The sequence below is a fragment of the Jatropha curcas genome, chromosome 5 (genome assembly GCF_041381405.1).
Source record: "Jatropha curcas cultivar XTBG-Jc1 chromosome 5, XTBG_Jcur_1.0, whole genome shotgun sequence".
Taxonomy (NCBI): Eukaryota; Viridiplantae; Streptophyta; class Magnoliopsida; order Malpighiales; family Euphorbiaceae; genus Jatropha; species Jatropha curcas.
This window is the reverse complement of record NC_143155.1, coordinates 13,986,434-14,058,522: the sequence shown is the minus strand read 5'-3', so window position 1 is coordinate 14,058,522 and position 72,089 is coordinate 13,986,434. Positions and strand designations below refer to the sequence as shown.

Genomic DNA, 72,089 nt, shown 5'->3' with positions numbered 1-72,089 from the left:
CTCCGTTAAATTCAAGACCATCAAGGGTAGATGACAAATCATTTCAGCCATAAGGACAAAGACCAAGCGGCTACTCACACTTTGAAAAAGCAAGTTAAAAGAAGCAGTCATTTTCACGAATTGGATGACAACAAACACCTTGAAAATCAAGCGCCAAGCATGGCACAAGTACAAGTGTCCTTATAAACAAGGATCATTTCTCAAAATGGGGAAAAGGAAGAGTCTCCTCAAAATTCCTTATGGAGAGGAGAACCATTGAGGAAATAAGTTTCAAGTTCAGAGGAAGATAAAGTTCAAGAAAAGGAATCAAATTAACCTCAAGAATTCAAACATGGCAAAGCCATAAACTCAAAGCATAAAAGCTTCTTCAACACTCAAGCCCCTCAAGTTACCGCCACAATGTGGGTATTCAAAACTCTTTGTGGCGAATACAAGTCACATTTCAGTCAACCAGTGGTAAAACCACTACAACAACAAAGTCAGATTCGCCTAGGGTCATCACTATCATACGAGCTCGAGTCAATAAGTTGATTCAACATCATCTAAGTCAGGAATGAATCCCGTAAAGACATCAAGCCGGGAAGGAATCCCGCGAAGAAATCAAGTCAGAAATGAATTCTGCATCAACATCAAGCCGGGAAAGAATCCCGCGAAGACATCCAGTCGGGAATGAATCCCGCAAAGACATCAAGTCGGGAAGGAATCCCGCAAAGACATCAAGCCGGGAAGAAATCCCACGAAAGAAATTAAGTCAGAAATGAATTCTGCATCAACATCAAGCCGGGAAAGAATCCCGCAGAGACATCCAGCTGGGAAGGAATCCCGCAAAAAAAAAAAAAAAAAAAAATCAAATCGGAGATGAATTCTGTATTAATATCAAGTCAGGAAGGAATCCCGAAGAAGTCAAATCGGAAATGAATTCCACAATCAAAATTAAGTCAGAATTGAATTCTGCCCCAGCAGCAAGCCGGAAATAAATTCCGCACCAAGACGGAAAGGAATTCCGCACTAACATCAAGACGATGATGAATTCCGCACCAGCCGAGCACGAAGTTCGCATCCCCGAAGGAACTACGAAAGACCTGATTCTCCCCATCCCCCGAAGAGTTCTTGGAGATACGTAGGCAGCCACAAAGGCGCGGTCACAAACATAAGTTTGCATCATAAATAGCATTTTCTCTTTGCCAATATAAAAAATAAAAAATAAAAAAAGAGAAGAAAAGAAAAATAAAAGCTGGAGTTGAAAACCCGAAAGGGCGGCTTCAGGCAAGAATTGAGCCCGCTAGGCTGAAAACCCGAAAGGGCGATCTAGGCAAAAGTTAGGGCAAAGAGCCTGCTAGAGTCGAAAACCCGAAAGGGCGGCTACTAGGCAAAAGTTAAGGCCACAAAAAAAAAAAAAAAAAAAAAAAAAAAGGTGCTTTCAAAGGTCTCCTTGGGAGTATATAAATCATTTTTTCCAGGAATCACTGAGTTCCTTCGAGTCAAAATTCACTACAAGAAAACTTTGGGTCTCTAAATCGAGTCTCTAAAATCAAGTCTCCATCACCAGTGGTCATTCCACAACGGGCCACAAAAATCGAGTCATTCTCAAAAGTTCGTTTTGAAAGCGTCACTCTTTGAGTCATTCCTCGAAGAAAGAGGGAGAGAGAAAAATGTCAAAACAATCCCTAAAAAAGTGTCAAACATAATCATTGAGAGGTAATTCTTTAATACCTCGTCTCCACTCGGACCATCGTTTCTTCGATCCTTTCAGACGAGCGATGTCATCCACATTGTCCGTTTCCTCGAGTCATATAAGTGGCCTTGTTCTTGTGGATTCCTCAATCGATTGGACAAGTATGACACCAATGTTTTGAAGTATTCCCTGGTCAGCACCATTCTGGGGGCAAGAAGTGATAAGAACCTTCACCATTCTCCCATCACAAAAGTAATCACGGAATTTTTAGTCTTTCATTAAGAAGAAATTCTATTTCAGCTAATTTAGGGCATCAATTCTCTCAAGCAGGGGGCAAAATCCTCCAAGTCGAATTCAGGGGCAAGTGTTATAAAAAAAAAACATACACAACCCAGGGTGGAACCCAACCATCGTCAATCTCTCTCTTTTACCCAAACCCAGGGTAGAACCCGGTTAATGGTTAACTTTCTTACATAAAACCTAGGGTGAAACCCTAACCAATAACCAACCCTTTTTCATCCAAAACCAAGCCATTTGATCATTTCGACTTTAGGTGGACCCTTGGTTCTCAATGAGAAAAGTAAAAATAAAGCAAATCTCTTTTCAAGCCCTCATTAAGAGGCAAAACATCTTTTCAAGTCCTCTAAGAGGCCAAACATCTTTTCAAGTCCTCTAAGAGGCAAAACATCTTTTCAAGCCCTCATTAAGAGGCAAAATCTCTTTTCAAGCCCTCATTAAGAGGCAAAACATCTTTTCAAGTCCTCTAAGAGGCAAAACATCTTTTCAAGCCCTCATTAAGAGGCAAAATCTATTTTCAAGTCCTCATTAAGAGGCAAAACCTCTTTTTCAAGTCCTCTAAGAGGCAAAATTTCTTTTTAAGTCCTCAAAGAGGCAAAAACATCTTTAAATTGCAAACATAAATCCTTGCATTCGATCATTTCATTTCAAGGAAAAACCCAACGGCGGGGTTCCCTCCTCTGCCTATCCTCAAAATTTGGTCTTCAGACAACCACCGACGCCCATAAATCATTTTTATGGTTGCCGGTGGGGGGCAACTGTGAATACTCAAATTTTGAGACTCGAAAAGCCGGTTTTCCCGGCCGCGGCAGTGGCGGCCGCCCTTAAAGGCGGCGGTAGCCGCTATCGCCGGCAGCCGTGCCGCCGGCGACAGCGGCTGCAGTCGCCTGTGAATACTCAAATTTTTTGAGGTTCAAAAGCCTATTTTTTCCGGACTGCGAACAGTCCGGCCGGACCGGAGGCCTTTCGGAAAATTCACCGGAAGTATGCCAATATGGTACTTGAAACGTCCGGAAAATTACGAGGATCACGGAACTGGTCCCGGAATATTTTTTGGAGATCCGGAACTCCCGGAAAAGCCCCCGGAGTGAACCTGCCTGCCCCGGTGGCTCAGCCACCGGAGCCAGCCGCCGAGCCGGCGGCCCATCCCGGCGGCCCAGCCGCCGGGCAGGCCGCCGGGTCGCCGAAGGACCGGCGGCTCGGCCGCCGGGAAGGTCGCCAAGTCGGCGGCCCGTCCCGGCGGCCCGGCCGCCGGGCAGGCCGCCGAGACCCGGCAGCCCGGCCGCCGGGCGGGCCGCCGGCTGCCGGCGGCCCGGCCGCCGAGACGGCGACCCGGCCGCCGGGACGGCCGCCGGGCCGGCGACCCGGCCACCGGAAACAGTCCGTTTTGCGCCTATAAATACAGGCCTCGGGCCTCCTTTTTTCCTCACTCAGTCTGTGTTGACGGACGCTCCTTCTCCCTCTCGCTCCTTGCGATTCTTTACTGCTTTTTTGCATTTTAATTTAGCTTTTATTGCTTTCTTTCTTTGTTAAGTGGTCATTAAAATTAAATTAATTAATTTCCCTTAACGAGGAGCTTAACCTGGAGTTAAGAAGTGGCCGTCGACTAAATCAGGTACACAAACTAAACTCTGCCCATTTAATTTTAGCATTTCATGCATGCTTCTTTTCTACTCCTCCTAAATTCTATTACGGCATAAATGCATTCATATCATCCACCAGGCAAATAAAATTGTCTTAAATAAATAAAATTAAGCTTAAGTGCCCGGTTAATTAATAATCGTGGTATTAAAGCTTAAATTCGACAATATTGGCTAAAAGCCTAGTTAATCAATAACTATGGTGAAAGTGCCTCATTTTGAACAGTTTTTGGCCTAAGTCTAATTAATCAATAATTGTGACTAAAAGGCCCTGATTAAACACTTTTTCTTTTTATGGCAATAAATTGCCTATATTTCAATTTAATTAATCACTTTAGGCAAACAAATTGCCTATAAGTGAGAATTGATCAGTTTTTCAGCGACAAATCGCTTAAAGCAATATTTTGGCTAAAAGCCTTTAATTAATCACTTTAGGCAAACAAATTGCCTATAAGTGAGAATTGATTCTTTTTCATAGCGACAAATCGCTTAAATTAAATTATTTGGCTAAAAGCCTTAAAATTAATTCATTTTGGCACAATTGCCTTAATCAATCAATCTTGGCGACAATCGCCCAATTAACCTCTTTTGGCAAATTAATTGCCTAAATCAATATTTTTGGCTTTAAAAGCTTTGAAACAATTCATCTTTGGCACAAATGCCTTAAAAATCAATCTTTTGGCAAGAATAAGCCCAAATCAATTCTTTTGGCTAAAAGCCTCAAAATCGACATTTTGGCACCAAGTGCCTAAATCAATCAACCTTTTTTTTTGGCAGAATGCCTAAACAAAAATGCACAAAGCATACACACACTCATGCATTAAGCATCCCATTCAAAGCCCTTCAAAGAAGGCCTATCGAACTACGTTGACTTTGATCTTCCATTCAAACGGAAGTACGTAGGCACGTTCGGGATTTCACCCCGAGTGGCAAGTCGAATTCATTCAAACATTTCATTTGGTCCAATTACTTCATCTTCCTTGCAAAGCAAACATTCATTCATTTTGGTTAGTTTAGCAGTATGACATAGTCTCGGGATCCATCTCGGGTTTGCATACCATGCCTTAGACATTGGGCTAATTAATCTAGTAACTAGGTTAATTAAAATTGGAGTCACTTAGGGTTTTTCCTAGTTTACCCTAAAACAATTAAACAAGGTGGCGACTCATTCATTCACGTGCATTTCTTCCTTTTGTCACATGCATTCACATGCCTATGATATTTTGGGGAGGGGTTCACAAGAATACGTCCCAATCACAGTCAAATTAGATTTCGACTGCACCAATAATGAAGCCGTGTATGAAGCTTGCATAAAGGGGTTAGAAGCAGCCCTAGAAAAGGAAATAAAAGTCCTCAAGGTTTTCAGGGATTCTAATTTAATAGTCTCCCAAGCTTTGAGAAAATGGAAAATTAAGGAAGAGCGTTTGGTTCCTTACCTACAACGCTTGGACGAATTGGCTCAGCAATTTTGAGGATTTATCATTCCACTACTTGCCGCGAGCCAAAAATCAGTTTGCTGATGCTCTGGCTACTTTGGCCTCCATGGTTAATGTAGGCGGAGACCAAGTCATTCGACCTCTGACAGTTCGGCTACAGAAACAGCCAACACATATCATGAATTTGGTGGATGACAAGCCCTGGTATTGGGATATACAGAATTATCTTCAGAATGAAGCCTACCCGGAGGGATCCACCAAGACTGATCAACGGACATTGAGACAGTTAGCATCCGGATATTTCCTTACTGGGGGAGTTCTGTATAAAAGAAGTTGGAATGGCCTGCACCTAAGGTGCGTTGATGAGGGAGAAGCTCAAACCATTATGGATTCCTTACATAATGGGGAGTTTGGTCCACACATGCACGGGATACCCTTGGCTCGAAAAATTATGAACCTGGATTATTATTGGTCAACCATGAATGCAAACTGCGTGAGGCACGCGCAGAAGTGCCATGAGTGTCAAATTTTTGCTAAGCTGCAAAGACGCCCTCCGGTCAATTTGAATCCTATTACTTCACCATGGCCTTTCGCAACTTGAGGCATAGACGTGATCGGAAAAATCCACCTAAAGGCTTCCAATGGTCATCAATTCATCTTGGTTGTTGTTGATTATTTCACTAAGTGGATTGAGGCAGCCTCCTATTCGGTCTTGATTGCCAAGAAGGCAGCACAGTTCGTTCGTACTAACATCCTTTGTCGATATGGAATGCCATTTGAGATCATAACTGATAATGGGTCCCATTTTCAGATTCAATTTTCTGATTTGTTGAAAGAAAAAAGAATCCAACATCACAAGTCCTCACCCTATCGTCCACAAACGAATGGGGCTGTAGAAGCTGCAAACAAGGCTATAAAGGTCATTCTGCAAAAGACAGTTCAAAAGCATAAAGCTTGGCACGAACAATTACCAAATGCCTTATGGGGATACAGGACTTCAATCAGAATGCCTACTGGGGCAACCCTGTATTCCTTAGTGTATGGTATGGAAGCAATGTTGCCTATTGAGCTGGAAGTTCAGTCGGCGAGAATTATCCGGGAAAGCCAGATCGGCGAAGTAGATTGGGCTGAGAATTATCATTTGCAACTCTTGGGTATGGATGAAAAGCGATTGCGAGCGATCCACCAAACTCAAGTTTACCAGAGAAGAATGGCACGACATTTTAATAAGAAGGTCAAAGACCGAAAACTGGAAGAAGGTTGTTTGGTCTTGAAAGAAATTAGACAGCCAATCATAGACCCACGTGGGAAGTTTCGTCCTCATTGGGCTGGACCCTATGTGTTGAAGAAAATATTGTCTGGCGGAGCCGTCATTTTGACTGATTTGGATGGTTTGGAATTCACGAACCCATGTAATTTAGATCAATTAAAAAGATATTTTGTATAATAAGCATTGCATAATGTAAAAAGAGCTACATTAGACCTGATTCTCCTCGGAAAAAAGAAATTGTGTATCGGAGATATGTAGGCAGCCCTCTTTGGGCGCGGTCTAAACATTAATGAAAAAAAAATCATTTCATAATTCATTCTTCTTTGCCAAATAAAAAAAAAGGGAAAGAAAAGAAAAAAAGTGAAAAAAAAAGGAAAAAACCTGCTAAGTCGAAAATCCGAAAGGGCGGCTTAGGCAAAAATGGGTAGCTCGCTAAGTTGAAAACCCGAAAGGGCGGCTTAGGCAAAAATTAGAGCTTGAATAAATAAAGTTGGAAAATGTTTGGAAAGCTTAAAAGACAAATTAAAGCAATAAAGTCAAGCAGTCCGAAGTCAAGCAAAAAGCAAAAGAGTCCAAATAAATAAATAATGAATTCCAAGTCCAAAAAAAAAAAAACACATACATCCAAAATCCAAAGTCCAAGTCCCAAATAAAAAGTCAAAATAAGGAAAAAAACAACAAAAGTCCAAAACCCTATAGGAGTCTAGGTGTCCCGTCGTCTCCGTGGGGCAACATCCTCTGAGTGATCCCTAGCTGCTAAACTCTCTCCAACCTCGCCTGTCCGGGGAGCCAGCACAATCTCCTCATCAGTCCTGACCTCATCATCAGCGTCAGCCTGAACCCAACCTTCGAGTGCACTCAGCAGTGCGGTCCTCCTTGACCTCTCAATCGGCCAGACAACGGCAATGAACCAGGTCCGATACTCAGGAGAAGTCTGAACACTGGCAGGGTTAGGTAAAGGCCTAACCATGTGATGGTCTCTAACCCAAGCCCTAAGGACGGCTCGGGTAACACCCGGAGTGATGGCTGAATCAGCTGAAATGTCATCCATAATCGGAACAGTCTGATCTATCCCCATCTGCCTCAAAATGTGCGAAGCGCAGTACCAAGTACAGTGTATAAGGCCTAAAAGGTAAACCCGAGTATGACGGAAGCTAACCTGGATAAAGCGGGTGATGTCATACCAGGAAATGAACCACAATACCTCATTTGGACCCAACTCAATCAGCCATGAGGTCCATCCATCAGTAGACGGATGAGTGATCAAGATCCTCCGCATACGATACTGAGTGGGGCTATAGGGCAAGAGAGTAGGAGCAGCAACCATTTGGAGGTGGTCCTTTAACCAAACCTGAGTAATGGATCCTTTCTATTACAAAGGAACGAACCAAAAGAAAGAAGAAAAAAAAAGGAAAAGGAAAAGGGGAAATACCTGGAGAATAATCAAAGAGACTGTCCAGTCATCGAAGCCTAAAGCAGCTCTGCCAAAGCTCCTGATAGTCTCTGCCAGCACAATGCCACCAATGCAACCCATATCCTCCATTTGTCGAACCATGGGGCTGTGAATACTCAAATTTTGAGGCTGAGGGGAATAACATGGTATGTGAAACTCTTTAAATGGAGGAAAGCACGCCTGCTACAGTACCGTGCCATTTGTTTTGACTTTGCTACAGCAACTGTGCAAACTGTCCGACCGGACCGAAGGCCATTTTGGACATTTACTCGAAGTATGCCAATATGGTACTTAAAACGTCCGGAATGTCGCAACGATCACGGAACAGGTCCCGAAATATTTTTCGGAGACCCGGAACTCCCGAAAACTCCTCCGGAGTGAAAAAGCCCAAGTAACCGCGGCCGAGCACAGTGGCTCCGGCCACCGTGGCACCTGTCACCGGCACCGGCGGCACCTGCCGCCGGCCACGGCGGCACATGCCACCGGACCACCGGCGGCACCTGCCGCCGGCGACCCGTTTTGGCCTATAAAATGGCCTCTCCCCCTTCATTTTTGACACCCCTGTCTGTGTTGACGGACGATCTTTCTCCCTCCCACGCTCCTTGCGATTTCTTTACCGCTTTTTGCATTTAATTTAATTTTTATTGCATTTTTGTTGTGATATTTGGACACTAAAATTAAACAAATTAAAATTAATTAATTCCCAAACGAGGAGCTTAATCTGGAGTTAAGAAGCGGTCGCCGATTAAATCAGGTACGTAAACGAAACTCTGCCTATTTAATTTTAGCACTTCATGCATGCTTCTCTTCTACTCCTAATAATTCTACAACTGCATAAATGCATCCATGTCATCATTAGGCAAACAAATTGCCTCGAGTAAATGAATTTAAGCTAAATGCCCGGTTAATTAATAATCGTGGTAATAAGCTTAAATCCGACAATTTTGGCTAAAGAGCCTAGTTAATTAATAACTACGGTTCAACTGCCTTATTTTCAACAAATCCGGCTTAAGTCCAATTAATCAATAATTGAGGCTAAAAGTCTTAATCAATCACGTTTTAACAACAAATTGTTTAAATGTGATTAAGCTTAAATGCCCGATTAATTAATAATCGTGGCATTAAAGCTTAAATCCCACAAAATTGGCTAAAGAGCCTAGTTAATTAATAACTACGGTTCAACTGTCTTATTTCAAATAAATCTGGCTTAAGTCCAATTAATCAATAATTGTGACTAAAAGCCTTAACCAATCACGTTTTAACAATAAATTGTTTAAGTGTGATTAAACCCGAATGCCCGATTAATCAATAATCGTGGCATTAAAGCTTAAATCCGACAAAATTGGTTAAAGAACCAAGTTAATTAATAACTATGGTTCAATTGCCTTATTTTGAACGGTTTCGCCTCAAAGTCCAATTAATCAATAATTGTGACCAACGGCCTCATTCAGTCTCGCCTAAAAGTCCAATTAATCAATAATTGTGACCAATGGCTTTAATCAATCAGTCTTTGGCCAAACGCCTAAGCAAATGCACAAAGCATACACACTTATGCACAAAGCATACACACACTCATGCACAAAGCATACACACACTCATGCACAAAGCATACACACTCATGCACAAAGCATACACACTCATGCACAAAGCATACACACTCATGCACAAAGCATACACACTCATGCATTAAGCATACACCTTCAAAGCCCTTTTAAAAAGGCCTATCGAACTACGTTGACTTTGATCTTCCATTCAAATGGAAGTACGTAGGCACGTTCGGGATTTAACCCCGGGTGGCAAGTCGAAATCACTTAAACATTTCATTTGGTCTAATTACATCATTCACCTTGCAAAGCATTCACTCTTTTTGGTTAGTTAATCAGCATGACATAGTCTCGGGATCCACCTCGGGTTTGCACACCATGCCTTAAACATTGGGTTAATTAATGTAGTAACTAGGTTAATTAAAATCGGAGTCACTTAGGGTTTTTTCCTAGTTTACCCTAAAATAATTAAACAAGGTGGCGACTCACACATCACGTGCATTTCTGTCCTTCATCACATGCATTCATATGCTATGATATTCGGGGTAGGGGTTCACAGGGGCAGAGGCGCAAATCCCCAAAGCCTGGGTCTTGGTTGAACAAGAAACCAGCCAATAGGCAGAAAACCAAGACCCGCATTCTCAGTCTCATCCGGTCTGGGTCGTCTGATTGAACCTCTGAAAATTTGTCAATAAAGGGCAGCAGAATTGCTTTCTGGTCACCAACAATCATAGCCCTAGCTTGTGGTCAGCTAAACTGAAACAGGTTTTCAAACGACCGAACATACCCAATTTTGACCTCTGTGAACCCCTCCCCAAAACATCAAATGCATATGGATGCATGTGACTAAAGAAGAAATGCACGTGATATGTGAGTCGCCACCTTGTTTAATTATTTTACGGTAAACTAGGAAAAAACCCTAAGTTGACTCCAATTTTAATTGACCTAATTACTAGATTAATTAACCCAATGTTAAAGCATGGTCTACAAACCCGAGATGGATCCCAAGACTATGTCATGCTGATGAACTAACCTATGAATGAATGCTTTGCAGGGTGATTAATGTGATTTAGACCAATGAAATGTGATTTTGACTTGCCGCTCGGGGTTAAATCCCAAACGTGCCTACGTACTTCCGTTTGAATGGAAGATCAAAGTCGACGTAGTTCGATAGGCCTTCTTTGAAGGGCTTTGAATGGGTATGCTTAATGCATGAGTGTGTGTATGCTTTGTGCATTTTGTTTAGGCATTTTGCCTGAAAATTGACTGTTTTAGGCATTTGATGCCAAAAATGTTGATTTTAGTGGCTTTTAGCCAAAAAGATTTACTTTAGGCAATTGCTTGCCAAAAGATGATTATTTAGGCGATTGTCGCCAAAAAAAATTGATTGATTTTAAGGCTTTTAGCCAAAAGATTGATTAATTTGAAGGCTTTTAGCCAAAAAGATTGATTTAGGCAATCAGTTTGCCAAAAGATTATGTGATTTAGGCGATTGCCGCCAAAATGCTTGATTTAAGGCTTTTAGCCAAAATAAGTTGATTAATTTTAAGGCATTTTGCCAAAAGATTGATTTAAGCGATTTGTCGCTAAAAGTAGTTAATCTAATTTATAAGCAATGTATTTGCCGAAAATCGATTAACCGAATTGTAATGTAGGCAATTTATTGCCGGGAAAAACGTGTTTGAATTAAAGCTTTTTTTTAGCCACAATTATTGATTAATTGGACTTAAGCCAGATTTGTTCGAAATAAAGGCGATTACACCATAGCTATTAATTAACTAGGTATTTTAAGCCAATATTGTCGTGTTTAGGCTTTAATACCACGATCATTTATTAACCGGGCATTTAGCCTAAATTTATTTAATTGAGGCAGTTTATTTGCCTAAAGATGTCATGAATGCATTTATGCAGTTATAGAATTATTAGGAGTAGAAGAGAAGAATGTATGACATGCTAAAATTAAATAGGCAGAGTTTTAGTTCATGTACCTGATTTAATCGATGGCCACTTCTTAACTTAGGTTAAGCTCCTCGTTAAGGGAATATTAATTAATTTAATCTTAAATGACCAAATAGCAAAGCAAGAAATAATAAAGCTAAATAAAAATGCAGAAAAGCAGTAAAGAATCGTAAGGAGCGTAAGGGAGAAGGAGCGTCCGTCAACACAGACTGAGTCTGTAAAAATGGAGGCCCCGGGGCCAATTTTATAGAAAAAAAGGAGACCCGAGGGCGGTCCTGCCCGCCTTCGAGGGCGGGCGTGCCTGCCCCTTGGTGGCGGGCATGCCCGCCCTTGAGGGCGGACATGCCCGCCCAAGAGGGGGCGGGCATGCTGCCCCTTGAGGGCGGGCTGGACCGCCCTTGAGGGTGGGCGTGCCCGCCCTCTGGACCGCCCTTGAGGGTGGGCTGGCCCGCCCTGGGGGGGCAGGCGTGCCCACCCCTGAGGGCGGGCACATCGACCCGTGTGCTTTTTTTTCTCGTTTCGAAGGCTTTTTCGGGAGTTCTGGACCTCCAAAAAATATTCCGGGACCAGTTCCGCGATCCTCATAATTTTCCGGACATTTCAAGTACCATATTGGCATAGTTCTGGTGAACTTCCCGAATGGCTTCCGGCCCGGCCGAACTGTTTGCAGTCCGGGAAAATAGGCTTTTTGAGCCTCAAAATTTGAGTATTCACAGTTGCCCCCCACTGGCGACCATAAAGATGATTTATGGGAGTCGGTGGTTGTCTGAAACACAAATTTTGGAGGTGAAAAACAGACGCGTCGAGAAGACCCGCCTTTTGGCCCCTTTTTTTTATAAATAGCTCAAATTTTTCATTTTTCATTCATTTCTATCTTTTTACTCTAAAGATCTTTCTTAAATTCTCTCATCTTTCCTTCATCAATGACTTCTTCGAGTCATAATAGCGATGAGGATTTTCTGGAATCCCTGGGGATTTCTCTTGACGAAATCCGCGTGATAGCAGACGCTGACACTCATGCTTCTGTCACCGGTGTTTATGCCCAGGTCAGTTCCCTGTCACTCTCATTTATTTATTATTTGGGCCTTAGGCCAAATGGTGAAAATTTTGGGCCTCTGTGGCCTGATTGTGAATTTTTGGGCCTTAGGCCAAATCGTGATTTCTTGGGCCTCTGTGGCCAAACTGTGAAGAGAAAGACAAATTTTATTTTCCTGCACTTACCGTCTTATTAGTATGCATGCTAGGAGAGAATTAAGACATTATCCTTAGTAAGGAACTAAAGAATAATCTTAAGCCACTTTACCTTTTAGGATTCATACATTAGGCTGGATGTAGGCGAGTCCTCTGTTGCTGAGATCCCAATTGACATACTTGACCACAACAACCCGGTCGGAGCCATCATCAGTCCCTCTCATCTGGACTTTTTAAGACATCTTGAGCTGGGTAGGTAGAATTACAAGAGCCTACTGGGTGGGTTGGCTGAGAGATGGTGGGACACCACGAACACTTTCCATTTCCCTTGGGGTGAGATGACGATGACCCCGACTGATTTTTCGGTGATCTCCGGGATTCCTTTTGGCACTCGGTCGATCGAGCTGTTTGACGACTGGAGGACTGAGGTCACCCCTGATCGGATGATGGAGCTGATAGGGATTGACTGCCCTGAATTGTTAGACCTAGCTCTTCTGCCCCTATTCTGAGTATTTCGAGACACTGGCTATCCCTCCAGGCCCCCGACATTTATGCTAGACACAGGTAGGGAGAGCTAACGGCTACTCAGTTAGCTAGATTCACTCTGTTGTTGTTGTTCGCTTCGACCTTTTGGTCTAACAGGAAAGAGAAGTTTAATCCTTCTATTCTGAAGAGTTTGGAAGACTTGGCCCATCTTACTGAGTACGACTGGGCCGGCGCTATTCTGAGCCGCATGTATGATGATATGTGCGATCTGAGTCGAGGCCACTGTAAGCTCAGCGGGACCTACTATTTCTGGGAGGTAATGTAAAGAACATATCCTCATTCTGTGTTGTCTCTCTTTTTTTTTCTTTTTTTTTTTTCACTGATTCTTTCATTCGTTTTGCAGACTTGGGCTTTTGAGTATTTTCCCTACATCCGCCCAGAGCTGACTCATACTGATCTTGGATTAGGGTTGGTACCTTTGGCTTGGAGGTGGTACCGAGCGAATCACCGGTCTGTTCTACGCAAGAAGTCTTTAGGGGACCTGCGGACCTTCTTTGATACTTGTACCATGGAGCAGGTGAGTGCCTTTTAATTTTCCTTGAGTATGTGGAAATAAAAAAGATTTATTAACACATTTGCTTCTCTTACATAGGTTGAGGTGGGGGCGATGAATGCCCGACTCCAAAGTTTGATTGAGGCTGATCCCCATTTCCGGCGATCAGAGGCCTTGTCTCGGCGGCGGGTTATCTTGTCACATCCTGTCTTGAGACGCTATTATCTGGGTGAGAGAGTGGACTTCCATATTAGGGGCTGCCACTCCGTTCCTCATCCTCCTCCTGAGGACATGCGAGCGGGCAAACAGATGATTCTTACCGATGCCCATACTGAGGGTATTCCGCATATGGAATTTATCCAGAGTGGGGATTATGATGAATTTTGCCAGATGTTTCTGATGCAGCCTATTGGATCTCAGCTTGACAGTCTTCCGAGGTCGACTCCTTCCCAGCCGCTTGGCACTCGTTCTTCTCGGGCTTCAGGCCCCTTGGCCAGGACTCCAAGGAGGAGGCCTACAACCCGTCCCTCTTCTTCCACTCCGGTGGAGGGTCCGTCTTGGGCTGGCCCTAGCCATTCGGTTGGCGCTTTCAGGGTTCCCCGGGCTATTTTAGAGGCTACCGGGTCAGTTCATCCAGGCTTGGCCAACTTGCACCTTCCATACATCATTCCCTATTACACTCCTGAGGGTACTTCGTCTCTTCGGGAGGTCTCTCTGGGAAATGTGAATTGCCTAGCTCTCCCTCCTGATGACATCACTGAGGTACAGATTAATAAAACTTTCCCAAAAAGAATTCATAAGAGACTTGATACTGACTTAAAAGAAATTTTTTTTTTTTTTTTTAGGTTCCCGTCGGATTAGTCAGTCAGATGATGGAGCTAGTTCTCGGTATGCAGGAGGAACTAACTTCAGCCTGGACTCTGCGGGCCTTTGATGACTAGAGGAGGAGGAGACCTCGTCGCTGATACTTAGATTTTAGTTGTTTTCGTTGCTGTAATTTGTACTGAACTTTGACTGTACCTGCACTTGATTAGTACTTAACAACTTATGTGTATGCATGTTTATTTACTTCAGTCAAGAAAAAATTAATTCTATTGCTGCCCCCCCCCTTTTTTTTTTTTTTCGTGCCCGCCTCGGCTGGGCGGGCGTGCCCACCCTCGAGGTGGATATGCCCGCCTCAGAGGGCGGGTGCAGCCGCCCTCGGGCGCGTCTTTCTATATAAAAAAGCTGTTTCAGTTTTTTTTATTCTTTCTCGCGATTTGTGCCAGAAAACAGTTTTCCATAATTTTTCTCTTTTCTCTCTCTACTTTTCTCCCTTTTTTTTTAAAAAAAAAAAAACATGAATCCCTTTTACAACCATAGCATGCACAGCTGGACCAGGAGTCTTTCCAAAGTCGAAAAGATCAACCTAGGAAGGTACGGTCTTTCTCATATTGTTACTCTTAGGGGTGTAGTAATTGATTGGGATTTTTTACGGGCCTGTATTAGACTTTGGGACCCGGAAGCCCACGTTTTCCGGTTTGGGGCCATGATGGAGGAAATGTGCCCTCTTTTTGAGGAGTTTTGTGCTATCATAGGGTGTGACCCCAATGCCCCTTTGGTCAAGCATGAGGTGAAAATTGGGTATATTAGGTCTTTTGAAACCCTATTTCAGTTCAGCCGACCCCAAGCTAGGGCTATGATTGTTGATGACCAGAAGGCAATTCTGTTGCCCCTGATTGATGAATTTTCAGAGGCCTGCCCAAACGATCCAGACCGGATGAGGCTGAGGATGCGGGCCTTAGTTTTCTGTTTATTGGCTGGTTTCTTGTTTAACCAGGACCTAGGCTTTGGGGATTTGCGTCTTTGCCCCATGGTTCAACAAATGGAGGATATGGGTTGTATTGGCGGCATTGTGCTGGCCGAGACTATTAGGAGCCTTGACAGGGCTGCTTTAGGGTTTGATGACTGGACAGTTTCTCCCATCATTCTCCAGGTATTTCCCTTTATTATCTTTCTTATCTTTTCCTCTCTTTTTTACTTTATTCCCTTGTAATAGAAAGGATCCATTACTCAAGTCTGATTGAAGGACCACCTTCAAGTGGTTGCTACTCCTACTCTCTTGCCCTATAATCCCACTCAGTATCGTATGCGGAGGATTTTGATCACCCACCCATCTACTGATTCATGGACTTCATGGCTAATTGAGTTGGGTCCAAATGAGATACTGTGGTTCATCTCATGGTACAACATCACCCGCTTCATCCAGGTCAGCTTTCGCCATTCTCGGGTTTACCTTTTAGGCCTCACACATTGTACTTGGTACTGCGCTTCGCGTGTTTTGAGGCAAATGGGGATAGACCAGACTGTTCCGATTATGGATGACTTTTCAGCTGATTCAGCCATTACCCTGAGTGTTACCCGAGCCGTCCTTAGGGCTTGGGTTAGAGATCATCGTATGATTAGGCCTTTACCTAATCCTGCAAGTGTTCAGACTTCTCCTGAGTATCGGGCTTGGTTCATTACTACTGTCTGGCCGATTGAGAGACTAAGGAGGACTGCACTACTGAGTGTTCTCGAAGGTTGGGTTCAGGCTAACAATGATGATGAGGTTGGGACTGGTGAGGAGATTGTGTTGGCTCCTCGGACAAGTGAGGCTAGACAGAGTTTAACAGCTAGGGAAGACTCAGAGGATGTTGCCCCACGGAGGAGACGGGACACCTAGACTCATATAGGCTTTTACTATGTTTCTCTTATTTTGACTTTTATTTGGCTTTTGCATTTTTTCTTTGGATGTATTTTTTTGCTTTGGACTTGGGTTTAGACTTCATTATTTGTTTGGACTCTTTTGCTTTCCGCCTGACTTTGGGCTGCTATTGGAATGAGATTTGACTTTTTAGCTTAAATTGAGAAAATCATTTAGCTTTCCAAGCATTCTCCAACTTTATTTATTTCAAGCTCTAATTTTTGCCTAAGCTGCCCTTTCGGGTTTTCAACTTAGCGAGCTTACCCATTTTTGTCTAAGCCGCCCTTTTTGGGTTTTCAGCTTAGCGGGCCCCGACTTTTGCCTAAGCCGCCCTTTCGGGTTTTCGACTTAGCGGGTTTTTCTTTTTTTTTCTTGTTTTCTTCTTTTTTTTTATTTGGCAAAGCAGAATGAAATTATGAAATGTTTAGACCGCGCCCAAAGAGGGCTGCCTACATATCTCCGATATATAATTTCTTTTTTCCAAAGAGAATCAGGTCTAATGTAGTTCATCTTACATTATGCAATGATTACAATTACACAAAATATCTTTTTAACTGATCTAAATTACATGGATTAGCAAATTCCAAACCATCCAAATCAGTCAAAATAACGGCTCCGCCTGACAATATCTTCTTTAACACATAGGGTCCAGCCCAATGAGGATGAAACTTCCCACGTGGATCTATGATTGGTTGTCTAATCTCCTTCAGAACCAAACAACCTTCTTCCAGTTTCCGGTCTTTGACCTTCTTATTGAAATGCCGCGCCATTCTTCTTTGATAAACTTGAGTTTGGTGGATTGCTCGCAATCGCTTTTCATCCATACCCAAGAGTTGCAAATGATAATTCTCAGCCCAATTTGCTTCGCTGATCTGGCTTTCTCGGATAATTCTTGCCGATTGAACTTCCAGCTCAATAGGCAACACTGCTTCCATGCCATACACTAAGGAATACAGGGTTGCCCCAGTAGGTGTTCTGATTGAAGTCCTGTATCCCCACAAGGCATTTGGTAATTGTTTGTACCAAGCTCTATGCTTTTGAACTGTCTTCTGCAAAATGACCTTTATAGCCTTATTTGCAGCCTCCACCGCCCCATTTGTTTGTGGACGATAGGGCGAAGACTTGTGGTGCTGAATCTTCTTTTGCTTCAGTAGCTCCAAAAATTCACTTTGAAAGTGAGATCCGTTATCCGTGATGATCTCGAAGGGTGTTCCGTACCGACAAAGGATGTTGGTACGAACGAACTGTGCTACTTTCTTGGCGTTCAAGACTGAATAGGAGGCTGCCTCAATCCACTTAGTGAAATAATCAACAGCAACCAGGATGAACTGATGGCCATTGGAAGCCTTTGGATGGATCTTTCCGATCATGTCTATGCCCCAAGTTGCGAAAGGCCATGGTGAAGTAATGGGATTCAGATTGACCGGAGGCTGCTTTTGCAGCTTAGCAAAAATTTGACATTCATGGCACTTCTGCGCGTGCCTCACGCAATCTGCATTCATGGTTGACCAGTAATAACATAGGTTCATGATTTTTCGAGCCAAGGCTATCCCGTGCATATGTGGACCGGACTCCCCATTATGTAAGGAATCCATTATGTTTTGAGCTTCTCCTTCATCAATGCACCTTAGGTGCAGACCGTTCCAACTTCTTTTATACAAAACTCCCTTAGTAAGGTAATATCCAGAGGCTAACTGTCTCAATGTCCATTGATCAGTTTTAGTGGATCCCTCCGGGTAGGCTTCATTCTGAAGATAATTCTGTATATCCCAATACCAAGGCTTGTCATCCACCACATTCATGATATGAGCTAGCTGTTTCTGTAGTCAAACTGTCAGAGGTCGAATGACTTGGTCCTCTCCTATATTTACCATGGAGGCCAAAGTAGCCAGAGCATCAGCAAATTGATTTTTGGCTCGCGGCAAATAGTGGGAGGATAAAACTTCAAATTGCTGCGCCAATTCGTCCAGGTGTTGTAGGTAAGGAACCAAACGCACTTCCTTAATTTTCCATTTTCTCAAAGCTTGGGAGACTATTAGATTGGAATCTCCGAAAACCTTGAGGATTTTTATTTCTTTCTCCAGGGCTGCTTCTAACCCCTTTATGCAAGCTTCATACTCGGCTTCATTGTTGGTGCAGTCGAAATCTAATTTGACTGCGATTGGGACGTATTCTCCACAAGGAGTTTTGAATACGACTCTAACCCCATTTCCATGGTAGTTCGAAGCTCCGTCGAAGTACATTTCCCAGCCTTCACTTTCTAAGCTCAACAAGTCTTCATCAGGAAATTCTACCTCCGGCATTTGGTCTTCGACCGACAATTCTGCTAACTGATCAGCTAAGGCTCCGCCTTTCACTGCCTTCCGTTGTACAAATTTTAAGTCATAGGCTGCGAGCACCGACACCCACTTAGCCATCTTACAGTCAAGAACCGGCCTCTCCATAAGGAATTTCAAGGGTTTCGATTCAGAAATGACATAGGTTGTGTAAGACGAGAGGTAGTGCTGCAGCTTTGTACAGGCCCAAACTAGAGCCAGACACAACTTCTTTATCTTGTTGTATTTTAGCTCGTATTCTAGCATCCTTTTGCTTAAGTAATACACGGCATTTTCTATCCTTGTATCTTCTGCTTGTTAAGCTAGCATTGCACCCATCGCGTCTTCTGTCACTGATAGGTATAATAACAAAGGCTTTCCTAGCCTTGGTGGCTATAAAACTGGTGCGGATAGCAGATATTGCTTGACTTGGTCGAAAGCTTTCTGGCAATCCTCATTCCATTTAACCGCTACTCCTTTCCTGAGTAATTTGAAGATCGGACCACAAGTATCGGCCAATTGATTAATGAACCGGCTGATGTACTGTAGCCTTCCCAGGAAACCCCGAACTTCTTTTTCTGTCCTTGGTGCTGGCATTTCCAAAATGGCCTTGGCTTTTGAAGGGTCAATCTCTATGCCCTTCCGACTGACCATGTGCCCCAGAAATACTCCGGATGTAGCTCCAAATAGACATTTCGCCGGGTTGAGCTTTAAGTTGTACTTTCGAAGTCTAAGGAAGAACTTCTCAAGTGCTGTTGTATGTTCTTCAGCTGTTTTTTATTTGACAACCATGTCGTCCACATACACTTCGACTTCTTTGTGAATCATGTCATGGAAGATGGTCGTCGCCATTCTTTGATAGGTTGCCCCGGCATTTTTGAGCCCAAAAGGCATGACCCTGTAGCAGTAGGTTCCCCACTCTGTGATGAATGTCGTTTTCTCTTTGTCTGGCAAATGCATCATTATTTGATTGTATCCGACAGTAAGATCGGTCAAGGAGACCATCTCGTGTCCAGCCATTCGGTCAACTAGCAAGTCAATATGCGGCAGGGGGAAGTCGTCCTTTGGACATGCTTTATTCAAATCCCGATAATCCACACACATTCTGACTTTTCCATCCTTCTTAGGAACCGGCACAATGTTTGCTAACCATGTCGGGTAATCAATGGGTTCTATGAACTTGTTCTCCAGTTGCTTGGCAACTTCCTCCTTGATTTTCAAGGACCATTCTGTCTTTAGTCTTCTAAGCTTCTGTTTTACTGGCTTAGTCTCAGGGTATACCGGAATCTTGTGCACCACTATTGCTGGGTCGATTCCCGTGATGTCACTTGCCTTCCACATGAAACAATCGGCAAACTTGTTCAAACATTCACTGACCTGATCCCTGTTCATACAATCAGATGCAATGTATGTATGTTCATTTTCTTCTTTGCCAATTATTATTTTTTCCTTTTCATTTTTTATTTCATTTATTTGATTATTTTTGCTTAGAAATGCTTGGAAAGATAGACACGCAGGGTAGTTAAGAATTTGCAAGCCTTTATTGATTATGACAGAATCGTCTTCAAAAATTACATCGAATTTGAAATCTGGATCTTCTAGATCCGACACAGACGACTCAAAACTAGAACTGGACTCTGACTTGGTTTCAGACTCGGGGTCAGACTCGAACTCAGTACAGGACTTTGTTACAGATTTTGACTCTTGGTTTGACTCGGGAGGGGGTCTATCAGCAGTACGATCCTCCTCGGCGTACCAGTTGGTGAGAGGTCCTCTGCTTGGCTTGATCAGGTTGAGCAAGTCTCGATTCTCGTCACTCCCGGTGATAACCGCAACCTCGTCAAAGAGACTAGGCTGCATGAAGTCTTCCACCTCCAGTTCAGTTATGGTTTCGGGCTTGTTGCCCCAGACATCCGAGAATATCTCTAACCCAGGCAGCATTTTCTTAGCAGCCGGGCAGCGGAATGGTTCTTGGAAGCCACGATAAGGAATCGGTTCTCCCGATTTGCAGAAGTAACCATTCAGAGTCAAGAGGTAAGGCCGCATCTGTATACTTTCCTTCCTTCTCCTTCTACCTCTTTCAGCCCGGTCTTCGTCAGTAGGTTCGTAGCCTAGTCCATAGGTCCCCTCATTCACCGGACACTCCCAGGCTTGCAGTGCGGGGTATGTTTTCTGGATCTTGCCATAATCATTCCTGGTAGATAGGACATTTTCAGCATCAGAGGCACTATGCAGTTTATTTGCACCGTCCCGAAATCAAAGAGAATTCGAGAGCTTGCAGTCTTTTCCTCTATGAACTGCACGGTGTCATATTGAAATCCAGAAAGGGGTAAATTGGCAGTTTCAGGGTTAACCTTAAAGAGAGGCTGGCCCTTTGGCTTTTTCAGCTGGCTGTAGTCATCCCCTTGAATGGTGATAACTTTGTCCTCATAGGGAAACTTGACCTTTTGGTGCAAGGATGAGGGTACTGCCTTAGTGTGATGTATCCAAGGTCGGCCCAGGAGCAGATTGAAGTTAGTCGGTACATCAATTACCTGGAATGGGACTTCCATCGCAGCCGGCCCAACTGTTAACTTCAGTGTAGCAACCCCCAACACTTCCCTCCGGGTACTGTCATAAGCCTTCACTATTTGGTCCGATGGAGTGAAATCTGTTTCCTCCAACCCCAGACAGCTGGCTACCCTTAGTGGGCAGACGTTTAGTGCTGACCCATTATCAATGAGAACCATGGGCACAGTTTTGTCTTTGGTCTGGACGGTAACATAGAGGGCATTGTTGTGACTGCCTCCCTCCTTGGGTAAGTCATCGTCAGAGAACCCGCTGCTCTGCATTTTTTATGATTGGGTAAGGGTGGATACTAGCACTTCGGAACTAACCTCCACTGATGTATGAAGTTGACTCAAAGCCTTGCAAAGAGCTTGGCGATGAGGAAAGGATGATGCTAGAAGTTCCCAGATTGATACCCTAGCTTGTGTCTTTTTTAGCTGTGCAAGTACCGGGTCTTCTTTTAGCTCCTCTGCCCTCTGGTAGGGTTTATTTTGGATTTTGTCCAAAACTAACGGTTCATATTGTCTCCCGCTCCTGGTTATAGCATCAAGCTCTTCGGTTAGGTCATTCAGATCCAAGACACAGATGTTATTCATTTCTAGGAATAGTTCGAAAGGATCGATCAGTTCCTGGTCAGCAACAATAGCATTTACCCCATGATTTGGTAAGGGATTAGTGCTAATGTTTGGCTTACTTCTTGGAATAATAGAGCCGTTGTCCACCAAGTCTTGGATACGGTTCTTAAGCGTCCAACACGCTTCAGTCTTGTGCCCATACCCTTGATGGTACTCACAGTATTCATCAGCTTTGTAATTTCTTGGTAATGGGTTTGGTGGTGGCCTTGCTTCCAAGGGCATGATGTAGTTGGTCTTGACAGCCTCTCGGAAAACCAAAAGGATTGGCATCCCGAGATCAGTATAGGTTCTTCTGGACTGATTGCCATTCCTCATGTTCCCTACACGCAAAGGGTTAGTGGGGGTGATGCTTGCCACTTCGTGGACTTTACTAGCTTGGCTAGGTTTCTTGTACTTTGAGGTTCCTGAGTCTTCTTTCAGTTGCCCCATTTGAATCAGATCTTCTACCTTCGTAGCAGTGGCAATGAGTGACTGGAATGTTGGTAGGTACTGGGTTTGTAGCTGCTGTTGGTAGACGGGTTGCAGGTTCTTTATTATTATGTCTACCTGTTCTTGCTCAGAAGGCCGGTTAATCATCTGGGCAGCCTTGGCCCTCCACCTTGTAAGGAACGAGGAAAAGGGTTCATTGTTTTTCTGCTTGGTGGTTTCTAGTTCCCTACGAGTAACATCCACCTCCATGTTATAGTGATACTGTGAATTGAAGGCATTACAAATGTCTTCCCATGTTTTCATCTTAGAGCGGTCTAAGCTGACAAACCATCTTAAAGCAGCACCCGTCAGAGATTGTTGGAACAATTGAGCAAGGAGCTCGCTGCTCAATCCAAATGGGTTAAGGGCACCCACATACATTTTCAAATGAGTTTTAGGACAAGTGGTTCCATCGAATTTGTCCATGTTGGGCATTTTGAATTTGGTTGGCAGTCTTGCCTCAGGGAACAAGGACAAGGAGTCCATGTCCACCACTTCTTTGTGGGTTTGAGAGCAGTGATAGATCTTTCCAGGAGTTCTAGCTTCTCTCTCACTCTTTGAGCTTCCAGCTCAGAAGCAGTTTTGGAGGGCACATCATCCAGGTTTAGGGTAGGGTTTGTCGGTTCAGCAGCAGGACCCTGATTGGACGCAGCAGGTCCACTTCCCCCGGTCGAATTTCCATTACCATTCCCATTACCCAATTCAGCTATCAGGGCGACCCTCTGGGCGGCCAGGGCCTCATTCATTCTGGCCTCCATTCTGGCCTCCAGTTGTTCAATGAGGGTTTGGATATCAGCAAGCGATGCCATTGGTGCAGGTAAAGCTGTCGAAATTGTAGGTGAAGCTGATGTAGCTGGTGAAGCTGGTGATAGTACTGTAGGTGTGGCTGGCACAGATGTGGGCACTTGGATCGTGGGCACCTTTAAGGATAAGGGTAGCTGGATTAGGTATAGTGGTTGGTGTGTCAGGGTAACTGATGTAGATCGACTCTTTTGTCCAACTGTGCATGAATGAGAAGAGTGTTTCATGCTCTCTTTGTGTTTACCTCATGTTTATGATATGTCGTGAATGCGCATACCAACACGTCATAATCTATTTAATGGTATGGTTCACATCATTGGGTGCATACAGTCCTAAAGGATAGGTTCTATAGGCTATGACTCAAATAGAGAATCGGCTTATAAGGGACCCTTGAACCTTGAGTATGGATAAACCTAACCACATGTGAACCAAAGAGTTTCGCGTGGGTCCAACGGTACGCATACCCATGAGCCACCCCCAAAAGGATTAGGGGCGATTTGCGGTTACAGGGAGGACGCTTTGGCTGTCCGTCGACATAATCAATGAGACCTGCCGATCAGCGCTACTTGCTATCCAGACTCAGAAGTTTGAACAGAGAGAGAAGAAATTCATTTGAAATTCATTTTTTATGCAATGGAGAAAAAGATTCTCAATCGTGCAAATAGATCAACAAATTCAAAATATTTTAATTTAGTTGTACAATCAAGTTCAAATTCTCCTTATCCCATATTCTTAAAGAAAGAATACTGGATTTTTTTTGTTGGGGTACCCTGCAAAACAAAGCATAGTAAATAATACCCTAAAGAAGGGCAGTTTAGTTTATACAACAATTGTAGTCCACTTATGCAAAACGATTGCACATTCCCCAGCAGAGTCGCCAAACTGTGAACCCCTCCCCAAAACATCAAATGCATATGGATGCATGTGACTAAAAAGAAATGCACGTGATGTGTGAGTCGCCACCTTGTTTAATTATTTTAGGGTAAACTAGAAAAAAACCCTAAGTTGACTCCAATTTTAATTAACCTAATTACTAGATTAATTAACCCAATGTTAAAGCATGGTCTACAAACCCGAGATGGATCCCGAGACTATGTCATGCTGATGAACTAACCTATGAATGAATGCTTTGCAGGGTGATTAATGTGATTTATACCAATGAAATGTGATTTTGACTTGCCGCTCGGGGTTAAATCCCAAACGTGCCTACGTACTTCCTTTTGAATGGAAGATCAAAGTCGACGTAGTTCGATAGGCCTTCTTTGAAGGGCTTTGAATGGGTATGCTTAATGCATGAGTGTGTGTATGCTTTATGCATTTTGTTTAGGCATTTTGCCTGAAAATTGACTGTTTTAGGCATTTGATGCCAAAAATGTTGATTTTAGTGGCTTTTAGCGAAAAAGATTTACTTTAGGCAATTGCTTGCCAAAAGATGATTATTTAGGCGATTGTCGCCAAAAAAAATTGATTGATTTTAAGGCTTTTAGCCAAAAGATTGATTAATTTGAAGGCTTTTAGCCAAAAAGAATGATTTAGGCAAATTGTTGCCAAAAGATTTATGTCATTTAGGCGATTGTCGCTAAAATGCTTGATTTAAGGCTTTTAGCCAAAATAAGTTGATTAATTTTAAGGCATTTTGCCAAAAGATTGATTTAAGCGATTTGTCGCTAAAAGTAGTTAATCTAATTTATAGGCAATGTATTTGCCGAAAATCGATTAACCGAATTGTAATGTAGGCAATTTATTGCCGGGAAAAACGTGTTTGAATTAAAGCTTTTTTTAGCCACAATTATTGATTAATTGGACTTAAGCCAGATTTGTTCGAAATAAAAGCGATTACACCATAGCTATTAATTAACTAGGTATTTTAAGCCAATATTGTCGGGTTTAGGCTTTAATACCACGATCATTTATTAACCGGGCATTTAGCCTAAATTTATTTAATTCAGGCAGTTTATTTGCCTAAAGATGTCATGAATGCATTTATGCAGTTATAGAATTATTAGGAGTAGAAGAGAAGAATGTATGACATGCTAAAATTAAATAGGCAGAGTTTTAGTTCATGTACCTAATTTAAACGACGGCCACTTCTTAACTCCAGGTTAAGCTCCTCGTTAAGGGAATATTAATTAATTTAATCTTAAATGACCAAATAGCAAAGCAAAAAATAATAAAGCTAAATAAAAATGCAGAAAAGCAGTAAAGAATCGCAAGGAGCGTAAGGGAGAAGGAGCGTCCGTCAACACAGACTGAGTCTGTAAAAACGGCGGCCCCGGGGCCAATTTTATAGAAAAAAAGGAGACCCGAGGGCGGTCCTGCCCGCCCTCGAGGGCGGGCGTGCCTGCCCCTTGGTGGCGGGCATGCCCGCCCCAGAGGGGGCGGGCGTGCTGCCCCTTGAGGGCGGGCTGGACCGCCCTTGAGGGTGGGCTGGCCCGCCCTGGGGGGGCGGGCATGCCTGCCCCATGGGGGCGGGCGTGCCCACCCCTGAGGGCGGGCACATCGACCCGTGTGCTTTTTTTTCGTTCCGAAGGCTTTTTTGGGAGTTCCGGACCTCCAAAAAATATTCCGGGACCAGTTCCGTGATCCTCATAATTTTTCGGACATTTCAAGTATCATATTGGCATAGTTCTGGTGAACTTCCCGAATGGCTTCCGGCTCGGCCGAACTGTTTGCAGTCCGGGAAAACAGGCTTTTTGAGCCTCAAAATTTGAGTATTCACAACCTCATGCTTGACTAAAGGTGCATTGGGGTCACACCCTATAATAGCACAGAATTCCTCAAAAAGAGGGCACATCTCCTCCATCATGGCCCCGAATCGGAAACGTGGGCCTCCGGGTCCCAAAGTCTGATGCAGGCCCGTAAAAATCCCAGTCAATTACCACTTCCCTAAGGGTAACGATAGGAGAAAGACCATACCTCCCTAAGTTGATCTTTTCGACTTTGGAGAGACTCTTAGGCCAGCTGTGCATGCTGTGGTTATAAAAAGGGTTCATTGTTGAAAAAAAAAATCGAAAAAAATGAGAAAAGAAATCAAGGAAAAGTCGGAAATTGAAAATTAAAAGGAGAAATTCTGTTCTTTCTTAAATGAAGTGAATAAACATGCATATATATAAGTTGTTTAGATTTAACCAAATGCAGGTACAAATAAAGTACAGTACAGAAAATACAGGCAAACAAAAGTACAGACAACAACAGAAAAGCCTAGCAACCATAGCATAAGCGACGGGGCCTCGTCCTCCTCTGATCATCAAAGGCCCAAAAATTCTCATTTTGGCCCCTAAGGCCCAAAAATTCCTAATTTGGCCATAAAGGCTCAGAAGTTCTCAATTTGGCCCCAAATGGCCAAAAATGCCCAATTTGGCAACAAAGGCCCAGAAGTTCACATTTTGGCCCCTGAGGCCCAAAAATTCTCAATTTGGCTCCAAAGGCCCAAAAATGCCCAATTTGGCCATAAAGGCCCAAAAATTCTCAATTTGGCCCCAAAGGCCCAAAAATGCCCAATTTGGCCACAAAGGCCCAGAAGTTCACATTTTGGCTCCTAAGGCCCAAAAATTCTCAATTTGGCCCCAAAGGCCCAAAAATGCCCAATTTGGCCACAGAGGCCCAGAAGTTCACATTTTGGCCCCTAAGGCCCAAAAATTCTCATTTTGGCCCCTAAGGCCCAAAAATTCCCAATTTGGCCACAAAGGCCCAAAAGTTCACATCTTGGCCCCAAAGGCCCAAAAAATTCCCCAATTTGGCCCCAAAGGCCCAAAAGTTCACATTTTTGCCCCTAAGGCCCAAAAGTTCACATCTTGGCCCCTAAGGCCCAAAATTTGCATCTTGGCCCCAAAGGCCCAAAAGTTCACATTTTGGCCCTTAAGGCCCAAAAATTCCCAATTTGGCCCCAAAGGCCCAAAAATGCCCAATTTGGCCACAAAAGCCCAAAAATTCTCAATTTAGCCCCAAAGGCCCAAAATGCCCAATCTGGCCCCAAAGGCCCAAAAATAACCAAAAGGCGAGTCTTTTGGACACGTCCGATTTTCGCCTTCAAAATTTGTGTTTCAGACAACCACCGACTCCCATAAATCATTTTTATGGTTGCCGGTGGGGGGCAACTGTGAATACCCAAATTTTGAGGCTCAAAAAGCCAATTTTCCCGGATTACAAACAGTCCAGCCGGACCGGAGGCCATTCGGAAAGTTCACCGAAAGTATGCCAATATGGTACTTGAAACGTCCGGAAAATTAAGAGGATCGCAGGAGTGGTCCCGGAATATTTTTGGAGGTCGGGAACTCCGGGAAAAGCCTCCGGAACGAAAGACTAGCAAGTCCGTCGGCGAAGGCAGCGCCGGCCGCCGGGTGTTGACGCGTGTTTTTTATGCCCCGCCTGATCCAATGATGATACGAGGATCTGAAATGAATGGGTTAATGCCATCTAGAAGTCTTTTAATCCAAGGATAAATCAAACCAATTTTAAGTTTCTGGTTGGGTCAGTCATGTCACCCAACTGCCATTCGTGTCACCCCACTGCCAGTCGTGTCACCCAATTGCCAGTCACGTCACCCCACTGCCAGTCGCGTCACCCCACTGCCAGTCGCGTCACCCAACTGTGAAAATGAGCTGCGTGACGCAGCTACAGTAGCGTGACACAGCTGTGTCCTGACCTACCCTATAAATACATCTCTTTCTCACAATTTTGACAAAAAAAAAAAGAACAAAAAGAAGAGGAACACGATTTTGAAACCCTAAAAAAAACACACTATAAAGAAACCACAATTAAATCCTTGAAAAAAAGGCTTCTGGAAATCTTAGCTATCATTTGTTAAGAGATTTGATCCATTTGCAAGCATCAATCTGAGGATTAGGTAATTTCCTTAACATTCTTTGTATTTTTTTTATATATTTTTGTGATTTTAGTAATATTTTTGTGGTTTTAGTAATCTAAGTTTCTTTAAATCATGTTCTGTTCATATTTGGCCATTTTATATGTCTTTAAATCGTATTTAAGTAAGAAATAATGTAAATAAAACATTTAAAAATGAATTCTGAGCTAGGACAGTGCATCACGCAACTGTTCCTGGATGAACAGCTGCGTCACGCAACTGTTCATCCAAGAACAGTTGCGTCACACGACTGTGCAGTTGCGTCACGCGACTATGCACTATTCACTGTTCACTATTCACTGTTCACTATTCACGACTCATGAAGAACAGTCTTGTCACGCGACTGTTCATTCAAGAACAGTCGCGTCACGCGACTGTTCATCGATTTTTCCAGAAAAATAAAAAAAATTAAAAAAATAATAATAAATTTTATACGAAAATAAAATCTAATTTCTTCAATAAACTTGAAAATGCCCAATTATGAACAGATCACAGTTTAAATAAACTTAGAATACTAAAATGTAATTTTATGTGTTTATTTATATGAATTTTGCAATTTATGTTTAAATGAAAAATAAAATTAAGTTTGTTGATTTATTTATATTTAAGATTAATTTGCATGTTTATTAACAATTTGCATTTCTGGTGTTAAATAATAAATATGCATGATTTTGGGTTTATGGGTTGGATTTAAATCGGGTAGAATGTATTTTAGGTTCGGTTTGTTGCCCGCCTTGAACCATAAGGCAAGAGCGGGTCTCTTTTTATTTATTTATTTGATTTGATCGCTTTGATTTAATTGCTTTAATTTGAATAATTGCTATGTGATAATTAGATTTGATTGGGACGATTAATTAATTTTCCACATAGGAACTCGGTTTGATTTATTCGGGTTGGGTTTAATTAAATAATTTGGCTTTTCTAAAATAAAATTAATTAGAAATCGTAGGTTAAAAGAGGCCGGTTTTCCGGGCGTCGGCTTCCAATGGGCCGACGTACCCAATTCCTTTACCCAGAACCGTATTAGTTCGCCTGACCAGTTTTTTTAAATAATAGGCCTTGAATAAAATTGGGTTTAAAATGGAGTCACTTTTATAAAATAAAATTGGAAACGGTCCCATTGCCAAAAAATGGGTGGCGACTCAAAATAATTTATAAGACCGATTTATCGGCATCGCATATCCAAAAAGATTTTTATCACCTTTTTCCAAATAAAAACAATAACAATAATGAATAAAAAGATGTTTTTCGGATCCTTCCGGGGTTTGGGATTTCGGCGAAAACAGTTTGGCGACTTCACTGGGGATTTTGCACCCATTAATCCCCGATTATTTTTAATAAATTAATGGTTGCAATTAGGAATTGACTCTAAAAGCCTACTATTTCTAAATAAAATTGGTTAGAAAAGCCGATGGAAAATTTTTAATCGTCCGTATATGTTTAATTGCTTTCCTTTTCTTTCTAGGATTTTTGCATTCATACCGCATTTCTCTCTTCTTACCTCATTCTACCCATACTATCCTTCGGTACTGGTTTTAACTTTGATGGTGGATCTAGCCTAAACCTCGCGTTTTAGGTGCATCCCTCCGAGAATTAACATTACTACCAACTGCAAGCCTAGTACCTCAAAGGTGCGTCAAAAGGAGTAGGCCCAACAAAGCCCGAATCCTGTTTGCGGAACCCAGACTTTGTTAAAGCCCAATAAGACTAAAGCCAATGCATATAGTTGAAAACCTTAGTTACTTCCCCTAAGGTGCGCCCGATTCTGTTTGCTGTTGTTATACCGCATTCATTTTCGAGAGATTATATCGTCAATCTCAAAACCCCCTGTTGGTTGTCGAGATTAGACCAATTCCTAGGAAACAGATGTCAGAATTTATACCAATGGAATCCGTGTGGGAGAAATAAGGTTGGAAGGCATGCATTTCCCAACTCCCGTTCCCCTGTATGATATAAACTGTGCATATGTTGTGACATTCATGCACCATGTAACATTTTTCTTTTCAGCCATGCATTAATAAGAGCTAATGTTCAGTATGGACATTTGACCTTGATTTTGAGACTGGATTTCAAATTCGTTTTGAATAATATAATGCAATCACTTATAGTGAATCAATACCCAAAAGAAAAGGGAGTTACAAGGGGGTTGCAATTCCTTTGTATTGTCACATTTCTCGCATTATCTGAAAATAAGTGAGCAAGAGATTACAAAATTTGTAACAAAACAAAACGAGATCCTGCTTGGGACCATATGTTCCAAGGCAAAAAGTAAGGATACAAAAACAAAAAAAAAACAAAAAAAAAAGTAAAAAAGTAAAAAAAAGAAAAATCCCGCTTGGAGATTCTTCCATTCCAAGGCAAAAATTAAAGACACAAAAAAAATAATAAAAATCCCGCTTGGAGATTCTTTCATTCCAAGGCAAAAGTTAGGGACTTGAGAGAAAATAGTCGTCTGTAAATTCCAAAATGGGACGGTCGACGACAGATAATGCCGAAAATGTTTGAATACAAAATAAGTCATTGCCATGTTATTCACACCGAATTTTGGGTCCAGTCATTGAAATCGAGATCTTATTTCCATACTGGTCATTAGCACATTAGAACTGCATTTCTCATTCTATGTGCTGCTATTTCTCATGCATACATGCAGGACCTACTTTAACTCAGATGTTTATATCTATCAGTCAGAATTGATCCTTCCCGGAAAATCACCTCGAGAGCTTGGCACTGACGCCCTGGTCAATGTTTGGTCAGAGTATCCCAATCCCCGAGCCTGCTCCGTTTAGTCCTGTGATTCATTCAAGTTCTTCGGATTCAGTTTCTGATTCATATTTGGTTGGGATGGCTGATAACACTATGAATGAGACGGGTTTCTCTCCAGCCCAGATAAGGACCATTTTTGAAATAATAGCTGCTGCCCTTGCTCAAGATAGAGCCCAGAACCAAGTGCCGCCTACTTCAAGTAATCAGCCTATAGTGGAGGGAAGAGAGGCTCCAGAACACACCTTGGGTAGTCAAGCATCAGCTGATAATGCTAGTCCGACTGAGAATGAGCTGATTAAGCAAATAGCAGAACTAAAGGACAAGGTGGAGAGGATATCTGTTTCGAAAGAAAAAGATCCAGTCATCAATTTTCATGTGACAGAGTATGTCTTGAAGCCCACAAATTCTACTTCTTCGAAGCATACCCTATTCGCGAAGAATGATGACCCGAGGTCCCATTTGTCGGAGTCCATCCGTGTTGCTCAGATAAACCAATACGGCGAAGAGGATGTGTTGTGAGGATTTTCTCAGACATCGTACAAGAACTATAGGAAAAGATATGACGGCCTGGATCTGGGGATACGGAGGGCTGAATTGAATTTTGAAGAACTGTACAACAAAAAGAAAAAGAAGAGCCGAGGGTTTGGTAACTACCGGTCTTCCAGCAATAATCATAACAAAAATGTTGGTCATGCAGCTACAAACCAATTAGGGAGTAGCAATATAGTTAGAGCTGTTAAGGAGAAAAAGAAAAGGGAATTCACTGATTTGGGCATGCTTTTAAACGTAGTTATGAGATCCTGCATTGAGAATGGCGTATTGTCAAAGTTGCCAATTAATCCATCTAAGCCTATTCAGGGTAGGTTCGTTGATCAAGACTGTGAATATCATCAGCGTAAAGGTCATTCTACTGATAATTGTCTCAAGCTCCGACATGATATCCAAGATTTGATAGATAGCGGGAAGATCACCAAGCCTCCTGAGCATAATAAGCCGGCGCCCGGAAACCATTAAAGTTAGCTGATGGGCGAATTGAACAAGCTCTTAATCTTTCTTTTTGTTTTTCTGAATATTGCTTTAAGAACAATTTGAATGAACTTCATTTACTATTTCAATCAATGGGAATGAATTTTGATTACTTGTTTTCTTACTTCTCCTGATTCTTATGTTCATGGCATTGATTATACCACATGCATATTTGGCATAAATGCATTGCATCATTTTGCATTTAACCTAAGCACCGCCCAAAATCTCAAAAAATAATCGAAATCGGATCAGACTTTAAGCTTGAGCTCAAAAACGATTTCCAAGAACGTCTATAGTTATGCTGATATACCAGGGGATCAATAAGCCGATTACAGGACATGTCGTCCCTACCGATTCAAATATCAAGCCAGTAAAGCGAAAAAGGAGACGGGTCAAACTAGAAGTGGCAAAATAAGATGAAGGTTGTGGTTCAGAAAGAGCTAGATGCAAGTTTCTGGGAAGGTAATGCATTACCCTGAGTGGTTAGCGAACATAGTCCCTATGCTCAAGAAAGGGGCAGACTAACAACCTGTGTCGACTACAACCTCGCCCAAAGATGACTTCCTTCTTCCACATATAGATGTCCTGAGTAACAGCGCTGTAGGAATGGCATGTTATCAAAAATAATAATAATAATAATAATAATAATAATAATAGTAATGAAATGAATGAAAAATGATAAAAAAAAAAAGAGAATGATTGCTTGTTTCTACAGTAAGCGAGTACATCCAAGGACTTTAAAAAGTGGAGATTCAGTGCTGATCAGAATGTTAGACCACGAATCCCAGAGTCACCCTAGAGGGAAATTCAGACCCAATTGGCATGGACCATTCAAAATCCAGAAGCTGTCAGATAAGGGTGCCGCTGAATTGGTCACTTTGGAAGGGAAGCCTGTCAATCGGATTGTCAGTCAGGATCAAATGAAGAGATTCAATGTCTGAAATGATGATTTCGATTAAAAAAAAAACAAAAGAAAGGGCTAAGTTGAAAACCTGAAAGGGCAGCCTAGGCAAAAGTTAGAGCATAATAAAAATAATAATAATAAAAAAATGATAATAATAAAAATAAAGAGTTTCGAGATTAATGCATGGTGCTTAGTTTAAATGCGAAATCTATGCCATGCATTTGTGACATGTTTGCAACTGGTTGCTCAATGTCATCAACCTGATTAGAAGGAGAATAGGCAAATGAGTAGTTAGAATGAATAACCATTGTATTGAAATAATTTCTCTTCACTTCTGTATAATGTTGAAAGAAGTAAGTGCAATAAAGAGCTTGATTCTCAAATTCTTCTTCCCTTTTGTTTCTGGGGCATGATCGTCGATTACAAGACATTCCTCTCTGCCTATGTGGTCAGCATTTGCTCATTTGTTTTGAAGATGTTTAGCTGTTGGTCCTGCCCGGGTATTGGATTCTCTTAGACAGCGATCAGAAGGTCAAGTGCCATTTTCTCGGCGGTTTCCTTGGAAAGATCAATAAAACCATGGATAAAACCTTAGTACTCATGTAGGTTCATGCATACATAAAGAAGTTGCATATGTTGTTTTTGTTTGATCTGTGCAGGTAATAAATAGTCATACCATTCTTGTTCTCCCCAAGCGTAAGCTTTTGTATTTATATCAAATAATTCATTTTTATGAGCATTTCTTTATTAACCCAATGGCAGGAGGCCCGAATAACTAACACGACAAATAATTTCGAAAGAAAAGTTTTGTTGTCTGGTGTTATCCATGTGTGCAGGAATTAATAAAGGCAGAATAAGCAAATTCATTGATTCAAAGAAAGCAGATACATTAAATAGGAGCTCAAAAGAAGACAGAGAAAGCAATAACAACATTTATTTCAGTAAGGGCTACCATCAGACACCGATCCTTGCAGAACTTAACATCATCATAGGGTAAAAAACCAGTTCACATACTCGGGTGTCACAGTGTCCTGCATCACTCCTTCACCCAGGTACCTGGTGTTTCGGCTTCGCCAGCGGTTAGCTAAATTGGTCAGCAGATGCAGTGTCATTAGACCGCTCTCAAAGTTATGGATCCTAGGAACATGCTGAATTGTTCCATATTGACGGCTGATCCTGTCGGGAAAATAGGCCATGGAACGGTCTAGACTAGCGTACAGCACATAATTGAGATTCATGCTTCCAATAGTGACCAGCCTAATCCTCCACCAAGGACAAGTCCACCAAATTGTCGGGTTATCCCCAAAGTCGAAATGTCCTCGAGTCTGAGACCGAAAGTTGGCAGGACCGTAGGTTGGAATTAAACGAGCTGGGACCGGAAGAAGTAGGCTTAACTTGTCTAGAGCCCAGGCTTGCAGCAACATTAGACAACCACGATGATGAACATTGAAGTTGGTGATGTGAAGGGCAATATCTCTGACCCAGCACATCGTTTCTCCCATGATCATCATGAATACGGTACGATGATACAGTTGCATGTCACAAACAATTGTCAAAAGACGGAAGTTTCCAACTCTGGGTTGACGGTTCTTCATGGCATACACATTTAACAGTAAGAAGCAACAAGCTTGAATCCAAGAGGGATCTAGATCCATGGCCAGAACCTTACTAGAAAAGGCTCTAAAGGAAGACCTTGATCCGTGTTTATGCCGTCAGGAAGGTAAATCAGGCATAGGGCCGCAATTTCGGCTAGATCATATCTGGGTCCTAGGGGCAGGGCCGGAGTTTCATTTTGTGCAGGATGATGGTCCATCACGGCGCACATTTCCTCATAGGTCGGAGTTATTTCAGCGTCTTCAAACCAGAAAACCATGGTGTTAGGATTGAAGTGCGTAACGAGCCAAGACAAGAAGCCATGGTTGGGTTTTAGGTCTTTGAAATATTTCAACCAGGCGAGTTGGTCCATAGGGGGAATCTGCCATAAGTCGTCAGGAATGGATTGGACGAAGGATGAAACTTGGTTCCTGAAAGCCATGGAAAAGGATTATCTAAGGAATGGATTTGTTTTGAATGCTAGGTGTGAAGAGGCTGTAAAAGGAAGCCTTCATTTATAGAAGTGTAAAGGGTTTCATGAACGAAGCACCATCATTATCAGACCTGATATTTACCGTCAATAGTGGTTGGAAGAGCATTTATGCATAGGTCGCTCCAGTTGGCGAACATTTATGCTTGCGTTAACAAGAAGGACAGTTTGTACAATAAGGAAGTTGAGCCTTTATGATCGCATTAACCGAGAAAGGATGGTTGAGCCATTACTTCCGCATTCACCGAGTGGACCGCCCTGTCAGGTAAGTACTACGATCCACTTCTGTTTCTAATTGATTTTTGTCGTGTTTCACTTTAAGTTCCTTATTTAGTCTTTTATTTCATTTCCGTATTTACAATAAATTGGTTGGTTGATCACTAACGAGGTAGACCACTCTTGTGAATAAGTGGGACCCTGCTATTTTGTGTTTTTGTGTTTATATTTTGTTTTTGCAGGAATAAAATCTCACAAGTTGTAAGAAATACACGTATAAACGATACTGTAATAAAAGTAAATATACTGTAAAAATGTAAAATAATGTCATAAAATTAATAAAACTGTACATATAATCCTACAAACTACAAAAATGTTTCAAAAATGGTCAAAAAACAGGAGCCTGGCTAGCGACGCCTCCGGCTCGGACCAGCAGCTGCCCAAGGGGGTGGAGATGGTGGTGCATCATCGGATGAGGAACCATCATCATCCTCTCCGGAGAAGTCTAGCGGAATCCCCTCCACCTCTAACCTTGTCCGAAGTCGATCCACCTCCAGCTGGAATCGGGTAACAGCGCTGGATTGGTGAGACTGGTGCCTCCGCAACCTCCCAATCTCCAAATCCTGTAAGAGCAGAAATATGTAAGAAGGGTATGCAGACAAAAGAAGAAGAAAGTAACGCATATGAGATACATACCCTCTCGTTGCGGTCAGCGTAGAGTCGAGCAATGTAAGACCGGGCAAAGCCGAACCGCTGGCACACCTCCTGATACCTCTGAGCAGGCACCTGCAAGCACAGAAAAGAACATTTGGTGTAATTGCTAAATGAAATGGTTAGAAGAAACTTACTTATAAGTAAGCGCTGGGCCCAAGCCCACCTCTCTAAGTCCAAAAGAAGGAGGGGCCCATCAACAACCCTCAAGCCCAAAGGAAGGGCCCATCACACTCGTTAAGCCCACAAGGCCCAAATGGTCCGTTTAAAGCCCATAGTGACCTGTTCAAGCAATTTGACGTCGATATGCAGTTCGTACACTTCAGCGATTTTGTCTACTCACTGCACAGGGGGGAGGAGCATCAAATTGCCCAAATTACCCTCAGGTAAGTTTTCTCTCAAACACTACATCAGGAAGGGTATACTTGAAAATTCGGGCTTAAAATTCTTCTGGCCTAAAATTTTTACTAAATTTTTGCAAACCTTTCAAACCAAAATTTGACAATAAACATTGAAGGTCTGCCTAAGAAGATGATACTTTTGGTCCTAAGTCGAAATTCTGGACTGGGGGCAAAAGTATAATCTTTTGCCCTGATGCAAACTTTTGAAATTTATAATTAATGCATGGGGGCATATAATGTCCCAACATTCTTCTAACAAAAAGGCAAGGTCTGTTTGTACACAGATATCGCTCTTTTTCTGTTAAACAATTTTTCAGGTCAACCGGTGATGGTTTTTCGAAGCCGATAGGTCCCACCAAGCAGTGATTGTGTTTACGAAGCTGTTTGGATCCTTTTCTCGATTCGTGATGATGTATTGCGAAGCTGATCGAGTCAATCCTTTTCCTGATTAGTGATGATGTATTGCGAAGCTGATCAGGACAATCTCAAATCCCATCAAGCAGTGATGATGTATTGCGAAGCTGTTTGGGTTCTTTTCTCGATTAGTGATGATGTATTGCGAAGCTGATCAAGTCAATCATTTTCCTGATTAGTGATGATGTATTGCGAAGCTGATAAGGACAATCTCAAATCCCATCAAGCGGTGATGATGTATTGCGAAGCTGTTTGGGTTCTTTTCTCGATTAGTGATGATGTATTGCGAAGCTGATCGAGTCAATCCTTTTCCTGATTAGTGATGATGTATTGCGAAGCTGATCAGGACAATCTCAAATCCCACCAAGCCGTGATGGTGTATTGCGAAGCTGCTTGGACCTTTTCTTGATTAGTGATGGTGTGTTACGAAGCTGATCAAGATAATCTCTATTCAAATCCTCTAAAGCCGATCAAACTGAGCTGAGGAGGTGGACAACAAAGCCGATCAAACTGAGCTTTGGAATCCTTAATCGAGTCAATGATGGTGTATTTCAAAGTTGACTCAAATCCTGATTAGTGATGGTGTATTGCGAAGCTGATCAGGACAATTTCAGTGACCGAACAGTGATGGTGTATTACGAAGCTATTTGGGTTCTCTTCCCGGTCAATGATGGTGTATTGCAAAGTTGGCCAAGGCATTCAAATCCTTCAAGCCGATCAAACCGAGCCTCAGAGGTGTCTTTAAAGCCGATCAAACCGAGTTTTGAAGTCATTCACATACCCGACTAGAGCCAACAAAGCCGACCAAACCGAGCTGAGTAGGTGGCCAGATGATCAAGTCAATCCAACATCTTTCAAGCCGATCAAACCGGGCTTTGAGGATGGTTGCCAGACTGAAGGCGCGTCAGTAGACCACTTTAACATTAATCGTTTATACAATTAATGTAACGTCCCATTTTTCTATTGAATCGAGTCGTTGCTTAGAGTCGAGTCGGGCTGCTTTAAAACCCGGTTCGAGCCATTAGAATCTAGAGTGGGCTAGAATGAAATAAGGAGAAGAAGTGGACTTACTTGAAGGAAATAAAAGATCAAAGTATAAGGATTAGGACTTGATTTCATTAGAGTATAAAGTTGAGGTATTGAGTTGTACCATGTTGACACTTGAGGTACCATTTGGTAATTTTCACATAAAAATCAATGACATTCTAGAGACTACCCGTGGATTCCATTTCATTTTCATTTCTTCATCCTTATCTTCATCTTCTTCCTCTACTTTCCTCTTACACTTTCCTTTCTCCATCACGTTTAATGGTAGTGAAGAGTTTAATGGGAGTTAAGCATTAATTCAACTTCTATTCTATCCAAGTAAGTAAACCTTCTTGAATTTCATACTTGACTCATTTGGTGATATTGTTAGATAATTTATAAGAACTCTATTGTATAGGATAGGTGAGCCAAAGGTAGAAGGAAGCTAAAAGAAGAGCTTAAGCTTATTGGCGTAAAGGTGTGCTATCTCTTTTAGTTTAATCAATTTCCTTGCATGAGAATTGTGTGGTGTGTTGCTAATGAGACAATATTTCTTCATGTTGAGTGGGAGGTCTGGTAATGGTGAGAAACAGGGGAGAACAAGGGAGGTATTGAATAAATGAAGTAAATAATGAGTTTATGCTGAAACAGGGCTTGCTGGAAATTTTACCAGTAACTTCATCTTGATTTTGACCCCACTTAATGATGGAATTAGGAAGTGTCATAAATAGTTATTTGTTCCTCTATGTGTTAGCTTTACATGGGTTTTTGAATCACCCAAATCGGAGTTATATATTGAGAGATATGGTCAAAAGAGTACAGACTGTGCAGGCTGGAAAACGCGCGCGCGCGAATTGCATGAAGAGCTCGCGATCGCAACTTTCATTTGCGCGCTCGCGACCTTCACCTGAAACTCTCTGGCTCTCATTTGGTGCTTTACGCGCTCGCGATTTTGCACTGCACGCTCGCGACTTAGCCCCTGGCCTGTAAGCGCTCGCGACCTTCCCCGCGCGCTCGCGATTTTGGCCTGGAAACTCACTGTCTCTCATTTTGCACTCTACGCGCTCGCGACTTTCAAGTACGCGCTCGCGACTTGTGCCCGATAACACACAGACTCTCATTTTTGCATCTCGCGCTCGCGACTTTGAAAGACGCGCTCGCGACATGTGTTTTCATGCACTTTTGGACTTCTTTTTCAATGCAATTAGATTCCTTTGCTCACTTTGTATGCCTCCAATCATTTGACAACAAAAATACAACATTAAATCATGTATCAAAACAACATGCAAGCATGCAAATGATGTGAAATGAGGTAAACACAACTTGTAATTGTATTCCATGCAATTGTGAAATGAAGTGAAATGGTGTATGAAGTTATGAATTCTATGTAATTGTATTCCTTTCTCAACTTGTATGTCTTCACTCATTTTAAAGCAAAAAGAGACAACATGAACACATGTATAAACACAAAATGCAAGCATGCAAATGGTGTGAAACTAACATGACACAAGTTGCCCGCTTGGCGAGGCTATCAGCATACAGGTAAGCAGTAAATTTTATGAAATGATGAAGCAGTTAATTTTATGACACAAGCAAGTGAAAATAACATGACACAAGCATGCAAATTATGACACAGTTACTATGCATTTGTTTTATCTATTGACATGCCAACATTATGCTCCATTGAGGTTAGGTAGAAACCATGTAGATAAGGCTATGTCGCGACATAGAATAGTAGATCTGCGCCCCATACAGTTTGGTACTCCGGCTACAGGCCGTTGAGTGGATATGATTATACAGGCCATAGCAGCCAAGCATACAGTTTCATCCAATTTCATACAGTTTTTCTTATCACTTCGGTTTCACTATAACCTTATGGAGCTATACAGTTATATCGACTATAAATTGCATGATCATACAGTATACTAAACAGCAAGAAAGATCATTAAGGGAAAATGAAAGTATCAGGATATGTGTGCTTACATTCCATATGTGAATAAATGTTTATTTCTACATATGTATGTGCTTATATGTTTCTTCATTCATTGTGATATTCACTGAGTTTAATCAAAGTTGCAGAGTTCATACAACATAAAGAACATCAGGTAAGATTATGATAGTATCATGTTAGATATATGCATTAGAAGTAAGACATACAGCATAATGAATAGCAAGTAAGACAATGAAAATATACTGTTATGTATTCTTACATGTTTATTGATTTCATTCATACAACATAATGAACAGCATGTAAGATCATGATAGTATCATGATATGTGTGATTAAAAGTTCATGTAAAGGAGTTATGAGATAATTTGAACTAAATTATTTATGTTGTGCATTAGAAGTATATTCTTCACTATAAAGATACATTTATGTTGAAATTTAATGATTCTAAGATTATCAATGATTTTATGAAATGTGTAGTTTAAGTTAGTTGTCATCACATTTTGTTAAGTATGTGGATTATGAGCACTACTGAGTTTTATACTCAGCGCGTCGATTTTTATGACGCGTAGGTTGAAGATCGTGATTGCTACTTGAAGACTTGAAGAGTACTATCAAAGCAGAAGTGATTAACTTGGTCATAGTAGATTGAGAGTTGTATAATTAAGAATTATGGCATGTATTAAGATTTATGGCATGTATAATTATTACATTTGTTAGAGCTTATGTGATTGTAAATATAATTGAAGCATGTAATTATTGTGGTGTAAGTATTTGGAGGAAATGATTGAAATAGTTTACTATAGTTGGTATGATTAGGTCATGAAAAACTTGGTATAGATTCTGATTGAAATTAATTGCTAGATATTAAATGCTATTGAGGATTTATATAATTATGAAAAGATATATAAAGTGTTATTGTGTTATGATGATTCTTTGGAGACGTTGGAAGTTTAGAGTGTAATTGGAAGTAGTTATATTCATATTTTTTTTATACAGTATGATATCCGCATGACAGAACATAAGTTCAACCAGATTGTAGCGTCTCGGCTTGGTTCATTCGGGTTAACGGGTGGACCGGGAAGGGATGCTACAATTAATGATAAAGTGGGGGGGCAAACTGTTGACGCGTGTTTTTTATGCCCCGCCTGATCCAATGATGATACGAGGATGTGAAATGAATGGGTTAATGCCATCTAGAAGTCTTTTAATCCAAGGATAAATCAAACCAATTTTAAGTTTCTGGTTGGGTCAGTCGTGTCACCCAACTGCCAGTCGTGTCACCCCACTGCCAGTCGCGTCACCCTACTGCCAGTCGCGTCACCCAACTACCAGTCGCGTCACCCCACTGCCAGTCGCGTCACCCAACTGTGAAAATGAGCTGCGTGACGCAGCTACAGTAGCGTGACGCAGCTGTGTCCTGACCTACCCTATAAATACATCTCTTTCTCACAATTTTGACAAAAAAAAAAGAACAAAAAGAAGAGGAACACGATTTTGAAACCCTAAAAAAAACACACTATAAAGAAACCACAATTAAATCCTTGAAAAAAAGGCTTCTGGAAATCTTAGCTATCATTTGTTAAGAGATTTGATCCATTTGCAAGCATCAATCTGAAGATTAGGTAATTTCCTTAACATTCTTTGTATTTTTTTTATATATTTTTGTGGTTTTAGTAATCTAAGTTTCTTTAAATCATGTTCTGTTCATATTTGGCCATTTTATATGTCTTTAAATCGTATTTAAGTAAGAAATAATGTAAATAAAACATTTAAAAATGAATTCTGGACTAGGACAGTGCATCACGCAACTGTTCATCCAAGAACAGTTGCGTCACGCGACTGTGCACTCTTCACTGTGCACTATTCACTGTTCACTATTCACGACTCATGAAGAACAGTCGTGTCACGCGACTGTTCATCCAAGAACAGTCGCGTCACGCGACTGTTCATCGATTTTTCCATAAAAATAAAAAAAAATTTAAAAAAAAAATAATAAATTTTATACGAAAATAAAATCTAATTTCTTCAATAAACTTGAAAATGCCCAATTATGAACAGATCACAGTTTAAATAAACTTAGAATACTAAAATGTAATTTTATGTGTTTATTTATATGAATTTTGCAATTTATGTTTAAATGAAAAATAAAATTAAGTTTGTTGATTTATTTATATTTAAGATTAATTTGCATGTTTATTAACAATTTGCATTTCTAGTGTTAAATAATAAATATGCATGATTTTGGGTTTATGGGTTGGATTTAAATCGGGTAGAATGTATTTTAGGTTCGGTTTGTTGCCCGACTTGAACCATAAGGCAAGAGCGGGTCTCTTTTTATTTATTTATTTGATTTGATCGCTTTGATTTAATTGCTTTAATTTAAATAATTGCTATGTGATAATTAGATTTGATTGGGACGATTAATTAATTTTCCACATAGGAACTCGGTTCGATTTATTCGGGTTGGGTTTAATTAAATAATTTGGCTTTTCTAAAATAAAATTAATTAGAAATCATAGGTTAAAAGAGGCCGGTTTTTCAGGCGTCGGCTTCCAATGGGCCGACGTACCCAATTCTCTTACCCAGAACCGCATTGGTTCGCCTGACCAGTTTTTCTAAATAATAGGCCTTGAATAAAATTGGGTTTAAAATGAAGTCACTTTTATAAAATAAAATTGGAAACGGTCCCATTGCCAAAAAATGGGTGCGACTCAAAATAATTTATAAGACCGATTTATCGACATCGCATATCCAAAAAGATTTTTATCACCTTTTTCCAAATAAAAACAATAACAATAATGAATAAAAAGATGTTTTTCGGATCCTTCCGGGGTTTGGGATTTCGGCGAAAACACCGGGCATGGCGGCAGCTGTCGCCGGACTCGGCGGCGCCTGCCGCCGGTCACGGCGGGTGCTGCCGCCGGACCCGGCGGCAGCGGCCACCGAACTCGGCGGCGCCAGCCATTGGGCCCGGCAGCAGCGGCCGCCCTCCAGTCCAAATTTTGCCTATAAATATTGTCCCTGACACTCCGTTTTGACTCACTCAGTTTGTGTTGACAGACGCTCCTTCTCCCCCACGCTCCTTGCAATTCTTTACTGCTTTTCTGCATTTAGCATAGGCTTTTATTATTGTGTTGTTGTGATACTTGGTCACTTAAATTGAATTAAATTAATTAATATTCCCCAAACGAGGAGCTTAATCCGGAGTTTTTCAAGCTGAAGCTAAGAAGCGGTGGTCGATTAACTCAGGTAATAACTAAACCCTGTCTATTTAATTTTAGCATTTCATGCATATTTCTCTTCTACTCCTAATTCTACAACTGCATAATTGCATTCATGACATCAATTTTGGCAAATAAACTGCCTCAATTAAACATGATTAAGCTTAAACGCCCGGTTAATTAATAATCGTGGTGTTAAAGCCTAAATCCGACAATATTGGCTAAAAAGCCTAGTTAATTAATGACTATGGTGTAAGTGCCTTTATTTCGAACAAGTTCGGCTAAAAGTCCAATTAATCAATAATTGCGGCTAAAAGCCTTAATCAATTACGTTCTGACAACAAATTGCCTACAGTTTAATCAATCACATCTTGACAACAAATTGCCTAAATTACACATCAATTTTTGGCAAAATGCCTTTAATAAATCAATCTTTTGGCTAAAAGCCTTAAAACCAACCAATCTTGGCGACAATCGTCCAATCAAACACTTTTGGCAAACTAATTGCCTAAATCAACTCATTTTGGCTAAAAGCCTTAAAATTAATCATTTTGGCCACAATCGCCTAAATCATATCAATTTTTAGCAACAAATTGCCTAAATCAACCTTTTTGGCTAAGAGCCTTCAAATAATCAATTTTGGCGATAATTGCCTAAATAATCATCTTTCGGCAAACAGATTGCCTAAATCATTCCTTTTGGCTAAAAGCCTTAAATCAACATTTTTTGGCAACAAACGCCTAATCAAATCAATCAATTTTTGGCAAAATGCCTAAACAAAATGCACAAAGCATACACACACCCATGCATTAAGCATACCCATTCAAAGCCCTTTTAAAAAGGCCTATCAAACTACGTTGACTTTGATCTTCCATTCAAACGGAAGTACGTAGGCACGTTTGGGATTTAACCCCGAGCGGCAAGTCGAAATCACTTAAACATTTTCATTGGTCCAATTGCATCCTTTACCTTGCAAAGCATTCATTCATTGGTTAGTTCATCAACATGACATAGTCTCGGGATCCACCTCGAGTTCGTAGATTGTGCCTTAAACATTGGGATAATTAATCTAATAATTAGGTTCATTAAAATTGGAGTCAACGTAGGGTTTTTTCCTAGTTTACCCTAAAATAATTAAACAAGGTGGCGACTCATACATTCACGTGCATTTCTGCCCTTAGTCATATGCATTAATATGCCTATATTTTCGGGGGAGGGGTTCACAACATAATGGTTTTTCATTCTGTTTGAGTACGTGGCAATGGTCCAGAAAGTGAGCTGTGTCACGCAGTTATCGGGTCCGTCACGCAGCCGGAAGGTGTGTGATGCAGCTATCCCCTGTTGCCCTACCTCTATAAATATATCGTTTTATCTCTTATTCGAAAAAAAGGTTTTTAGGGCATCAAAACACACACTTGCGGCTAGGTTTTTCTCTAGAGACTCTTCTGAGTTCCCTTGAAGAAAAACAACCATTAGACATCAATTAGGTTAAAACGAAAATCATAAAAGAAGAAAAAGTAAGAGAGAAAAGAGTGAGCGTTAAATCCTTGTGGACAAAGCTTCTGGAACCCCTTAACCTTCATTCTTTAAGGCGTTCAAGCTGTTTACAATCCTCAGTCTGAGGGTTAGGTAATTCCCTTAAACCTTTCTTTGTATTTTTAGTTATTTATTCATTGTTATTTATTTTATTATTGCTTTAGTAGTTTAATCTTAGTTAAACGGTATTCTGTCCACTCTTGGTTGTTTTTAGATCTTATTAGAGCATGTTTAAATAAAAGAAAAACGTAAATAAGTTGTTTGAAAAGTAAACACGGACCAGATCAGTTGCGTCACGCAGCCAGTAAATCCGTAACAGACCTGGCAGTTGCGTGACGGAACTGTTAATGTCCAGAATATCGTTTCTTTACCCAGATTAGTTGCGTCACGCAGCTATTAGATCCGTAACGGATCTAGAGGTTGGGTGACGGAACTGTTCATATTCACGATTTCATTTTATTTTTAATATTATATTTTTAATTATGGATCTAAAATATACGTTGGATGGATCTGGAGTTTTAAGAACAGTTAGGTCACGCGACTATTAGATCCGTTACGCAACTGGTCTTCCAAAGACAGCTGCGTGACGCAACTATTATAGGGTTCCAGAAACATTTTTTTATCCTTTTTAAAAAAATAATAATTTTTGTACAAAAAAATAAATTTTAATTCTTTTAATAAATCCGAAGACAACCACTTGTGGGCAGATTGCGATTTAATTAAGTTTAGAATATTAAAATGTAATTATGCATGATTTTGGGTTTTTGGCTTTCGGGTTAAAATTTTTAATCGGGTAGAATGTATTTTTTAGGTTTGGTTTGTGGCCCGCATTTAACCATAAGGCAAGAGCGGGTCTTTTATTTACTTGTTTTGACTGCTTTTGTGTGGATGATTTAGATGATTATGGATGCAATGATTGAATTTGATTGAAATTGAATGGGATGATTAATTAATTTTCCACATAAGAACTCAGTTCGATTCATTCGGGTTGGGTTTAAGTAAATAAATAATTTGGCTTTTCTAACTAAAATAAATTAGAAATCGTAGGTTAAAAGAGGCCGGTTTTTCCGGGCGTCGACTTCCAATGGGCCGACGTACCCAATTCCCTTACCCAGAATCGCCTTGGTGCGCCTGACCAGTTTTTAAATAATTTGGCCTTAAATTAAATTGTTTTTAAATGGAGTCATTTTTATAAAATTGAAAACGGTCCCATTGCCGAAATAATGAGTGTCGACTCAAAATGTTTTATAAGACCGATTTATCGGCATTGTATCCAAAATGTTTTGTCACCACTGTACTAAATAAAGATCATTTTCCACTCAAACCTAAAAGTGAACGTTTTTCGGATCGCTCGGGGGCAGTGCGAAAACACATTATAAATCAATCATTAGCCATAATGAGCAGCATTTCATTTTGCTCAAACATTTTCTATATCCATTCTTCCAATATCATCCTCCATTTTCCATTCAAATGAGTACTTTGAACACCATTTCCAACTATTATAAAACATTTAACATTAGCTCTTTATTATTTTGTATAAAACACATTTAACTATAACTTCGCATTTGCTTTCTTTATAATCAATTCACAAATGCAATAATCACATTTGAACTTAATTTCATTTGATATAAACATTTGATAAATAAATCAACTTTTTCTCTTGTAAAAGCTCATAAAATAGTAAGCTTAGCATATTGCTTTTACCTTGTAACTTTTCATAAAATATTTTTTTAAAACTATTTTACTTATCACATAAACAACATAAGTTATAGATATAGTGCACTAACCTGAGCTAGAAGGCTCCACTAGCTCCTCTCCCTTACCTATTGACTTCTTTTCCAACCCTCTCTTCTCATAAGCTTTAGCATGAAATTAATATTCATATTAACTTCATACTACACAATAAATACACATATGCGATCATAGGGATACAAATTAAGCATTAGAATGTAGGATTCATGCCTTCCCTTCAATTTCTCTATGTTTAACCAAGTACCATTTGTCTTTATTTTAGGCATGAACTACTTTATTTCTAATACTTAATCTCATACTAGAATCATAAAAATAATAACTAAAATAATGGGACTTAATAACATATCAAAAGTATGCTCAATTCATTACTAATGATTAGAATACAATATTTTAATCACATGAGCAGTCTGCTTTCCTTTAGCTATAACTTCAGTTTCTTAAATCCATTTGTCCTGAAACTTTAACAGCATCTTCCTCACATCTCAAGCTACTCCCATAAAAAATTTCATGAATTTTGGAGCTTGTTTGCATAGCCAAATAGCTTAATGATTGTACCTAAATCTCAGTCAAGTTTTCCAATGAGCAGCCTGCATATAATTAGCTATAACTCCATTTCTCTTCATTCATTGCATTAGCCTTTTACCACAACCTTCCTAACATCTTAATATACCTCTCTGTAACATTTCATGAATTTTGAAGTTTGTTGATCTATTTAACTAAGTCAATCTTAGTGGCTGAATTTTAAGGTAGCTCCAAAGTAATAAGCTTAAGAATACCTTACTTCCTTAAGCATCCTTAACATACCTCCACCATTAATTTATGCATATCAACTCTTTTAACACCTACTTAACATAATAATCTTTCATATACTAGAATACATACTCCATAGAATATCAATCGAATGGTTAAAATTAACTAATTTGGTCAATTATGCAAACTTGACATCAAATTCATGATTAACAATCCTTAATCACCTTAAAAGCACTTATAATCATATCATCTCCACAAAATCAGCAACAATAAGCAAGCACCTCATATCATAGTTCATGGAAATCAAAAATAAAACCATGGAAAAGAAAGAGGAAGAGAAAATAACTAACCTCTCCTTAAGAATCACTTGAAAATTCCTTAGAAATCATGCACTTAAGCTTGACCTTAAGAATTTTCTCTCTCTTATGATGGAGCTTCGACCATGGGTAGTAAAAATGAGCAAGAGGTGCTTGATGAGTCATCTTAAATAGGTGGCTATCAAAACCCTTTCATGGTAATTCCCTCCATGTCCTTTAGTTGTCTTTTTGCACCTTAATCCTTCATTTGTTTCTCTTTTCTTACAATTGCAACTAAATCTTTTTGATTACTTTAGTTTAGTCCCAATTAGGTCTAAACCAAGTCTATTTAATAATCCAACCATATTTAAGCAACATCATACTAATATTATTGATTTTTGGGACTTCTAGGTAAAATTGTGCTTTATTGGGAAATCATTCTTCTTTAACTCATTTTCAATTCCCTTTAATCTTTCAAATTGATTCATAAATACTTTAATTTCCATTTAATTAATATTAATACCCTAAACCCTAACTATAGTGTTTCTCATTATTCTCAATTTCTAGATTATTCGGATAACCGAAATTATTGAATAAGCTAGAATACCAAAAACTACCAAATTGAGGATATATGTACACAATTAAACCTTAATCAAATGTCTTAGGTGATTTAACATTAATCCATTAAATGCTAAATCAAGGTATTAGGTTAAGGAGCTTCTTATGCTAGCTTCTCATCATTAAAGCTTAAGCTCATTTAACATTTTTTCAATTTGATTTTCATAATGAAATTGGGTATCCATTAAACATCATATCTTATAATTAATACTTCCTCGTTAACGAATTAAGGTAATTTCTATTATTCTATCCTTCCGAATAACAATAATTACCATAGTAATCAGAATATTCGAGACTGTCACATTGGGGGTATTACACATCCATTCTAGGTAGGGAGACATCAATCGGATTCCTAGGGACGTCTAGTGTTTGTTTTATCTAAGCATCGATCGTAGTTACCTTATCCTTTGTGATCGTTTATCGGTCAGTTTTGGTAGCATCCTGATATCTTAACAATGCCAAAACAATCACACCAAGCATGTCAAAAAAGGTGTTTGGCCCGAATCGAATCGTGCCCATAGGTCTTGCTTCTATCAGGCTGCCAGAATGCGCATGGGTAAAAACTGCGCAGATTAACCGGCCATGGGTCACTAATTCAAAAAAAGAGGAGAAAGGGATAGATAGGAAAAAGAACTAGGTGAGAAGATAGAAAATAATAGAGAGAAAAAAGAGAAGTGAAATAAATGTTATTGCATTCAGGTTTACGTGTCTTTGAATTCTTATCATTTACAATAATGTCTCCTTCTGTTTGTACAAGTTAAAAAAGTGCACTCCAATTAAAGTAAATATTCTAAAATATTCATTGTCCTATGTCATATTTACATTATTTATAATATATACAAAATGGAGCTTCTAGACCTAAGTGGCACTCTATATATAGATTTTACTCTTGGGTCAGCTTGCTATGGACCGACATCAACAATACAATAATAATTAAATCCAATTGAAAAAATTAATATTTTCTTTGAAAATTAAAAACCAAATAGTAACCAATCAACTCGATTCGATTGGTTGATTTTACCATAATATGAAATTAATTAAAATAAATAAATAAAAATCAAGCACAAAGTGGAATGACTTGAGTTTGACCGAATCCGGAAGTGTACTAGAGTTGAAACGTGGAAAAGTGAAACGAGAACAGAAATGTGCGAGATACGCGGAAGTAGAGCGCGTGAAACTAACTTGTCCTAGCGATGAACTTGCCCTATAAATGGCGGGAGCCTCCCCTGTGTGGAAATTTCTCACACCCAATCATCTCTCTCGTTCTTCGCTCTCTCTTGGCGTCAACATTTCACTATTTACACTCCAAGCCCCTGCAAAAACCCTCCAATCTTACAAAACCCCCAAAATCTTCACCTAAGGTACTTTATTCCCCTTTCTATTCTTCTCCATTTTCGTTCAAACTCCTTTATTGGAAAATTTCAACAATTTCTAGGGTTTCATTTGATTTTTTCTATACAAGCTAGGGTTTTTTTTTTTTCTTTTTTGTTCAGATAGCGGAGGAGAATTGGAGTCCTATCGGAAATTTCTTTCGAATTAATGGAGGCTGCGGCCAGTGTCGTCGCCTCACGCGGCGGTTCTTTGCCGATGCCATCGTCCAGGAAGGAGTGGCGTGCCGTTTCTGACCACCATTCCGTTCGAAACGCCGGTGATGAGGTGGTAGTTTTGCTCTATAATGTTTACTTTCTGGTTTGGTTGGTTCTTGAGAAAAATGTTGGAAATGCGGGAGAAATTGTTTGTTTGGTGATTGGGTTTTATTATCATATGTGTCTGGTATATTATCTTAGTAGTTAGGTTTGATGGCATATGACATGTAGTTTCTTTCTTTTCGATTGTTTCAGCAACCAAACTGGGAGTTAGGGTTTTTTTTTTTAATTTTTTAGTGTGCTTATACAGCAATATAAATAGAGCACTTGTAATGAGCAATTGGGGTCATATGTTTTTGCCCAAATGATTTTGAAGTTGCCTGTGGGTTGGGTTTATTGTTTTGAGCTTGTATTAATAATGTAGTGATTTAATTAAAAATTCTTTGATGGGAGGTTAACTGAGTGAAATAATTTCTTGTAATTAAAAAAATAAAACCCCAGCTGGTGACCGGAACTTGAGCATGATGGATAATTTTAATTTCTAATAATTGTTCTTCTGCCAACACCAAAAAAGTTGTTCTCCTTAACTGTGGTTATTGATGTTGAAAACAACCCGAATAAATTTGATATTGAAATCTTTGGCTTCTTTTAGTTTTAAACAGACCAATGTTAGGATGTGCTGATGTCTTGGTCTTTTAACTGGATGGCTTGCTGATTACAGGAATTGGAAAGGTCAAATTTGGGGCAATCAGATGAGAGAACAATATATGAGGTAATATTCTTGTTTTAAACAATATTTTTGTCCTGATGATAATGAAAAGTGAAGTTGATTTTGATGTTTATCAAGGTACAGCATGGAAGAGAGCCTGCTGATGTGGACTTCTGTTCCATCACTGTGGATGGGAGCTTAGACAATGACATTTTGCAGCAGCGAATCCACAGTATTACTAGACAAAGAGAAGAGCTGCAACAGATGGAGATTGAGCTTAAAGCACAGGTGATTGCAAGATCTGAGATCATGGAAATGCAAAACAGCTTTGATGCCCAAATCAAAGAGCATGAAAATGCTACTGCAAAACTTCAGGTAGAAACCTTTTATCAGTTTCTGGTGTGAAGTTGCAAGTTATTTCCATCCATTACAGTGCAAGGAATTAAAAATCTGTGATTTAGTGGAGTTGATTTTGGCTGACTTGTACTTCATGATAAAGATATTTTAAGTTATATACAACAATGGCATAAACAATAAAACAGTAGATTAGGTGCAAAGAACTTGGCTTCTTATGGCCTCTAAGCCTTTCTATTTTACTGCATGAATCTTGCAGCATATGGTCACTAAAATTGGTTAGGTCTCAATCAGTCTAGATACTAGCAACTGGATTATTTCCTCATGTACTTCAATCCTAAATATTGACTTAATTTGACTTGTAGGAACAACTTCGTGAAAGGGAACAGGCTCTACATGAGTTAGAAAGGAGGATGGAAGAGAAAGATAGAGAACTGCATGCCATTAAATTGGATAATGAAGCGGTTTGTTCGTGTCTTTGTTGTGCTCTTGGACAATGTCTTTTTTGGTGAACTATCTGCAGTATTGACCTTTGTCTCATTGTTTGCAGGCCTGGGCCAAAGAAGACCTTCTTAGAGAACAAAATAAAGAATTGGCAACATTTAGGTATGTGTTTGGATGCAAGTTCTACCATCACTTTGTTGTATCAAAGTAAACTTTGCATATGACTTTCTTTGGGTGATTGAGGCATGCCCCATATTATTGTTGGGCAAATCAAAGTAGAAACAAATTGAATGTAAAAACAAAGTCAGCCTAGAAGGCATCATGTTCGTAGATTTAAGGCTGTTATATTATGCTTTTTGGTCTCTTTTCCTTGACTTTTAAATATTTTTTCCCTTATGAGTTCATTCAATGTTGAAAAAATTTCTAAATTATTATAGATGGAGGTACAGATGATTGTTCTCTTGTTCCATTACTTTCTTGTGGACATAAAAGCTTGAAATTCATTTAGCTAATGATCACATTGCTGATGCCCTTTTTCTCGATTTCATATAATTTAGTGAGACTGTTTCTTCTGCAGAAGAGAGCGTGATCATTCTGAAGCTGAAAGGGCACAACATATACAGCAAATACGTGATCTTCAAGAACATGTTCAAGAAAAAGAGAGGCGGATTCTTGATTTGCAAGAACAGGTATATTGATTGGAAATTTATGTTTCTGGTTCTCAAATAAGTTTACAATTTATGATAGCTATTGAAAATTTTAATTCATATTTCTGTTTAAACTTCTTTTCCAACATTAAAATTTGGCAAATAGATTCTTTTCAAATTTCAACCATGCAAGGATCAAAAGGTCTAATAGTGATCTTAACTTTCAGCATAGGGCTGATCAGGAGACCATATTTTTGAAGGATGAACAATTGAAAGTTTGGATTGCACGTGTTCAAGAGATGGATGCCTTGCAATCTTCTACAAACCATTCATTACAGGTTGAATTAAGAGAACGAACAGAACAATACAATCAACTATGGCTGGGTTGTCAAACACAGGTTGATTAGCATTGTGTTCTCTTGGAACTTATTCAGATGTTGGCTTATATTACAAATTGCGTATGCTTGTAAATCAAGTTTACGTGCTTGTATCTGTTTGTTTACATTTAGAATTCCCTATTGGTTGTCAACTGGAAAATCAGTTTCTTGAGTCTGCTTGTGAAATTTATTTTTTTATTTCTTTGTATGCCTGTATTGATGCAATATAGGTCATTACTTGCTACATAATAAACAGCTTGACGCAGCTAGTTTTTTGGCTAAAGTTTAATCATTTTGGATCACTAACTTATTTGCTTCCTCCTGGTGTTATTGATGTCAGTTAGCAGAAATGGAGAGGCTTCATATGATTACCATGCAACAGCTTCATCTTGAGTTAGCTGATGCAAGGGAGAGGAGTGGCTCTTACCCTGATGAGTCACACGTATCCCAAAAAAGTTCAAAGGATCTATCAAAGTTTGGTCAAAATAATGGAAGCCAGCTAGATGTTAATGTAAGTGGTGCAACAAGTGCTAATAATGGAGCAATTCCAAATGGGAATGCAGATAATGCATCAAACCAGGTAGATTTGCTTGTCATTATGGTCATTTATGACTAGTTAAAGTAAATCCATGCTGAGGTTGACATTCAATGACAATTTTAGTAAGCATTACCATTTATGGTGGAGATACACAGGACTACATCTCCTCTTTTATTCAATATTTTTATAATATAGTTGCAATAAGATAGCAGTATTAATACATTTGATAGCCTCCTATATTTTATTGTGCCTGCAAGGCTAGAATAAATATTGAAATTTGATTCTTGGTTTCATAGCTGATTCTTTTCCTGTGAATACTTTGCTGGTCTAGTACTATAGATTTGGGCTATTAAAAAGAATTATAGAAGTACTGTAAATGTTCTATGGGATTGACAGAATGTCAGAAAAGGTCGATAAGAATAGGATGGAGATAAAATATGTAATGAGAAACCAAATCATGTAGGAACGTGCCAATATTTTTGAGTTGGTTGCATGATATGGGAGGGCTTGGGTATCTTCTGACATAATTCCACATTCGATGCTTATGCCAAAGCAGCTGCAACACTTGTTGAGCAAGAATTCCCTGTAACAGCTTTTGGTTGGATCTTCCTAAAGCAGCTCAACAGTATCCCCAAATGTGCTATATATTCATAAGCACAAACAATGATTTAGGCCCCCATATCTGGGAGATTCTTAATCTCTTTTCGTTTTGCTTTAGGCCTGTTGAGTGGATGGGGTTTTCGCTAGGCCATGGTTGGGGTGGATTAGGTATTAGTTTCAAATCAAGTAATATTTATTGTGCTCATAAGTGGTCATAAATATCCCGAGGATTTATAATTGACTTAATTTTATCCGCTTGCTTATTGCGCATTTTAAATTTGTGTTCTTAAACTTTTTTTTTTTTCAAATTTTATTTGAGTTAAAACATACTTTTAGGTTATTTTCCTCAGTTAAGGCTTGTAACATCTGCTTTTGTCAAAGTTCGTATCCATTCCTCTCCGGCTCAAAGTATCTTTTCCCATATTTGTGTTTAATTTTATCGTTGAGAAACTTTCGATAGCTCTAAGTATCATAATCTGATGCTTGAGGCATATCCTCTGGCAAGCAGAATATAATTTTCAACTTCTGCTTCTATGGATAATTAGACTTAAAACTTATTAACCATACACCTCACATTCAAGATTTCACAATTAGTGAGACATGGTCTAGGATTGGAAATATCACATGCTTTAGTGGTCCACTACATCTGAAAGAGATTTTGGGATAGCTTCGTGTAATGTTCGTTGAGATACAGCTTGTAAACTTGAATGCTACTGCCTTATTCTATGGTGGTTGGTTATACAGAAAGTGGACATTCATGGTTGTGATGAGTTGAAACAGCGCTAAAGTATAATTTTATGTTGGCTGTGGGAAGAAGTTATTGCAAGATAAAAAGGAAGCATGATGTTAGTGTGGTCTAAATTTTATTAAGGCCTTGCTAAGTCAGAAATGCCAATTTTCCAATTAATTATTTCCTGGGCAGTTACTGCTTAAGAAATCTACACCCTTTTTCGTGCAGTTCACACTATTTACTCTGAAGTGTACTATCTTTCTTAGTTATATTCTTGAGAAGTCGTATTTCCAAGGATGTTATGCTGAGGAAATTGTTCTTTACTTTTTGGTGAGTGTATTTGATTCGCATACTTTTTGCTTTGAAATGCACTTCTCTTAGTTAATAATGCTTGATTCACAGTCAAGCAATTTTTTTTTTTTTTGTACAAATTAGTACAAAAATATATTTGCACATATTTCATCTCATATTGAGGCTTCTAAACATGAAACATCCCCTACAAAGAAAAAGTATCACGTCAATATACTTGGGGGGTTTTGATGGTGCTACTCGCTGTTGAATTTTTCTGCTAGCTTGCATTTATTGTTATCACATTAGAGCATCCTACTTTTTTCCCTCAACTGGTATTTGTTTGAGAGAGACTTTTGGAGAAATCTTGGGGTTTGAGAAAAATTTTGCTTCTATTCGCAAACTAGCCTGACATTTAATAGGATGGTATCTTGTCCCTGCCGTGCAGGGATTTTAGTTGAAAAGAATACACCAGAGTGTTCTATTTTTTTATATGTATAAAATTTCAGAAAGAAATTTTTAATGGGAGAACCCAATCAAGAAATAGTTTGGTGACAGCTTGGTCTATTGCGTGTGGCTTGTATTACTTGCAGGTTATATCGTGGATAATCAGCCAATAATCTTGTGTCAAGTTAAAAAAAAAAAAAATCTGTTTTGTTTGTTGGTAGATACCTATCTTGTAGTATGAAGGGATATCAATGTTCTGATGCGTATATTGACTTCTGATATTTTTGTGTTCATCATTAGACCAACCATGTTGCTGGTGTTCCAATTGCTCCATCGTCTTTACTTGGGATGCCTACGTACCTTCCACCTGGACAGGTGACTGTGCATCCATTCATTCTGCATCAACAAGGAATTCCTCATTCTATGCCATCACATGTTCCTCAATCTCATGTTGGGCATTTTCATTCAATACCAGCAATGTCGTCCACACCAGAGTGGCAGAACCAGCAGGTATTACAAATTGAATACCTTTTCTGTGTACTTTGTTAACACATATTATAATGCTTATTATTTTCCACTTATCATCAGATGAAAATGTGACATCAGTTAAGTGTTTTACATGTTGTAATGTTAATGAGTACTGTTACTTCTCAAATTTTCAGGCTGCTGAGGGTGCACAATTATCCACACAGAATCAACTTGCGTCATCCCAAACTGATCACAACCTTATGAGATCAGATGCAAAGTATGAGTATGAAATTTCTGTTAATGGACAGGGCTTTCGATCAGATTATCTTGATGTTCACATGAACCAAGGGACAGAGCCTGATTCTGTTGTCTCGTCATCGGCTGGGGAAGCACAGGTTCTGCATATTTACATGTTGCTATCTATGTGCAATATGTTTGTGTAATCATCATTGACAGGGTATAACAGCTTTTCCCCCATTTGCAGGTTCTTGAGCCAATGGATAGAAGTTACTTGGTTGCCCCTCAACCTGAGCAGAGTGTACAAAAGATTTCTTCCCATTTTAGTGATTCCTTAAGACTGAATCAACTTGAACAAAACAGTGAAACAAAGGTTGTCACTTTTTATTTTTTGGCTGAATATTCTCTTTGCTTTTCTGGTACCATTGTTTTGGCTTGTTTTGTGTTGAAATCACAAGGTAAACTATATACTTAACTGGGATAGAATTTGAAATGGTGCAGGAGCAAAATATTTTGAACTTGAGTGATCAGGGACTAGATGGCCAAGTTTTGACGGAAGAACAGCCAAGTTCTTCTGCTAGTGCATCACTTTCTGAAACATCAATGCATTCAGTTGGCGAAGCTCCAACCAGTAATGGTGCTAGTGTAGTATTATCTGAAACATTAATCTCATCTGCACAAACAAATATGGTGACCACAGGAAAAACTTCTGAGGCTGCCCTTCTTGATGAACGATCTCTGTTAGCTTGCATCGTTCGTACAATTCCAACTCGTGGTAGCATTCGGATCAGTTCAACGGTTTGTGTTTCTTTAAATAATTAATCCTCCATCCTAAGCCAGGTCACATCCCTAAAAAAGTTTACAATAGCTTTTCTTGGTGTCTAAATACAGCTACCAAATAGGCTGGGGAAGATGCTTGCACCTTTGCACTGGCACGATTACAAGAAAAAGTATGGCAAGCTGGACGAGTTTGTGGCTGGTCACCCTGAAGTGAGTGTCTGGAATTTGAAATTACTAGGTTTCACAGATTGTCTAATTATCTCATCTAAGGATTTCAAGTTGTGATTTCAGTTATTCTGCATTGAGGGTGACTATATTCAGCTTAGAGAGGGAGCTCAAGAAATGATAGCTGCTACAGCAGCTGTTGCTAAAGTTGCTGCTGCTGCTGCTGCAGCATCTCCTCCTTACTCATCATTTTTGCCTTCTGTGGCTGTTACTCCAATGGCACAGTCTCACCGACTCAGGAAGGTTCCATCAATTGACTCTAAACATTCAAATGGTGTTACTTTTGGTAATGCTGGAGGCATCTCAAATATAAAAATTTTGAGCAAGTCTAAAGAATCTCAAGAAATGAATGGACCAGAGTATGATAGATCAAATATCAACAGCACACAAAGCAAGGGTTCAATAATTCAAGGGAGGTCTAACTCAAGCTATGCAGGAAAGCAGCAGGGCAGGTATGGTTTCAACCTTTTTTTTTCCTTAATTATTGCACTATCTTTGGATTATTGGATAGGTATATAATTGCATATTAGAGGATGAAGGGCTTATTGAACTTAACACTATTGAATTACTGCAGGACAACTGGAGCTGCATTAGCTTCTGGAAGATGTAAGTACATCTAACTAATTACAGTCTGCATTCTATGCCATTTTTTGCATGGTTGTGGTCTTGGCCATTACTTGATTGCTTCATTTGTTGAGTTTGCATCTTTTTTTTTTTTGCAAAATTACTTGTCATTCTCTATTATAATGCTACCTCTGTTTCTACATACTTGATTTGTCTAAGTTACAATAAATTATCAAGTAAATTGACTATATTACCCTTAATTCAATATATCCAAAACACCAAATTTTTGAGAAGTTGAAGCATTAATTGTTGGATTGTTGGTCATATATAAAGGGTGAATATGAAAAAAAAATTTATTACTCTTTGAAACCACAAATGTGATAAGTATTTTAGAATATAGTATTTTCTCAAATATAATAAGTATTTAGAAAGGGAGGTAGTACTGCACCATCATGTGGATCTGCGGAGGGTGTTAAAAATCAGTCAATGTCATCTGTCTTCTCTCCGTCTCTCATATTAATTACCACTTTAGTTAGCTCAATTAATGAACTTTTTGCAATTCTTTTGGGCAGGAGATGTGGAATGATATGGATAAAACTTGTAATGGGTGCTAATTGGTGCCCTGATAGAGGATTTATGGGGATGATCTCGTTAATGAGTGGAATTGGCGCACAGCTTTTGCTTATAGAATTCTCTATTGGACAGTTCGCTGATTCTCTTATGATTTTATGTTTTTTTTTTTCTTTTTTTTTAAAAGAAGGGGAAGAAACATTTGTTTTGTGTGTTTTTCTGATCCAGATAGATCCATTGAACTCTCTGCAGTGATATTCATGCACAAAATTGCATCTGAGAGTTCTATTTGCGAATCTTGAATCTTCTATTGAAGTGATTTTCTGATTCTATCTCCATGAAGCCCTTAATACAAGGTTGGTGGTGGTAGCCTACTCACTAGTCACTACCATGCATTAATGTTTTTTAATTTAATTACAGAATCTAATATCGTTGATCTTTAAGATTCTATAAACGAACAGACTTGCCACTGCTTTAAAAATCTCAAGTATCAACACCTAAAAGAGACTTTAGCTAAATAAACGGTAAAAAAATCTACCCAGAAAAAGGTTCCTTATTTCTATGATTCAATCCTCCAATAAATTTCAGGGAAAATAATTATATTCTCTTTGACGTTTGATTAAATTAATTAATTAGTCTCTGCAGTTTGATAAATATTAACAGTTCCTGAGGTGTAACTCTGTTAGTTTATTTAGTTCTTTCTTCTTTTCTTTTTTTAACATTTTGCCGTTAAATGAAAATCCTTTTTTTTTTTTTGTGTAATTTTTTGCATTGACAGTATAGTCAAATTATTATTTATTTAATAAAAAAATAACTTCTTAATTATTCTAATTACACTATACATGTATTATCGTAATTCTAAATATAAATATAAATGTGTTATTTATTAGATGCGAGTATAATTTAATATTTAAAGGATATTTAAAATTTTGTTTAGTTTTATTTTAATTTTTCTATAAAATGAAAACATTTTTTTATTTGCAATTCCATCATTAATTGCAATTGAGGATGTTATTGCTATGAAAGGCTAAATTTGAGGTATAATTGATAGAAAGGACAAAATAAAGTGAAATTACAAAAACCCATAAATTTCCCAATATTCTTAACCATTAGGCATCAGCATATGAGTTGTGCGATAATTTCAACTTAGTCCAAAGCTATAAGTTCACGAGTAAAATTGGCAAAAGAATGTTTTGGTCTAATTGGATCAATTGAAAAAGCTTATGGGTCAATTTGGTTGCAAGGTCACATTTGATGAGCCAGTTTAAAGTGGTGAGTTGACAATCCATGTAAATTGATCATGTGAACAATTTGTAGAAGAATTCAAATGTCATTAAATTGAAAACAAAATATGTTTAAATGATTTATATGAAAAGGATTACCTCTGATGATCAAATTAAAAATATCAAAAATTAATGGACGGATGTGGGTTACGCCTATGATTAATGTTTTAATTCGGGTCTACTAATAATAATTAATGTGTTTAATTATTATTATTATTATTATTATTATTATTATTATTATTATTATCTAAATAAATTTAATAGAATTCTAGTTCGTTACAACTAGTATTTTTGAGTTTTAGTAGGATAACTCAACTCTATTGTGATCTAATTTAAAAATACAAAAGTAGGAGATTAGGCTCTTCAATATTTTTTTAATCTATCACAATTAAAAATAAAAGAGGCATTAGGATAATCTGAGAGTTCTCTCACTCATATTAAAAAAAAGGACAAAAAGAGCTTTTAGACTGTGAGTAAGTATCAGAAGCACTACCTCAATTCGATATTGCTTTTACAGTCAATAAACTGGTAATACAAATTTCAAGAGTTATTCGTCTGATGTGCTACAGAAGTTAGATATTCGATTCACCGACATTTACATATCATGTATAAGAATATGATCTTGTGTTTATTTTAACAAAATACAAAGGGACTTGCTTCTAACCTTAAAGTTTGGGTCATATCGTTGTTTTGACGATAAAGCGGATAAACGTTACAAGCCAACAGGTTATGAAGTCCTTCTGAAGTGATTCACATGACAATCATTATTTTTGACTTTACTAAATGTACTTGGATCTTCCTCTTGAAACACAATTATGAAGTTGGACAATTAACTCGATAGTTTTATTTTCTTATTTTTAAGGAATTTCTAATTTCAGTAAAATAAATTGGAACAAACAATGGGTTGGAGTTTATTTTGCCTACTTTTTATGCATTTCAAGGCATTATACATCAAGCTACTCAACAAAATGGAGTAGTTGAAAGAATGCACTAACATCTTCTTAGCTAAAGCCTCGTTATTTCTTACTTTCTTGACAACCACCTATTTGATTAACAGAAATGCTTTTTCACATATGCAATCACAAAATCAATATGAATATGCAAAAATATTGTAGTATGGAATAAAATGAAAGACTCAAATCAATTCCATATAATTATAAATAAATAGCAAATATAAGTGCATGATATGTGAAGTGTAACTAAAAACCTATTCACTAGTTTTAGTGGCTAACTAGAAACCTATTCTAATTTTAAAAGAAATCATTTGAAGCCAACAAAAATTACAAATTGAATGTATAAACTTTTTTTAAATCATAAAGAAAACATATTTTCTAAATAATTTAAGAGAATATAGACTCAGGTTGAAGTGTAGACATTTGAAAATATTAAGTATTATAATATCAAATTGAAATATTAATATTGTTTCCACAGGAAACAACAAAAACAAAGGGTACATAGTGCAAGATAAATTGAATCACCTGTTACCATTATTTTGAAAACCGGATCAGACTGGCGCTTTAACTTGTAATCAGACTGTGGCTCAGTTTGGGTTATATAAAAAATTAGTATAAACCGGTGAAAATCAAACGAAAACCAACTAAAAACTAGTGAACCGGATAGATTAAAACCAGTTCGATTCAAATTTTAGATTTTTCTCAAACCGTGGGCCTCTTAAAAATTAAGCCTACCGATTTTTTAGTTTTTAAACCTTTTTATTTCTATACCCGAAGTCCTAATATATTAATTAAAATAATTAAATTGCTCAACTTTAAAGCCAAATATGAAAAATAATATTATATTTTATTGTAATTAACTAATTTTTTTAGTATTCAATTTAGTCATGTTTTATTTTTTTTGTTTAAAATTATTTACTAACTTTTTTGTTCTTTTATAAAAGTCAAATTTGAGAATGTTTTTTATATGATATCAAAATTTTATTTATCTTATACTTTCAATTTTATTTAATAAATATATTCAAAAATATTATATATAAAAATCTGGTTGAACCATATTGAACCCAGTTGAACTCTTTGGTTTAGTGAACCTTACCTTCACCGGTTTACTGATCGGTCTGATTCTCAAAATACTGCCTATTACTAATATTATTAATTTATAATTTTACACATTTTTTTTTTAATATTCATACTTATTAAATAAATCGATCATGATGTAGCTTTTATATTTTCTAACTAAATCCATCTCTATAGCTTTTATATTTTTTGTGATTCTGTAATAATTTTTAGATCACATTTTGATCTTTCTGCCATTTTTGTGAAAACAAAATAATTAAATTTTATATAATTAATAATTTTATGAAAATAAAAAATGCAAAAGCAAAAAAAATAAAGAAAAAGTACTAAGTGAAAAATGTACAAAATAATAAAAATCAAGAATAAACAATGAAAGAAAATGTTAAAGATCCTATAGAACAAAAGTCAAGTTTTAAATTATTTTTAAATATTATTTTCATGCAGTATCTTTTACTAATAAAATTATACATGATTTTTTCTAAAATTAAGATCGGTGGTAAAATTAGATTTTTTTTTAAAAAAATTGATTTATAAAATAGATAAAATAAAAATTCATAATACAGTTGCAGGAAAAACTTAGAGAACCAAAAAAAAAAAAAATTAAAAAATTAAATATAAAAATATTTATATGTAATATATTTTCAAATTTATATTTTTATAGATTTTTTTTGAAAATAATATAATTCATTAATTATAATATTAAATATCACAAATACTTATGTAGATCAGACGTGGATCTTTACTATCAGAAGCTAATAGAGTTCACTGATCTTTTAATAAACCAAAAGAATTGTATATATTCTTTTGAACGACAATACGAAAAATAAAAGAGATCATATTAGATCCTTTCGCTTTAAAATGATCTTGACAAATGATGTAAATCTCCATAGCAGCAACTAGTCCAATAAATCTCCATAGCAGTGACTAGTCCAATAATGTAAGGAATGATTTTTTTTCTTGTTCCAATAAAAAAAAATCGAAACCCTTGAAAATATATTTGTCTATCCCTAAATTGAATGAGAGCATTTTTTTCAATCTTATTATTTTCCCATTTCTACTTTCATATGTGTTATAAATAATAATAATAATAATAATAATAATAATTATTATTATTATTATTATTATCATTATTATTATTATTACTCCTACTTTATCATGATTGTGATATTTTTTAATTAAAGTCTTTTAAATAGCTCTGCTTATTTATTTTTTAATTAAAATTATGTATATTTTATACTTAAAATATTTAATTGGTCATGGCTAAGGATGTTTTAGGATTTTCAATTAAAATCTTTTAATCGGCCCATGCTAAGGATACCTCAAATTTCACTAAAAATATTTTAGGAAATCTCGTTATTTCTCCCCTCATTCCCACATTTATATATATAGTAAGTATAAATTAGACAATACTGATATTTAGAATTTTGAGATGCTCTTTATAACTCTTGTTGATCTTTAGAGTAGTTTCCCTATTGTACTGTTTTTCTAAGGTTGTAACCTTTGTTGTAATAGCCAGCCCACTGAGATATTGTAACTTCGGATCAAGTTCAATTCCACCACACCTTCGTTTTGCATATGATCCACATGATTTTAATTCGAAGTATAACTTGACCACTTTGACGAAATGGACTTGAAATGATATAAGGTTTGTCCAACGATATATCTACCTTATCATTCTTCTACCCATCATTAGACAAAGAAGTAAAAGATGGCTCCGATACCTGTGAATACTCAAATTCTACAGTAACTTTGACTTTTCTACAGTGTCAATGCTGGACTGCAAACAGTCCGGCCGGACCGAAGGCCATTTTGAAAGTTCACCGAAAATATGTCAATATGGTACTTGAAACGTCCGGAATTTCACGAGGATTGCAGAACCGGCCCCGGAATGATTTTTGGAGGTCGGAAACTCCCAAAAAAGCTCCCGGAGCGAGACATGGTGGCCACCACCAACTACGGCGGCGCCGGCCGCCGGACACGGCGGCAGCTGCCGCCCCACCGACTGGGAGGCACCTGCCGCCCAGCCTCTTGGGCGGCAGCTGCCGCCGAGCCAGGCGGCACCTGCCGCCCTGGACCCGAAAATGGCCTATAAATAGACCATTTTCAGCCTATTTTTGACACCCCTGTCTGTGTTGACGGACGAATCCTTCTCCCTCTCACGCTCCTTGCGTTTTCTTTACCGCTTTTTGCATTTAATTTAATTTTTATTGCATTTTTATTATGATATTTGGACATTAAAATTAAACAAATTAAAATTAATTAATATTTCCTAAGCGAGGAGCTTAATCTGGAGTTAAGAAGCGGTCGTCGATTAAATCAGGTATGTAAACAAAACTCTGCCTATTTAATTTTAGCACTTCATGCATATTTCTCTTCTACTCTTAATAATTCTACAATTGCATAAATGCATCCACGTCATTATTTTTTGGTAAATAAACTGCCTTAATTAATTTGATTAAGCTTAAATGCCCGGTTAATCAATAATCGTGGTATTAAAGCCTTAAATCCGATAATATTGGTTAAAAGAGCCTAGTTAATTAATAACTACGGTTCAATTGCCTTATTTCGAACAAATCCGGCTTAAGTCCAGTTAATCAATAATTGTGGCTAAAAGCCTTAATCAATCACGTTTCGACAATAAATTGTGATTAAGCTCGAACGCCCGATTAATTGATAATCGTGGCATTAAAGCCTAAATCGCACATTTTGGCAAACTAATTGCCTAAAACAACACATTTTGGCCAAAGGCCTTAAAATCAACCATTTTAGCGACAAATCGCTTAAATTAATCAATCTTTTGGCCAAAGGCCTTAAAATCAACCATTTTGGCGACAATCGCCTAAATCGCACATTTTGGCAACAATTGCCTAATCAAATCAATCAACAATTTTGGCGACAAATCGCTTAAATGAACCATTTTGGCACAAATGCCTTAAAATCAACAATTTTGACGACAAATCGCTTAAATGAACCATTTTGGCCAAAGCCTTAAAATCAATCATTTTGGCGACAATCGCCCAATCAACATTTTGGCAAATAAATCGCCTAAATCAACCAATTTCGGCCAAAAGCCTTCAAAAAACACTTTTCGGCAATAATAAGCCCGAACATCAATTTTGGCAATAATAAGCCCAAATATCAATTTTGGCGACAAATCGCCCAACAACCATTTTTGGCACAAATGCCTTAAAACCAACATTTTTGGCGACGAACGCCTAATCGAATCAATCGATCTTTTGGCAAAATGCCTAAACACTCATGCACAAAGCATACACATTCATGCACAAAGCATACACACTCATGCACAAAGCATACACACTCATGCATTAAGCATACACCTTCAAAGCCCTTCAAAGAAGGCCTATCGAACTACGTTGACTTTGATCTTCCATTCAAACGGAAGTACGTAGGCACGTTTGGGATTTCACCCCGGGTGGCAAGTCAAAATCACATAAACCTTTCATTTGGTCCAATTACATCATTCACCTTACAAAGCATTCATTCATCGGTTAGTTCATCAGCATGACATAGTCTCGGGATCCATCTCGGGTTCGTAGATTGTGCCTTAATCATTGGGATAATTAATCTAGTAACTAGGTTAATTAAAAATGGAGTCACTTAGGGTTTTTTCCTAGTTTACCCTAAAATAATTAAACAAGGTGGCGACTCACACACTCACGTGCATTTCTTCTCATTCATCGTATGCATTCACTATGCTATGTATTCGGGGGGAGGGGTTCACAGTTTGGCGACTTCACTGGGGATTATACTTATGTAATCATTTAGCATAAAAGTGGACTACAATTGTTGTGAAAACTAACCGGCCTTTCTTTAAGGTATTATTTTATTATGCTTTGTTTTGCAGGGTACCCTAATACGAATCAAGTGTTCTTTCCTTAAGAATACTTGATAAATCCAGACTTAATTGAAAAATGTGATTAAGACATTAAAACTTGTTGATTTATTTGCACGATTGAGAATCCTTTTCTCCATTGCATAAAAAAATGAACTTCAAATGAATTTCTTCTCTTTCTGTTCAAACTTCTGAGTCTGGATAGCAAGTAGCGCTGATCGGCAGGTCTCTTTAATTATGTCGACGGACAGCCAAAGCGTCCTCCCTGTTACCGCAAACCATCCCTAATCCTTTTGGGGGTGGCACATGAGTATGCGTACCGTTGGACCCACGCGAAACTCTTTGTTTCACATGTGGTTAGGTATATCCATGCTCAAGGTTCAAGGGTCCCTTAATAAGCCGATTCTCTATTTGTGTCATAGCCTATAGAACCTATCCTTTAGGACTGTATGCACCCAGTGATGCTGAACCATTCCTTTAAAAATGAATTATGTTGTGATGTTGTGCGCATTCACGCATTCACCCCATACTTCAAAAAAAAAAAATAGGGTCTGGAAAATGATAAAAAAGAGAATCTTAAAAAAACAAAAATTTTCAATTTCAAAGCTGGAAAATCACATTTTGGTCCTTGAGACCTGAAAAATTACATTTTGGTCCCTGAGACCTGAAAAATTACATTTTGGCCCCTTTAGGCCTAAAAGTTCACATTTTGGCCCCTAAGGCCTAAAATTCACATTTTGGCCCCTAAGGCCCAAAATTTCGCCATTTGGCCCCTAAGGCCCTAAAATTCCCAATTTGGCCTCAAAGGCCCAAAAGTTCACATTTTGGCCCTAAGGCCCAAAAAAAAATATCTTCTTTGAGAACTTAGGGCCTTTCGAAAAGTCGAGGTGTTCAGCCCTAAGCACTCTACCTTACATATCACATCCCATTGGGTCCCATCCTAGGTGTCCTAGCATACCAACATTACCCTACCTCACACTATCTCACATACCCTATGAAAACACCTTATATAGGATAGTCTAATCATTTTGACTATGTCCTTTCACAGGTACCCCTCCAAAGACCACCTGTACCCGAAACACCAACTGAGCTCTCACCCACAAGTCCAACAACCCCGACTGCACCAATGGCATCACTGTCTGACATCCAAAACCTCATTGAACAAATGGAAGCCAGAATGGAGGCTAGAATGAATGAAGCATTGGCTGCACAGAGGACTGCACTAATAGCTGAACTAGGTATGGGTAATGGAAATGGGGCTTTCGCTGGGGGAAGTGGAACTGCTACCTCCAATCAGGGTTCTGCTGCTGAACCGACAAACCCTACCCTTAACCTAGATGACATGCCCTCCAGAACTGCTTCTGAGCTGGAAGCTCAGAAAATGAGAGAAAAACTAGAACTCCTGGAAAGGTCAATCACTGCCCTTAAGACACACAAGGAAGTGGTAGATATGGACTCCTTGTCCTTGTTCCCCGAAGCCAGATTATCTACAAAATTCAAGATGCCCAACATGGATAAGTTTGACGGAACCACTTGTCCCAAAACGCACCTGAAAATGTATGTGGGTGCCCTCAACCCGTTTGGCCTGAACAGCGAGCTCCTTGCTCAGTTGTTTCAGCAATCTTTGACTAGTGCTGCATTAAGATGGTTTGTAAGCTTGGATCGTTCCAAAATGAAGAATTGGGAGGACATATGCAATGCTTTCAACACGCAGTACCATTATAATATCGAAGTGGATGTTACCCGGAGGGAGCTAGAAACCACTAAACAAAAGAACAATGAGCCCTTCTCCTCGTTCCTTTCGAGGTGGAGAGCCAAAGCTGCTCAAATGATCAACCGACCCTCTGAACAGGAACAAGTTGACATAATAATCAAGAATTTACTGCCTATTTGCCTACGTTCCAATCGCTCATTGCGACTGCAACTAAGGTGGAAGATTTAATCCAGTTGGGTCAGCTCAAAGAAGACTCATACAAGAAGCAGAATCATGCTGGGTCCAGTGAGACAAATGAAATAGCCAGTATAATCCCCACGAATCCTTTACGTGTTGGGAATTTGGGAAACAATCAGCCAAGAAGGCAATATACTGATCTCGGCATGCCAATCCTTTTGGTGTTCTGAGAAGCAGTGAAAGCAAATTTACTGAAGCCCTTAGAAGCAAGGCCATTACCAAAACCTATGCCTCGGAATTTCAAAGCCAATGAATACTGTGAGTACCATCAAGGACATGGGCATAAGACCGAATCATGCTGGACTTTGAAAAACAGTCTACAAGACCTGGTTGACAATGAGTCCATCATCCCCAAGAGCAAGTTGAATATCAACCAATCCCTTGCCTAACCATGGGATTAATGCAAAAAAAAAAAAAAAAAAAAATTTGCTGAACAAGAATCGTTCGATCCTTTCGAACTTTTCTTAGAAATGAATGAAGTTTGTGTCTGAGAAGGTTTAGATCAAACCTCCAAAAGAACAAAGGAATTGTTCAAAACCAACAACAACATGTCTGATCGATTGAAGCATCGAGAAGAACAAAGTCACTACAGTCAATCCAATCCTAGTCCATTATAGGCCACCTGGAGTCTATCTTTTAGGGTCTAGTTTCTTTTTCATTTCCATTCAAGTTTTCATTTGTAAATCTAAGTGTCTTTTGTACACAAATTTTGTCTTATCAATAAAAAGGGATCAGTTTACGTTCCAATCATGTTTATACTCTTTCGTTATCCTTTCCTATGAAAGCACAAAAAAAAAAAAAAAATCAAAATCAAAAAAAAAATTTTTTAAAAAAAAATATTAAAAAAAAAATGATGAAAAAAAAAAGATAATAAAAATTGGCAAAGAAAAATGCATTCATCCTTTCATTTGCTCTGCATCAATTAAAGCTGGGGGCATCCTAAGAAGCACCATCAAAGGGCAAGTTTTGAAGGGTAATCATGGAAAGGATCCAGCAAAGGGTACACAAGACTTCAAACAGTACCAAGGCAAAGCCGATTGAAGGAGTTAGGGCCAGAATGGTTTCTCCTCGAACCTAGGAATGGAAGATGTTCCGACAGAGAGGTGTCTGAATTTTGAACTTAAAAGCGACAGAATAAAGAAGTTATGTTTGGAATTGGGTTGGGTCTGCACGAAGTCGCAATGCTATCCATACACTACTCCAGTCATCTCTGAATCAAGTTGCCTCAAAATTCTTTATGGAGAGGCTGCTTCCAAACAAGCAAAAAAAAAAAAAAAAAGAGAAAAAAAAGGAAAAAAAAAAGGGTCAAAAGGAACTTCTGCACAAAAGAAAGAAATCAAGGACAAAGCTATAGGAAATCAAGTTGTCAAAAACAGGTCAACTGCAAGCTCTCCGTTAAATTGAAGCCCATCAAGGATAGATGACAAATCATTTCAGTCATAATGATAAAGACCAAGCGGCTGCTCACATTTTGAAAAAGCAAGTTAAAAGAATCAGTCATTTCCACAAATTGGATGACAACAAACACCTTGAAAATCAAGCACCAAGCATGGCACAAGTACAACTGTCCTTATAAACAAGGATCATTTCTCAAAACAAGGAAAAGGAAGAGTCTCCTCAAAATTCCTTATGGAGAGGAGAACCATTGAGGAAATAAGCTTCAAATTCAGAGGAAGATAAAGTTCAAGAAAGGGAATCAAATTAACCTCAAGAATTCAAACATGGCGAAGCCACAAACTCAAAGCATAAAAGCTTCTTCAACACTCAAGCCACTCAAGTTACCACCACAATGTGGGTATTCAAAACTCTTTGTGATGAATACAAGTCATATTTCAGTTAACCAGTGGTAAAACCACTACAACAACAAAGTCAGATTCGCCTAGGATCATCACTATCATACGAGCTCAAGTCAATAAGTTGATTCAACATCATCAAGTCGGGAAGGAATCTCGCAAAGACATTCAGTTGGGAAGGGATCCCGCAAAGACGTCAGGCTGGGAAGAAATCCCGTGAAGAAATGAAGTTAGAAATGAATTCTGTATCAAGACGGGAAGGAACCCCGAAGAAATCAAATCGGAAATGAATTCCACAATCAGCATTAAGGCGGAATTGAATTTTGCCCCAACAGCAAGTCGGAAATAAAGTCCGCACCAAGACGGAAAGGAATTCCGCACTAACATCAAGTCGGAGATGAATTCCGCACCAGCCGAGCACGAAGTTCACATCCCGGAAGGAACTACGAAAGACCTGATTCTCCCCATCCCCCGAAGAGTTCTTGGAGATACGTAGGCAGCCACAAAGGCGCGGTCACAAACATAAGTTTGCATCATAAAAAGCATTTTCTCTTTGCCAATGTAAAAAATATATAAAATAAAATATATAAAAAAAAAGGCGAAAAAAAAAATAATAAAAGCTGGAGTTGAAAACCCGAAAGGGCGGCTTCAGGCAAGAATTGAGCCCGCTAGGCTGAAAACCCGAAAGGGCGGTCTAGGCAAAAGTTAGGGCAAAGAGCCTGCTAGAGTCGAAAACCCGAAAGGGCGGCTACTAGGTAAAAAAAAAAAAAAACAAAAAAAAAAAAAACAAAAAGTGCTTTCATGAATTCTTTTAGAGAGTCCATCTTTGTAGGATGAACACTAAGTTCCTTCGAGTCAAAATTCACTACAAGAAAAATTTGAGTCTCTAAATCGAGTCTCTAAAATCAAGTCTCCATCACCAGTGGTCATTCCACAAGGAGTCACAAAAAATTGAGTCATTCTCAAAAGTTCATTTTGAAAGCGTCACTCTTTGAGTCATTCCTCGAGAAAAAAAAAAAAATGTCAATCCCCGGGGTTTCCAAAACAACCCTAAAAATGTCAAACATAATCGTTGAGAGGTAATTCTTTAATACCTCGTCTCCACTCGGACCATCGTTTCTTCGATCCTTTCAGACGAGCGATGTCATCAACATTGTCTGTTTCCTCGAGTCATATAAGTGGCTTTGTTCTCTTTGATTCCTCAATCGATTGGACAAGTACAACACCAATGTTTTGAAGTATTCCATGGTCAGCACCATTCTGGGGGCAAGAAGTAATAAGAACCTTCACCATTCTCCCATCACAGAAGTAATCACGGAATTTCTAGTCTTTCATTAAGAAGAAATTCTATTTCAGCTAATAAAGGCATCAAACAGGGGGCGAAATCCTCCAGGTCGGATTCAGGGGCAAGTGTTAACATACACAACCCAGGGTGAAACCCAACTATTGTCGACCTCTTTTTACATAAAACAAATCTCTTTTCGAGCCCTCTAAGAGGCAAAACATCTTTTCAAGTCCTCTAAGAGGCAAAATTTCTTTTTAACTCCTCAAAGAGGCTAAAACATCTTTAAGTTGCAAATATAATTCCATGCATTTGATCATTTCATAAAAAAAATATATATATATAAATAAAAAAAAAAAATAAAAATCACATCAGGCCCCAGAGGCCCGAAAAATCACATTCAGGCCCCAGAGGCCCGAAAAATCACAATCAGGCCCCAGAGGCCCGAAAAATCACAATTCAGGCCACAGAGGCCTGAAAAATCACAATCAGGCCCCAGAGGCTCGAAAAATCACATTCAGGCCCCAGAGGCCCGAAAAATCACATTCAGGCCCCAGAGGCCCGAAAAATCACAATCAGGCCCCAGAGGCCCGATAAATCACAATCAGGCCCCAGAGGCCCGAAAAATCACATTCAGGCCCCAGAGGCCCGAAAAATCACAATCCAGGCCACAGAGGCCCGAAAAATCACATTCAGGCCACAGAGGCCCGAAAAATCACATTCGGCCGCAGAGGCCTGAAAATTCACAATTCGGCCTAAGGCCCGAAATTCAAAACTCGGCCTAGGGTCCGAAAATTCACAACTCAGCCCAAGGCCCCACAATCCCAATTTGGCCCAAGGTCCGAGTTTCGCCTTCAAAATTTGCTCCTTCAGACGGCCACTGGCTCTCATAAATCATTTTTATGATAGCCAGTGGGGGGCAACTGTGAATACTCAAATTTTGACCTTGCTACTGTGAACCCCTTCCCCAAATGTCATAGGCATGTGATGCATATGATGAATGAGAAGAAATGCACGTGAGTGTGTGAGTCGCCACCTTGTTTAATTATTTTAGGGTAAACTAGGAAAAAACCCTGAATGACTTCAATTTTAATTAACCTAGTTACTAGATTAATTATCCCAATGTGTAAGGCACAATCTACGAACCCGAGGTGGATCCCGAGACTATGTCATGTTGATGAACTAACCGATGGATGAATGCTTTGCAAGGTGAATGATGGATTAATGAAATGTTTATGTGATTTTGACTTGCCACCCGGGGTGAAATCCCGAACGTGCCTACGTACTTCCGTTTGAATGGAAGATCAAAGTCAACGTAGTTCGATAGGCCTCTTTTAGAGGGCTTTGAATGATATGCTTAATGCATGGGTGTGTGTATGCTTAGTGCATGATTTTGTGTATACTTTGTGCATGATTTTGTATGCTTTGTGCATAATTTTGTATGCTTTGTGCATGATTTTGTGTATGCTTTGTGCATGATTTTGTATGCTTTGTGCATAAGTGTGTATGCTTTGTGCATGAGTGTGTGTATGCTTTGTGCATGAGTGTGTGTATGCTTTGTGCATTTTGTTTAGGCATTTTGCCAAAAATGTTGATTTTGAGGCATTTGTGCCAAAATGGTTCATTTAAACGATTTGTCGCTTAAAAGATTGATTTTATGGTTTTAAACCGAAAATGGTTGATTTTAAGGCATTTTGCCAAAAATGTCGATTTCAAGCGATTTGTCGCTAAAATGGTTGATTTTACGGTTTTAAACCGAAAATGATTGATTTTAAGGCATTTTGCCAAAAATGTCGATTTTAAGCGATTTGTCGCTAAAATGATTGATTTTAGGCCTTTGGCCAAAAGGTGTTGTTTTAGGCAATTGGTTTACCAAAATGTGCGATTTAGGCGATTGTCGCCAAAATGGTTGATTTTGAGGCCTTTGGCCAAAATGGTTCAATTCTACGACTTTTAGTCGAAAAAGATTGATTTTAAGGCGTTTCGCCAAAATGGTTCGGTTTTACGACTTTTAGCCGAAAAAGGTTGATTTGTAGGCATTTTGCCAAAAAATGTTGATTTAGGCTTTTAGTCACAATTATTGATTAATTGGACTTAAGCCGGATTTGTTCGAAATAAGGCAGTTGAACCGTAGTTATTACTTAACTAGGCTCTTTTAGCCAATATTGTCGGATTTAAACTTTAATACCACGATTATTGATTAACCGGGCATTTGAGCTTAATCAAATTAATTTAAGACGGTTTATTTGTCTAAATGATGATGTGAATGCGTTTATGCAATTATAGAATTATTAAGAGTAGAAAAGAAGTATGCATGAAGTGCTAAAATTAAATAGGCAGAGTTTCGTTTACGTACCTGATTCAATCGTCGACCACTTCTTAACTCCAGGTTAAGCTCCTCGTTTAGGTATATTAATTAATTTTTAATTTTATTTAATTTTAGTGGTCAAATATCACAATAAAAATGCAATAAAAATTAAATTAAAATGCAAAAAGCGGTAAAGAAAACGCAAGGAGCGTGAGAGGGAGAAGGATTCGTCCGTCAAAACAGACAAGGCGTGCCAAAATTGGACTGAAAATGGCCTATTTATAGGCCATTTTCGGGTCCAGGGCGGCAGGTGCCGCCGGGAGGGCGGCAGCTGTCGCCCAGGGGGGCTGGGCGGCAGGTGCCACCTGGCTCGGCGGCAGGTGCCGCCCAGGAGGGCGGCAGCTGCCGCCCTGTCGGTGGGGCGGCAGGCCCCGCCCACGCTGGGCGGGGGGTGCCGCCTGGGAGGGCGGCAGCTGCCGCCCAGTCGGTGGGGGCGGCA

At 39.1% G+C, this 72,089-nt stretch overlaps 1 protein-coding gene across 2 annotated transcripts; it reads left to right on the top strand.

Moving 5' to 3' along the window:
- Positions 1–48,733: 48,733 nt before the first annotated feature.
- On the top strand, positions 48,734–57,426 carry LOC105645113 (RNA polymerase II degradation factor). Of its 2 annotated transcripts, none has more exons than XM_012230626.4 (17): positions 48,734–48,887; positions 49,020–49,182; positions 49,834–49,884; positions 49,966–50,196; positions 50,541–50,639; positions 50,726–50,781; positions 51,197–51,308; positions 51,494–51,664; positions 51,984–52,223; positions 54,547–54,756; positions 54,909–55,109; positions 55,199–55,324; positions 55,453–55,749; positions 55,843–55,941; positions 56,023–56,408; positions 56,531–56,562; positions 57,093–57,426. In XM_012230626.4, coding segments are annotated over exons 2-17 (2,430 nt in total). In that variant the 5' UTR covers positions 48,734–48,887; positions 49,020–49,065; the 3' UTR covers positions 57,095–57,426. The 2 variants fall into 2 exon arrangements, with proteins under 2 accessions (XP_012086016.1, XP_012086015.1); XM_012230625.4 differs by having other exon boundaries at positions 49,960–50,196.
- The last annotated feature ends 14,663 nt before the right edge of the window (positions 57,427–72,089 follow it).

Excerpts from the sequence above, each read along its gene's own strand:
- LOC105645113 (XM_012230625.4), top strand. The coding sequence starts at position 49,066 with ATGGAGGCTGCGGCCAGTGTCGTCGCCTCACGCGGCGGTTCTTTGCCG. Across the intron at positions 49,183-49,833 it reads TTCGAAACGCCGGTGATGAG|GAATTGGAAAGGTCAAATTT; the intron begins GTGGTAGTTTTG and ends TGCTGATTACAG. Across the intron at positions 50,197-50,540 it reads ATGCTACTGCAAAACTTCAG|GAACAACTTCGTGAAAGGGA; the intron begins GTAGAAACCTTT and ends TTTGACTTGTAG.